We start from the raw sequence: 72089 nt of genomic DNA on the forward strand, positions 1-72089 counted from the left end.
ATTTAAAAAACAGGTAAAGGATAGATCTACCAGTAAATAAATACACTCACAAAGAAGTGGGCCACAGCTATAACCCCAGAACTCTGGAGGTTGATGCCAGGCTCTGTCTCTAACAAACAATCCAAAAAGTCCTAGAGTATGAAGATGGGGAGGAGAGAAAGAGCAGAGTGGCATGGAAAGGAATAATAGTACAGCTTCCAGATCCGTTGCTACCAAGAAGCCAAGCAGAACCTCTTTTGACTGCATCCCACCATGGTGAATGGATGCCATCATGGCCATGGCAAGGGTATAAGAGACTGGGGGCAGTGGAGTAGAGACAAAAAGAAAGAAGAGTAGAAAGTAAAAGGTGGCGAGACAGAAACGGAGACCAAGAGATATTGCCCAGGAAAACAGGAAGCCAGGGTCTAGGAGGGGCCATCAATTCTTTCAAAAAATGCCTCAAGGATCCCAGGAGAACCACTTAACCCTTTCAGAGGGCAGCATGACCAACAACCTAAGACTTCCCACTAGACCCCACCTTTTAAAGGTCCCACCACCTCTTAATATCATCAGACTGGAATCAAACCTCCCACGCATAAAGCCTTGGGGGAGAAACCACATCCAATGTTAACAACAGGGAAGCCGGGTGCTCAGACGGACCCAACCTCCCTGGATACTGTTTTTATTATCTCCGTGATCTCTCTTGGCCTTGTCTAGTTTCGGGGCAAGTATTTGAGATGGGGGCGGGGGTGACATCGACAAAGATGTCACCCCCGCAAATGGCTGTTCCAAGTGTTAGCTGATGTGCAACCAGTCCTCTGGGGGTGGGCCTGTCTGCGGTTTGTCTTCGTTCCCTTTCTTTTTCTTTCTTCCTTTCTTCTGTTACACCCATCTTGATCTTGCCTCACCAGCTTCAGTTCATGTGGCCACATTGTAAAATTTCATTTTGTCTTTTTCTCAGATGTTGAAATGTGAACCAAGTGCTGTTTTTAATGAGCTAGGGAATCACTTAGACTTCTTCCCCCCCTCCTCTCTTTTGAATTGCAACAAGATCTACTACAAAGCTTCACTTAGAAACTGCAATTTCAGTGCTCTATTGTGTATCACAGGGAAGTCGCCACAGATCCGATTCCGAGAGTCTCTGGTGGAGAAACCTGGAGAGGAGAAGCTGGCTTGGAGGGAGGGTCCCTGTACCTTCTCAAGTTAAAAGCCAGAGGCAGATGCCTGGGATGGATGGAAGGACACACCCACTGGGGACCAGGGTCTCCCTCTCCAAACTGTGCTTCTATCCCTTAACACACAACGGCTGATGGATTTCCACCCATACAGCCTTACCACCTCCAACCTGGTGTGCTTTAAACCTAGCTTTTTGCATCTTCAGTCAGCCAGGGCTGGGACATAACCGACCACAGGGTGGGCAGTCTCTGACTCACAAAGCCAACATTCTAACAGAAAGCCACACTCAAAATACTAGCGATGTGGGCATGAGTATCATAAATAATAATAATAGAAGAGCCTTCCTTTCTCTGTGGTCCCACACAGTTTCAGTTCCCTCTGGCCAACCTGTGGTCACAAATGTTAAACATTCTAGAAGTAATTCATAAGTTTTAAATAATTTTTATTGTAGTACATTACCATAACTTCTATTTACTATTCCTTGTCATCGTTGACCTCTTATTTCCTAATTTATAAATTATACTTTATCGTAGATGGGGACGTGGTAGGAAAACATAATACATACAAGCTTTTGTGTGAGCCATGCGTTCAGAACTCCACTGGAGATCTTGGAATACATTCTCTGAGGTCAAGTAGGGGGCTGATATTGCCAGGTGCTTGCTGCTTGACAGGCTCTCTAGCTAGCACCATGGGGCATAGAACAGGGAACCCCAGCTCACTGAAAGGCCTAGAGAGCTTGTGAGTCCCTTTCCTCGGCCCCATTGACCCATTGGTATGCTGAGATCTGAAGCTCCATGGTGTACCCATTCTTGCCTCTATTCCCTGCTCCCTCTAATTCAGCAGCCTAGACCACTCTACTCACAAAACCTTGAATGTAGAAGACCCTCTGGCCTCCCTGCCTCTGGCCTCCCCTCCATGTAGCTTATATACCACTTCCAGATGGACTTTCCAGAAAGGCAGCTCCCCTGTTTAACAGCTTAGTGATTCATCCAATGAATACTTACCAAAACGTGTTTGTGTTTCAAAAGAGAAGCTAGTGTCGCTAAAGATAAAGCCCCTCTTCATATGTAAAGACCTTGAAGTCATCTTTACTCTGACACTGGGGGTCCTTCCCCAGAGGCCAGCTGTCCAGGGTCCTCTCCGTGAGTAGCCTGTTTACCACCTCCCCAAGCATAGCCCTGCCTTGCTGGATCCTCTGTCCCTTGTCTTATGCCCCACTTCGCTTCCCAGAACTTACTGCCATTCCTACTTATCCAATTCTACGCATCACCAATACCCAGTCTCATGCCACCTCCTCCTCATGAAGCCAAGCAGAAGTACTAAAGTACTCACTGCCATGGATAACTTTCCCAGTTGAAGCTACACAGCCCTATGTTTCATCCATATATACATACCCCACACACCTCAGAAAGGGCCCTGCAGTCCGAGTGCGTATCTGCCATTGGAAAATATGGCTGTGCTGCAGAAACTGTGCTGGGCAACTCAGCCTTGTTAGCTTAGGTAATGATCACAACCATCAAATGAAGTAGGCCCCATGATTGCAGATGAGAGGTGCCCAGAGTACAGATGAGAAGTGAGGTGAATTGCTTGCATTGGGTCACACATCTAGTGAGTGGGAAAGTGAAGAATGCCAACCCAATGTTGAGGAGCTCTTATGCATAGAATATGACCCTACTGCTCATCAGGCAAGAACTCTTCTGTAAACAGGCATGCAGTTATTTTGCAGTGTTTTGTGTGTAGTACATCTTCACAGCTATATCCCTACATCTCCACGATGTGCAGCAATACCTATGAATGGAATTATGGTGCCCTGGCTCCTCCTCCAGAGTGTTAGGGTTACAGGCAAGTGCTCATGCCCGTCTTTCTTATACATGGGTTGTGGGGATCCAGACTACCACCCTCACACTTGAAAGACAAACACTTTACTCACCAAGCCGTCCCTCCAGTCCTACGATCTGATTCTTATGTAACTACCTAGCTCCTGTCTACAAAGTGACACTACAAAACTAGTCTAGCCCCACCAGGCTATAACTGGAGACACTGTGGCCACACTAGCCAAGTGACTCGTCCAGGGTTATCAGCACCAGCCCCCACGTCATCTCACTGACTGGGTTTGTGGTGTTGGTTTTGTTTTTGTTTTGTTTGTTGGTTGGTTTTCTTCAGTCAGCTCCTCTGATTTTTAGCCTCGCTGAAAGATAAGATACAATCCCACATTGGGCAAGGAACAAGCCCATATCTCCATCTGCCCTGGCTAAGGGGATCTTAAATTGGTTTTCCTGCCTCCTCTCTCTGAGGAGGTCTTTACTGATGACCTCATCTCAGATAAGCTGAGCAGGAGACAGCCCCTGGGCAGCTGACCTAGAAACTCCAAACCACGAAAGCCATGTCTTTGACCCGAAAGTGCCTTGTTATTGGGTTTTGCTTAATGCAGATCCATCATCATTGGGATCTCCTTCTTGTCTCTTCAGAGAAAAACCATGTTGCCCAGCAACCAGCTTGTCAGTGATGTCCCAAAGCTGTTGATCAATACGGTGCTAGCTGCCTTTCCTTGAAGCAGCGTTTGCCTCCCAGTTCCAAAATCCAGCGTCTGATGATTTCTTAGCTGCTGGACAATGTATTGAAAAGAAAATAAGATTTGGAGTTAGATATCTCTGGACTGATGCCATAGTTCCACCACATACTGACTATGTGATGATGAAAGTCACTCACCTTCTCTCAACTTCTGTTTCTTCATCCCTGGGATGGAAGGACTTGTGTGGAAAAGCTCTGGTTCCTTTCAATCCTGAATCCTGTGACCCGGGAGGAGAGCTGCTCCTCACTGCCCACGTTCAGTGTGTTACAGAGACTGAGTTCTGGTTTGTGTTGGCCACTTCATGTTATCTGTACACCTCAGTGCCGCATAAAAACGGATCTGGGCAGTGGAAAGGGTAGGGTATGGTATCTTCCCATGGTACCCCTTTCCCACCTCCCTTGCTTCAGTGATGAAGTTCCTTTGCATACAGACAGACAGCGACTCTCTGGGAAATCCTCAAGAAATACCATCCATATGTTTTTGAGTCATTTACACTGAACCCATCATAATATTGTTCTTTGAAGATCCATTTACATTTGTTCTAAAGGCTTATTTTAAAGCTTATGCAAATGAAGGAGATTAAGGTTGCATTCTGGAAGCTGAAGCTGGAGAATGGGAAGTTCAATTTAAAGCGTGATGTAAATAGAGCTTCACATGTGTTCAAAGTCACTCTTCCTTCTTAGCCCAAGTGTCCTCCATTCAACCCCCTGGCGCCTACAGACCCCCAGGATTCTCCATCAGGAAACTCTAACCGATAAGTTAGAAGTAATAAGAAGAACAATAGAATGGGAATCTAACTCTTCCCCTCTTGATAGGCATGTGACCCTGTCTGTTTGTTACAACTTCCTGGGCTTCGGTGTCTTTATTTGGGAGCCACCTAAGACCTCCATGAATTCCCAAATATCAGCTACATTAGAACTGCCTAAGAAGAAGGTCCTGGTATCCTGTGTCCCAATGACTTAGCATCCCCAGGAGCAAAGTCCCAGAATCTGAATCATGCACCATCTCCCCACTCATCTCTAGCCACATAATGCTTAGTTTCTTGCTGAGAGTCTTCTTTTCAACCAATATTTCTCTACCTGCCTCCTAGACTCTACTATGTGCTGAAAGTTCCCATTCTCCTACAATCCAGTATGGACTCTTTCTTGAGTGTTTTTTTTTTTTTTTTTTTTTTTTTTTTTTTTTTTTTTTGGTGTGTGTGTGTGTTTGTTTGTTTGTTTTGAAGATTCATGATTCTTTCATTGGTCACCCTCAACACACTAAGGGAGGATACTAAGGGGCAGGTCTCAGTGTCAAGCAAAAGTTAGAACTCCTACAAGGGTTGGTGTGCCATCTCTGTGGATGGATTGGTGGGAAAAAAAAAAATATATTAAGTGAAAGAATGAAAAGACCAGAAAAGCTGTCTTGTGAAAATTATAGGGTTTTTTATATGCGTATATGTAGGCCTGTGGAGGGTGTGCATGTTGGGGCAGGGGTGGAGGCCAGAGGTATTATTTCTCAGGGACCGTCCACCTTTTTGAGACAGGGTCTCTCACTGGCTTCGAATTCGCCAATCATATGCTAGGAAGGCCTGATTAAATTAACTTATTAGTGATCTGCCTGTCTCCACTTCTCCAGTGCTAGGAGTACAAGCACATGCCACCAGGCCTGGCTTTCCTGCATGGGTTCTGGAGCTCACACTCAGGTCTTGACAAACTAAGTGATTTCTCTACCGCCATCGTATGTATCTTCGTACTGATACGCTTATGCTGATGCCGGTACCACTGCAGGGATCTGAGCTTGAACTTGGGTCTGTGTTCCAAGGATGGGAAAAAGGGTACAGGTCACACAAACATAAAAAGAGGCACAAGACCCACGTGTGGAGAGGACACTCTATCTTGGATACCAACTGCCTCTTCCTACTCTTGGGAAGAGTCACCTACCTTGTGATACTGGAGGTGGCTTCCCACAGCTTTCCATCCTGGGCTTGTAAACATGAGTATCCTGTGCTGAAATCTCATTTCTGGCCTGCCACTCTGCCTAATCCCACACTCCAACGTAAGCACTGTCCAATGACATGTCCAAGAGCCTGTCACTTGTACCTTGGGGAATTCTCATGGAGCAAATTGTATCTCCTGCTCAGTTTTCTTTATCCGAGAAGCATGACCTCATTTTAAATGTAAATCTAGCCTAGAGGTGTAGTTCAGTGGCAGAGCACTTGCCAAGTGAGAGCAAGGCCCTAGGTTTGATCCCTAGCATCACTAATTAATTAAGTAATTAATTAATTAAAATAAATGTAAATCTAGCCAGCATTACATCTATGCTCCCAATTTAAAAAAAAAAAAAAAAAAAAAAAAGATTATATCAGAACCTTGGCTGTGCCGAAGTAAGAACTCATCTTTGTGCACTGTGTCTTTGTGGTCTTTCCTGTTGTGTGCACCAAGCCCTAAGCTTCCCCTTGCTTCACAGAGACACCATGTGCTCCCCTACCAGCTTTAAGGGCTTAGATCCTGGGTCAGACGAATGCAAGAATGTCCTCCAAGACGAAAGAAGATGCTGTCAGAGAGCAAATAAGCAAGGTGCTTCCTGGGAGGAAGAGATGTGTGATTTGGGTGTGTTTGTGTCACCGTGACCTCAGGACATCTAGCGACCACTGAAGCCTGGCCTGGCCTGTCCATGAGGACTTTCTCCAGATTCCAGGCTTCTTCAGGGAAAAGGAGGACACCTCCGCTGAGTTTCACACTTGAGCGCTGGAATTTCTTTCGGTCCTATTTATAAAATTATCTGTAGATGGCTGCTGCTCTCCAGCCCCATCTGCATTTCCTCTCATTAATCACAGCAGCAATCCCTTTCTGCAGTCTTCATTACCTGCTCAAAACGGATGTGGAGAGAAAACAAACCAGATGCAACTTAGAAAAAGAAAAAAACTCGAAGACAAAGCGGTGACTTAACTTTCTTGAAAAGGGAAAGGTGGAAAACGCATAAGCTCACGGCCCAGACCACTGCAAGGGAAGCTGGATTTTAAGTCATCTTTGCTTCCTTTGTGCCCCCGCCCCCACCTCATCCCCTCTAGTGAATTGAGACAAATCTGTAGTTCACCTGGATGGACGATTAGATTTCCTCCTCTTGGTTGCAACAATGAAATATTTCTATAATATTAAACCTGTCAAACTGATCAAAGCACAGTGTCAAAATTTTAAGCATTCCTTCTTGTCCAATCCCCTCAGCTCTGGCAGAACGGAGCACATTTTATTTGCCTGCCCCCAGACTCCCCGAGGTTTTTAAAATCTGATGCACGTTGTTTCATCTGCGGCGTTCGCTGCATGGCTGGTGTGGGTGTCTGCCACCACCGACATTGATGGCAGGAGTACTCATTCATTCATTGCCTGCCAAGCATGCCACATACCTTGGAATGCTGCTTGCTTCGCCACACTCCTGCCTGAAGGAAATACGAGTGTCAGTTACACATTGCCACGACGTTGTCCTGTGGAACCACCCAGCCAGGTGTGGAGCATAAGAGTGGGTCCTCGTTAGCAGGAGCTGCCTATGCAGCCAGCACACTGAGTATGGCTTTGTCATCATCTGACTCTACCAAAGCCTTAACGTCCCAGAGTCCCAGTTTCTCTGTATGTAAAATGAATGAGTCCCATTGATGCCTGTCGGCACACACGCACAGCATGATGCAGGTGAACAGGAAGCCAGCCCATGACCAGGCCCAAACAAGGTCAGACAAAGATTATTATGGCTCCGCTTCACAAGATGCAATTCACACTAGAGAATCCATGCTTTCCACACTAAGATGAATCTGAGCGGAGAGTTCTGCTTTGGAGCTAGCCTCATGTGAATTTGTTTCCCTTCTGCCATGTTCTACCCATTTTCATGGTCTTGGACAAATGACTTTGTTTTTTTGAAACCCAGCTTCTTCATTTGAACAATGGAGATGTCTACCTGCCTTTTGATTGTTGCAATCTTAAGAAAATTAAATGAAACACACACACACACACACACACACACACATATGTATAACATACACATACATGTGTGTGTGTTCGTGTCTGTGTGTCCTGGAACCTAGTAGGCACTCAGTATACAATGGCTTTATCACTGAGAAGCCTTGTTTGCCACAGTGTCTGGAAAAAAGGGAAAGAGTGAGCCCACAGCCTGAGAGCTTTCCAGTCTGACACAAGTCTGGCCTGAGAGTGAGGTGAGACTGTTTATTTGGGGTTTCCATAATCCCCTTTTTTCCTGAGTAACTACAGCACTGAACATTCCTCTGTTTTTAGCTTTCTGTTCCTAAAACTTGCTAGGGTTGAAATAGTACAGGACATTTCTGGGAAGGATGATGGAGGAAAAGGAGCCAAAACAGGGGTAGCTCTGTCAGCCTCACTTCTTAACAAATGAGAAACAGGCCCCAGACTTACAAATTAAGTGCTATTAATTACCATCCAGCAGATATTGAACCACAATGTTGCACTCTTAGGGAAAAAGTCAGAGGCTCAGGCTGGATACCAAATGACTCCATTAGCACTCTCTATAAGCCCTACCTTGGAGACCGTCCTTCCACAGTGTGAGTTCCAGGGAGACACAGGCAGGGATATGTGTGTGACATCCTCCATGAAGCCCCTTCCTATTCTGGGAGTCTAGGGAGAAGAAAGACAGAGTGAGCTCATGGGCTTGGAGGACCAGATAGAGTGGGTGGAACTAAAGAGATGCCAGGATGTGTCCTCTAAACAATGAAAGAGACATTGACTGCTGTTTCTGGGCATGGCTTCGGACTTTACATACTTGATCTCTACCACATATGGGTAGATTTGGGCATACAGCTGATCCTTTAATTTATTCCCTCTACAGCTACCAGAATCTGAGAGTGCTTAAATTCTTTATTAAGTGGTGGAGCATTTACAGGACTCTTCTTTGCATCTACTTTAAATGTATCTCTAAATTCTCTACAGTATTTCATACAGTTATAAATGTAGTATAAGTATGCATGGGTACAATATTTTAAGAAATATATTTTCTTGTGTTTGGTCAAATCTGTGGATATGGCACCCAAATTTGCATTAGTAAAATGTCTTACCTTGGACTAATGTTCTGAATCTGTACCCTGTCTAAAGATGTCCTCGAATAGTCCACGGAGAAAATAAAACATGATAGGGTTCATGGGTCCTTGCTCTTGGCACTAGGCTCCTTTCACAGTGAACTAATTTCTCCAGATACTAGAATTACAGTCATCACTGAACCAGTAGGGAAACGGAGACTCAGAGACAGTATCAAGAATCCATATGTGATCCAGTGGCCTTCTCTCTCTTCTCGATGCTGTCCTGGTCCCCAGGATTTCACAAGCTGCCTGCACAGTGGTACAGGACACTGGATAACTGGCTGTAGAGGGCCAACTGTCTCTGTTCTTCCCTCACTTAGCTCACAGTGAGTGACCAGAACTTGCTCTGAACTTTGGATCTAGATGCTAATGGCACCCCATGCTCTGTACTGAAGGTGCATCTCTACTCCTTTTCCCAAGACCTGAGCCCCAGCACAATGGGTAGATAGCCACCAGTGTCCTTAAGGCCAGATCCACCAGGGGGAGCTTCTACTTTTCCTTTAAGAAGCGCATCTCACTAAGCATACTATCTGGTTTCCATAGAGAAAATTAGGAAACACACCGAGATAACCTCAGCTTTCACACCCTAAAATCCACATGGAGTGCTGCTCTGAAGATAATGCTGTCTGATGTGACAAATTTCTGGCTCCCAGGATGGCTAGATGGCTAGACTTGATGCGCACTGGCACCAGACAAGGGTATATCATCTGAAGTCCTCCTCGTTGGCTCTAGGGAGAGTGTGATGGTCCCTAGCAGGCTCTGCCCTGGTAGCAAGCATGACTCTGAACCCTACCTCAGTTTTCTCCTCTACAGAGTCAGGCAATTGGTGTAGACCTCAGCACTGTGGCATTAGTGTAGAGACTGTCCTGTGCTTTTCAGGGTGCTCCACAAGAAGCCAGTAGCAGGTGCTCCTATCTCTGTTCGCGGTTGGGACAACCTAAGTCTCTTCTCACACTGTCAAACCCTCTTGAGGCAAACTTGCATCATTTGAGAACCTGTGGCCCAGATGATCCCTAGGCATCATCCTAGCTCTCAGTTTTTGGAGTTGGAAAGTGGTATGTGCACCCAGAACAGCTGGGGTTGAGTCATCTGCCATCATCACAAGTGCCAGCTCTGGCATTTACATTTCAGTTTTATGTAATGGGTCGAGTTGTTTCATCTCTCCCAGCCTCAGTTTGCTTATCTGCAAAGCAGAGACAATAATGCCGGCTGTGCCTAGTTGATGGGAGGACTTAATGAGGGAATGTGTGTAAAACTTCTGGCATGTTGAATAATGCCCCATCTATGGTGCTGGGATTGCCGTGAATTGGATGGAAGTACACCCTGGCCATCTGCTGTCTCCACCATCCCTCTTGAGACTGAATCCACACAAATGCAAAGTTTCCAGCAGCGATCCCTATGCAAAGAGAGGAACTAATGGATGCCTGAAACATGTACTTTGTGCTGGGCACTATGCTAGGCAGTTTTTTAAGACTCCTCAAGCTACATCAGGGCTCATGAGGACTGCCAAATGCAAAGAAAACTGGTAGACCAATTCGGAGCACAGCCACATCACCAAGCCAAGCCAAGATCCCATAAATACTCAGGTATTTATATGACACCTTCATAGCAGGAATGATTCCTCTTTCTTTTGCCATTAAGTTAAGATGACCCATTCCTCCGTTGTCCGTGATAAAATGCCATATATGAGGAAGAAGTGATGAGAAAGGAATTTTTAGCTAGATTTGTTCCCTTGCAACAAGTTCATGTCTTCTTTTCTCTTTGGCTCTACCTAAACGGCAATTGACTTCAGCTCATACAGGAAAAGACAAGGAAATAATATCTGTCCTTAAGTCTGAGTTACAGGTTTCGATTTCTGCTACTCCCAGTTTCCCGTTTCTCGGGCCTGACAGCTGCCTGCTACTTCCAAAGCTACCTGAGGCAATAAGCCCCAGCTCCCCAGTGCATGTTCCTAAGATCGCATCCCTGCTCGGCCTGCCCCAAGAGAGGTTTTATTCTTCAGTGCAGTATTGATCTGCCACCAGTTACAGGCCGAGTTTCTATATTAAGTGTCAACCAAGAGTAGATAGGGGAGGCTACAGAGCGGCCAGTGGAAGCGCTCCCTTCTTCTCTTCCTGGTCTACTGTCCCTCAGGTCTCTGTCACCCTGGGTCTCAGCAGCACTTCCCTGGGACTGTTCTTCTCCTGTCTTTCCCATTATTCCCTCCCTTATTTATCATCCTTAACTTCACATTCAGCAGATGTAGCCCTACTGACCACCTCCTTCTGCTACATAATTCTCCTCAGCTTCACAGCAAACATGGCGTGGCTTTGGCCAAGGCTCATGTGATGGCATGCTCATGGGCTGAACTGAGTCCATCTGGTCCTCTCTCCTCTACACCCAGGCTACAGGATATATTCCTCTATCCCGCAGGAGCCTTCCCTTTCTAATGTCCACCATGAAGGTCCCCGTGACAGGCACCGTAAACATACCAGCCAGGGCATGTTGGCCCTGTCCCCGTCACAGCCAGGCAGAACCAGATCAGAAGACAACCTCATTCCAGCCACAAACCCCATCCAGCCCCACTTAACACTGTCCCTTCTCAAGCAAACTGTGCTGGTTGGAATAAGAATGTCCTTCACTGGCTCATGTATTTGAACGCTTGGCCCTCAGTGAGTGGAGCCGTTTGGGAAGGGTTCAGAAGTGTGGCCTTGTTGGAGGAAGTATGTCGCTGGCAGGAGAGGGGCTTTGAGACCTGAGGGCCTTGCCCTACTTCTAGCTTGTTCTCTGCTTCATGCGTTTGGTTCGTGGTCTGAGGCGCCGGCTTCCTGCTCCCCCCACTATACCTGCTGTTTGCTGCCAAGCCTCCACACCATGATGGCGGTGACTTTTCACCCTTCTGGAACCCCAAGCCCAAATGAACTGTTCCTTCTTTAAGTGGCCTTGGTCATGGTGTTTTGTCACAGCAACAGAATAGTAACTACTACAGGAATTCTTTTTCATCCTCCAATAGTCAGGTCCAAAGTCACCTTTCCAATGAAAACATCTCTGACCTACACATTGTTGTCCACAGCTGCATGGCTTCAGCATTTTGACTCATCTCTGTTTTTTGCATGTAATCATAATGCCTTCTCTCTACCTGTCCTGTGGTACCAGGTATGAGATTTCTTAATTGAATGAGTAGATGAACTAAAACACGGAGTGGGAGATATGCTGGGGGCAGACAGTGATCACAGTATCTAAAATGGCCTCAAGACCACAGTAGTCAGGAGATGGAGGCAGGAGAATTGTCTTGAGTTCAAGGTCAATCTGAGCTACATAGGGAGAGACTGCAGGAAGGAGGAGGAGGGGGACCAGATGCAGGAGAAGGAGGAGGAACACACAGTGTGGTGGTACACACCTGTCACCCCAGTACTTAGGAAACTGAGGCAGGAAGGTCACTTCAAGTTCAATAACAGATTGATCTACATAGGACAGCTAGTTGCTTCACACTACTTGATCCTTTAGTGCACTGCTTCTCAGACTTCAGTGGTCAAACCAACCACGTGAGGGGCTCGCTAAAATGCAGATGTTGACCCAGTGGTCCCCGAACACGGGTCTCTAGTAATACCATGCTATGAACCTCATTTTGAGAGGTGGACTCTGATTTATTCCAAGTTGTGTCACATCTGGCCTGAAGTCACTGTCCTGTCACTCTGAGTCTCCAGCGGAGCCAAACCACGTCAGCCTCCCTGTGCCAGTTTGGCAAAGCAGCTCCTCTCTGGTGGTTTATTTAGCCCCTCCCATTATTGCTGGGGGTTCAGGGGCGGGGGGCGGGGGGAACCAGAGACATGCCACAGCTTGTTTACAGCAAGCCTAAGAAAAGTTAAAAGTGCAAGTTTAAAAAAAAAAGATTGTACCATCAGTTCCTTAGAACCACATGTGTGAGGGAAAGGGGACAAGGGGAAATTCATAAAATATTAAACGACACTGTGTCAAGATACAGATAGGGGCAGAACAGTAATTAAAGCAAACAACACATCAAAACCCTGGCTAAAACTATTATTTAAATTGAAAGTAAACGCAGGAACTGATCATGTAGCCTTGTATAAATGTGTTTCCAGGAGCCTTTTAAGAATATTAATGATTATGGAAGCATAATGGCTGAATATCAATGATTGTTTTTACAACAAGTGACAGCTCAGAGGGAGAAGAAAAGAATTCAGATCTTTCCAAAGATGCACATTGGTGTGCTCTTCCGAGCACATGCATCCCTTCAGGGGCTAGAGGGAGGGCTGGGGATGATGACTAATTGTCCAGGCTTAGAAAGGGGCTCTCATATGGTGCAGGATGAAAGGCTCTTCAGAGGAGGGGCCTTGCATGATTGTGGGTCTCTTCAGCTATGGCATCTGTGGAAGCCCAGAAGTTGGGGAACCCCTTACAAAAAACTTCCTATTAGCTGTCACCATCCCCTAAACACTTTCCCATCTTGCCTAAAACCTTCAGAAAATTTCGCACCCAAACCCAAAGTGAAGATGGAAAGGGCACACTGACATCTCAACACAGATGCTAGAAATTACACATAGGATTCCTTACCTCCAAGGTCAAATGCTCAGACTACAAGGTAGTGCCAAGCCTAAGCTCCATTTCTTCAGTAGTCACAGTGAGAGCGGGTCCCTCCTTAGGCATGGCAGCTCACTGAAAGTCACTTGGAACATCTATGACTGCAGTGGGTGAACACACTGCTAGGAGCCTAAAATGAGACACTGAAGTGCTGTCCCTTAAGGTCGGGTCCAGCCTCCTGCTGCCTTCTGATTCACTTGGTTTCCACGACGATGCTACCTCTCCCGCCTACAATTCCCTGAGAACAGACCTCAAGACTGTCTTTGGATAAAGTATATCACAGCGCAAGTCACTTTCCTTAGTGTCCCCCATCCTGGGCTTTCTTCCAAAGGGTTCCAGCATGGAGATGATGCTGCCTCAAGACTGGGCTGCCCAAGTCCTGAAAGACTAGTAATTTAAGGAAAACTTTCACTTTCATGGCTGCCTGTCTCAGCTACAGGCTACAGCCTTGAGTCAGCACTGTCCCGGACTGGCTGCTAGGAAGCTGGTTAGTGCTAACTTGTCTAGTAGCTGTTGCTTAGTCAGCTGACCAAAGAGCTCTGGAGATGTGAGCATATGTCTGGTTGGCTATCCAGTATCATTTTGCCTTCATTTGTGAACTTGTTTTCCTGGGGGACTTCATAAGGACACGTGGCTATTTTGATGGCAACATCTGGGTATTTCTGCATTCCAGGGCTCAATACACTCATTTATTACATATTATATAAATTACGAAATCTTAGAGTGCTGATAAGTTCCTATTAATGATTCTGTTATTCTAACCATCACTTCTAATCCTCCCTCTCAAACCTCAGCTCAGATTGCCATTCCTGTAGGAATCCTAAATCTCCTAATGGAGCAGATTGTGAAGGCCCGAGGCTGGGCAGCAAGGAGGGGAGATTAATGAGACCCCCCACACCAACCGCTGTGCCTGCCGGAAGCCTGCAGAGCAGCTCACAGCCCCCTCCCCGCCTGCAATGATTTTGCTCACCTTCTGGCAGCTTCTTCTCCTCACTGCTGGGGGCTCCATCCCTCAAAGACTCGCCTGCATCAAAGTGGCTACTGTTTCCAGTCCTTTCTTTCACAATCGCTTTTGTTCTCTGGTTTTGATCCGGCATATGCTACGGGCCAGGCTCTTGTCTTTCTGCTTGTGAATAAATGGAAGCACTTAAGGAGGCAACAGAGCCAAGCATGTTCTTGTTCTCTTCTAATGAGGAGCCAGAGGGACCCCATTATGGCCTCCTGCTTTCAGTCTGGCTAGGACGGTATACCGTGTGAAAGGCCGAACCCTAGTCCTGACTTTCCAGAAGCAAAGATAAGCTTTGCCAGAGCCACCTTTGGTATCTGCTCCTTCCCTAGGCCCTGGGTCTGTAAAGATAAACACTGTGACATGTGTGACCTCAAGGAGAGTTCAGAAATGTGAGGAGTAGGCAGGTGACGGTAGACAGGCTGTAACGGAAGCATGGCGAATAGAAGCCTTCACGTGGAAAAGGCTACTGGGCTGAGTCTGGACAGATTGAGTAAGCTCTAGTCAGAAGCCAACCATGGGCATGGTGGGGTAGACCCTGAGATAGGGTCATTTGCAGCTTGGAAAAGAATCGAGAGGCATGCAAGCACATGATTCATGTAGAGGACTGGGCCGTGTCTGATCTTGCAGGAATATGGCATTGGGGGAGAAGTGAACTTGGGGCTGGGGAGGTCAATAAGGCCTCAAGGTGGAGTCCGTCACTTAGTACTTTTCACACTTCGTGCCTAGCTGTGAAGGGACTCTCCCGGGATGTCCTGCAGCATCCCTGCCTCCAACCACCTGATGGTAGAGCAATCGTCCAGGTAGGGTGTTGGAAAATGCCACAGGACATTGCTAGTACTTTCTGGGGAGAAAACTCACCCCCGGTTGGAATCTCCAAGCTAAGCCCCCTGAAGCTGTTGGTAGTAGTGCCTACAGTTCTGTAGGCCAGAGCCAAGGGCCAGGTAGAGACCCATATGGAAGAACACCTTCTGGAGACTAGAAGAGGAGGAAGAGGGCTGAGGCGAGAACACAAGGTATCAGCATCCCATGCCTGTACAGAAGGGGCGGAAGGATTGGCACAGGTACCCAGGAGAAATGAAAGCCAGGAGGAAGCGTTCCAGAAAGAAGATGGCAGAAGACAGCTTCCAGAAGAATCTATCCAAATGTTGCAGAAGTGGGATGGAAGCGAAGGGGGGGAGGGGAGAGATGGAATCTGCTGGATACCTAGAAGGTATAATTTGGCAGCAGATGGGCTCATGAACATGAAGGATTTGGAAAGGTTAAAAATACTAGACAGACATGCTGTTGTGTAAATGATATTCAAACACAACTTGCCAGGTCCCCCTCCCTTGAGCCTCTGGCCACAGGGACCCCAGAAGCTCATAAAGTAGCAAGTGTGTGCTCTGGGGTCTGGGTGGCCAGCATCATCCCTGCCCGAGGCAGTAAGTGTTCTGGGCCCTGTGAGTATCCACAGAGGATTCCTAGACAGCCACCTGTGGGTTCTCTGACAGCCTGTCTCCTGGGCTCAACAGCAGAACACCAGGGTGCTCCCTCCTGCCCCACCTGCCAGCCTCATTGTTTACCCCGATGATCCCCTGGCACATTAAGGCTAATCGCTCCCTGATGCCATGGAGGAGAAAGAAGTACCTATTGACCCATTGATTCACTCATGTGGCACTGTGAGGCTCTGGCTGGAGTTGATTTGCCAGAACAACTTCCTTTCTCTCCTGCACTGTGTCCCTAAATGGACTTCTGTTGACAGTTTTTCTCCCCAGAGCTGGGGGATGGAACCCCGGGCCTTGTGCATACTAGGCATGTGCTCTGCTGCCAAGCTACATCCCGCACCCCTGCCAACATTACTAACCCCTCGTCAGCCTTCACTTGTTCTTTCTTTCCACACTGCATCACACCACCTGCCTTTCACACTGCATCACACCACCTGCCTTTCACACTGCATCACACCACCTCCCTTTCCTGATTTCCACACTGCATCACACAACCTCCCTTTCCTGATTTTCACACAGCATCACACCACCTCCCTTTCCTGACTTCCACACTGTATCACACCACCTGCCTTTCACACTGCATCACACCACCTCCCTTTCCTGATTTCCACACTGCATCACACCACCTCCCTTTCCTAATTTCCACACTGCATCACACCACCTCCCTTTCACACTGCATCACACCACCTCCCTTTCCTGACTTCCACACTGCATCACACCACCTCCCTTTCCTGATTTCCACACTGCATCACACCACCTCCCTTTCCTAATTTCCACACTGCATCACACCACCTCCCTTTCACACTGCATCACACCACCTCCCTTTCCTGACTTCCACACTGCATCACACCACCTCCTTTTCCTAATTTCCACACTGCATCACACCACCTTCCTTTCCTGAGTAAGATTTGCTATTAAAACAGAATCCTGTGTTTCTTAGAAATTTGTTTCCCAAAAAAGATATAGCCAGGTTCTAACAGGCCATTCCTTTCTTGTTATTTCTTTGACCCACTCACAGTGGTTTTGGTCTGCCTACCTATTCTAGCAGCACTCAGGGTGGATGCAGATGCCCTGCCAGAGGTGAAGGGAGAGGGCCCAGCTCTTGTTTCTTGGCAGTAGGACATGCTCCCCATGGCCTTGGTCTACTCCAGGCCTTCAAGCAAGCATGCCCGTCCCCCAAATCCACTCCCCCCATATAGCCTCAGCAATCACACAGCTCCTTGCCCAGCCAGCCCATTTAGCTTCTCATGCTTTAAACCCCATGGTCTAGCCTCTGCTCTCTGAATATAGATAGCATCTTACAAATGGTGTAGTACCATCAGGGTGAAGGATTCAGGAAGCAGCTATAGCCCTGCTTTGCTTGAATTAGTAGAGGGTGTAAGAGGGGCTATGTAATTAATACAGGAAGCAGAAAGACCTGGGAGTCCCAAATCTTTCATCCTAGGGCATCAAGTTACTCACTAAACTGGCCCCCAGCCCCTTACACCTGAACTGCTTTTGCTCCACTGATAAGCATTCAGGGCTTATCTCTCACTCCTGCTCCTGCACAAAGTGACAAGGTTGTTCAGGTTCCTGTCAGTCTTGCATGGACATTGCTTTAGCCAGAAAACCAACAGCTGTGGGCACTTGTGGACCACAGTCTCACGTTCATCACCTTGGCTCAGGTGAGTGAACACCACCGAATTCCATGAGGGCAACCAGGACAAGATGCTCAGTCCTGGAAGTGCATCAGTAAATGAGATGCAAGCAGATGCTCCAAGAAACCTGCACGGGACTAGAGAAAATGTGCTGCATGTGACTCTCTTGAACTTGGTGGGTAAATAAGATGTGAACCTACATGTCCAATAGAAGCACATGCAACACGCAGTAACCAGAGTGTTGATAGTTACAATACCTGTGAAGCATGCTCATCTTATTCTGCAAGTGAGATAATGGAGGCTCAGTGTTTATATCTTCGTGGGACTCCTCCAAGGCTTCATGGCCACCAAGAGGCATTGAGTCTGTGCCTCCTATAGTCCTGGTCACTTCATGGGTCTGATAATCACTAGTAGGCTACCCACACTTTTCCACTAGTGACCCAGGCTTGCTACACGATGACCCTGGTGTCCCCAGCTTCTGTTAGACTTTTCGACGGTGTCACGGTACTGGGAGAAACTGTTTAAAGGAAGACAGATGTATTTTGCCTCATAGTTTTAGCAGTTTCAGTCCAGGGTTTCTGCTTCTCTTTTTTTCCCGGGCCTGTAATGAGGCAGGGCATCATGGTGGAAGTGTGTGGTGAATCATAGCTACTCATCTCATGAGAGCCAACAGAAGAGTCAGAAGAAAGTCAAGAAGTGATCAGAAACACACCCACAGTAGTCTAATTCTTACAGTAAGCCCCATCCCCCAAAGCTCCTACCACCGTGGAAATAACACTGCCAACCAGGGCACTAACCTCTCCACACAGCTGGTGGGACATGTCAGAGCTGAACCATAGCACAGCCTGTGTAAGTTAGCCTTCCCATCACTGTATCTGCAATACTTGAGAGAACAACTTAGGGGGAGAATTTATGTTAGCTCATGGGTTTAGGGTTTTAGCCCATTGTGGCAGAATATGATAGTTCATTTTGTAGCAGCCAGGAAACAAAGGAAGGAATACAGGAAGAGGTCAGGGTAGGGCAGAACCCCCAAGGACACACCGCCCTCCCATAATCTATTGCCGCCCCCTGGGTCCTACCTTCTGCCTTTCACCAATTCCCAAAATGCCATCCTATTATGAATCCATCAGGAATTAATCCATTTGTTACCTCAAAGCCTACATGATTTAGTGGGCTCTGGAGACCACCTCAGACACACCCAATAGTGTGCTTCTAGATAAATCTTTATCCCATCAAGTGGACAGTTAAGATCACTGATGCCAGTTGTGTGGGACTCTGGTGTACTCTTCTGCATATTGATTGCCTTTGTTCCCTACCTAGCAATATGCTCTTGGAGGGACATTTCTCCACAGCTCCTTGTGGGTGGGAAATGGGTAAGTAATGCTCACATGCATGATGGCCCCTTCCCAAACCCTTCCTCGCGGTCCCCTCATCACTGGATTCTGGGAACCAGGACTTCAGATCCACATCCTTCTGCCTGCAGAAGTCTTTTCTGGGTCACTGTGCACAGCTGTGTCCCTGTGCCTCTCTGCACTGGGAGGTCCTAGTGTGGTCCTTTCATCCTTACAGTGACACTTACTGCCTCAGAAGCAATTGGGAAAATGGATCGAGCCAAGTCAAATCTGATTTTCTTAAGAAAGAAAATCGAATTCTCCACTTGGTGAGGCAGACAGAGATGAGAAGGAAGAGGACCAGAAATACACAGCTCACCCAGGAAGGGAGGGCCAGAGACCTAAAGGATGAGAGAGGGAGCTGAGGAGCCAGGAATGCCAGTGGGCTCCGTGCCCACAGCACAGGCAAGCAGTCTTAGCTTTAGGCCTCTGACTTACATGGATGTCAAGTCTTCCAATTTTAGAACAAGCCCAGGGACTACCGTGCTTGTCCTCACTGGTTTTAGTTTTAAACTGTAAGCTCTTCTAGGTTGAGGCCACCACAAAGTCATCTGGGGAAAGCAGCACCTTCCCAGAGGGGACATAGGGGAGGAAGAGGGCTGAGATTCTGAGAACCCGGTCCACCGTGTGTGAACCCCCAGCCTGAAATGTGCCAGGAATGAGCATCTAGTCCAGCCTCCGAAGATGCTGCCCCAGCAGCTGTCTCTTCGGGGAAATATCCAGAAGCATACATGTCTTCTGTCATTGTGCCAGTAAGTCTGGAGTAGTTTTGAAGCGTCACAGCCTATGAGAACTCACAGCTCTAATCTCTTCATTGTCTGGGGAAGGTGGCCATGTCTAAATTAGCCCTGGTGCACTGTGCTTAGGTCAGTGTGTCTCAGAGGACAAGGCAACTCAGAGAAACCTGAAACTACAGGCCCCATGTGAGTGAGTGACAGGTAAAACCTTTGAAGAAAGGGGACATTGAACCGGATCCTAAAGGGTGAGTTAGAATTTTACACTAGGAAAGTGGACATGGAATGTCACAGGGAATAACAGCATAAACTGAGACACAGGGACCCTAAAATGCACATGCTCGGAGATGGTGTACAGCCCCACCTTCCTGGCCTTTCCAGGAAACTGGAAGTCTGGGGTGGGGAGAGGAGGCTAGTAATGTGGGCTGAGACTGCTCACAAAGAGACATCTTGAGAAATTTGGATGCTTTCATGAAGCCAATAGGAGAGCCTTCTGAGACGCCCCAGAAGAAATGCAGGGACATTTCTGAGAGAAAATTCCAGAACGCATGCGTCAGAGATCTTCCACAGATCGGTGAGGGATTTGAATTTAGTGTCTCTCCTAGATCACTGAATGTCAAGGTTTTAGGAAACATATAAGGGTGGGTGCCACACAGGATCCCATCACACAGCGTCAGAGATCCACTCTAGGGTATTAGGGCTAGAAGGTATTGCGGCTAAGAAGCAAGGGAGGACAAGCTCTTGGCTTGTCTCCTGGGCCCTCCTCACTGAGCACCAGAGCAGCCCTCTCTTCCCTTTGCCTATTTGCTTTGATGCATCCAGCAGTGGGGTTGTGATTCCATTTGGCAACTTTTGCCACCAGAGAAGGAGAAAGTGACAACTGCTGACAGAGACCAGTGGCCTGAGTTTTCAGGGAGGAAAGCAAGCTAACTAAAGCCCCGCAGTGAGCTGACAGCAGATGCAAACTCCTGCCCCCATGCTCTCCGCAGGTAGGCCCTGGCCACGCCTTAGCACAGGCTAGACCAGGTGCCGGGAAGCACCAACCCCTCACTCTGCTGACCCTTCAACTGGGGTAAAACAACACCACCATTCACAATGAACAAGGTGGTCTCCACCAGAATGGCCTAAGGAAAGACGTGGAACATAAATACACACACTTAGAAAGACACAAGAGGCCACCCTGCTTGGGGGTAAGCATGGGCAGGCTGATAAACATGGTAGGGTGTTTGTTTACGGACATGTCACAGTGAGCTGTAAGATGGGGGGTGGGAGGATCTAGATGAGTGGGAGCACATTTCCCAAATTATGATGGCTTTCTTTGTGCCCCGCCTCAGCCAGGTAGCCAGCGCACAGAACACCAAAAGGAGCCCTTTTGTTTGGCTTTGATCCCGTCTGATAGCTCAGTCTGGCACAGAGATCCTGTCTTTGATCTCTCACATGAATGTGAAGTCTCTGGAGCTTCCAGAATCTCCTTGAGCTTAATTCTTCATGGCATGCCAGGCACCACACTGTCCTCTCCCATAGATCACACGCTGTCCCCGGTCCTTCTGGCCTGTTGCCTCCGTGGTTACCACAGACAGAGGAAACAACACCTGTTTCCTCCCCTCTCTTGACCTCTCCTCACCTAAGAATCAAGGTGGCTAAGCCTGGGAAGTACGGAAAGCCCATTAACCCATCACAAGAAGACAGGGCTTTGGCTCCTGATGCAAGAAGTTTCTAGACTGACCCTCAACCTCCCTGAACTTCAGTCTCTTCCTAGGAAAAGCAGGAATGCACATGCCTACCTTGGCACCTGGTACAGTGCCTGACCCCAAGGGAAGGCACTGTAAATATTATTCAACGAAGGGCCCATTGACTCCTTGCTCTATGACAAAGAGGAATGCAGGAAGCTTGATCCCTTTGTTACTTGAAGTGTCAGTAAGGACTCTTGGCACATCAGCAGGCCTCAGACCTGCTTTTCAATCTCAATACACAAATTAGAAGACGAGAAAGGGAGAAGACTCCAGAAGGAAGGTAGCTAAAGCGTAGCCCTGGATTCATTCCCAGCATAGCTCATTCACAGAACAGCTCGGGAGCTTTCTCTATCCCTCGGGGAGACAAAGGTTTTGCTCCAGCTGGAAAGCTGTAGCGCCCACCTATTTCAGCAGCAGCCCCTCCCAGAGGCTGCTGGGATCTTTGGAGAGGCCTGATAAGGAGTGACATGGCTCAGAACCTCCAGGGTGTCCATCTGCTAGCTCATTCACTCTGCATCTTGTCCATAAGAGGAATGAACTATGACAACCAGTCTGCGTGTGTACATGTGTAAGTGTGCCTGAGTTTACATGTGTACAGGACCAGGAGGGGAGGGCTCTTGCTTAGAGTGGAGAGTATTACAGTACTGACTCGAAGTGGACAGAAAATGAACTAACCTCAAGGAGACAGGAGGAATAAGATGGTTCAACGGGAATCAGTCTTCCCACCACCACCGCGGCAGAGCCATGGGGCAGAGGCAGCAGCGTGTGGTGACCATCTGAATCTCCAGAAGAAGCCCTGATGTCCACGAAGTGCCAGAGCCAGGCAAGACAAAGGCTGAAAAGAGGTCTCTGCATTTCTCTTGGGATCATGTGAGCCCTGGGTCTTTCCACACCCCCTTTCATCATCATGGAGCTTCACAACAGCAATCAGATCATCAGGCTAGTTTCTGACAATTGTGCTCTTGAATAGAAGAAAATTCCCAGGAGCCCCAGCCAGGGAGAAAACAAAGATAGTTTTTACCTTCTCTTGAAGTATTTTGTTGATTGTTAGGCTTGTTATCCAGGTTCCAAGTCCCTACAAGCATCTGCGAAGATCTCTTTCTCCCCGCCCCTTCTCCTCCTTCCCTTCTCTCTTCAGACCGCGTCATTTATGTAACTCAGCAAAACTTAATTAAGCATCTGTGATAGAATCATGGGCTAGGTACCAGGAATATAAATGAATTAGACAACTGCTTCTCTCAAAACCTCACAAAGCAGAGGGGTAGAAAACATTCCGTTTGCTTTACTTGGGATCCACTGGGGGCTTTTAGCTTTAAAAGCATCAGGGAGATGGGTCCATCCAGGAAATGCTTTCTCAGTAAGGAGGAGATGCAGGAAAGTCTGGCTTCTGGTGGCCTATGATGCTGCAGGGCACGTGTGTTGGAAGACAAGAGTAGCTCGTTTTAACAAATGGTTACTCTATGTGCAGAGTGGGGTGACTAGCATGTCCGCTTCTTTGCCTAGCCATTCCCGGCCCTCTCTACATATCTCCTACCAAGACAGTCTCCTCGGGCTCCACACTGTCTCTTTGCCTTCCATTCTCTGCCGGTTAGCCACAGCTACCAACGGGCCTGTCTCTATTGGGAAGGCTGTGGAGGCTTCAGTGAGGAAATCATCTCTGCTCACAGAGGCCTACTACGTGCCAGAGCTGCAGGCTTTAACTATGTGTGGGAGACAGCAATGGCAAAATCATCAGCTGTGCCCATGTGGATCTCAATCAGCTGCACGTTCCGACAAGTACCAGAGACAACAGTCCTCCATGATGTGAGCAGCTAGACTATAAAAGGTACAGAGAGGAGGGTCAGTGTTTTCTTGGGAGACAAAAGGACAGCTTCCTGATAGCAGAGACACCTGGAGCTTGCCATCTAGTGGGGAAAATGAGATTCTGTGTAGAAATCACTTCCATACAAGGGAACATTAAAACATCATGGATACAGAAGGATCTGTTTAGCTAGACCAGTGGTTCTCAACCTTCCTAATGCTGCAACCCTTTAATACCGTTCCTCATGTTGTGGTGACCCCCAACCATAAAATTATCTTGTTGCTACTTCATAACTGTAATTTTGCTACTGCTATGAATCATAATGCAAATATCTATTATGCAGGATATCTGATATTCGATCCCCAAAGGAGTCACGACCCACAGGTTAAGAACCACTGAGCTAGACGATCAAGAAATATGTTATTCCAGTAAGGGGGAACAGCTTTGTCATGATGGAGCTTACATTTTAGTGGGTGGAGGTGATAAAAAAAAAAAAAAACAGAATCAGTAACTTTTCCTGGAAAGGGCTAGTTAATAAATATTCTAGTCTTTATAGACCATATGTTTCTGTGATGCAACTACTCAGCTTTGCCTTTGTAGCACAATACAGCCATCAAAACACATAAGTAAATAAATATGGCTGTGTTCCAATAAAACTTTATTTGCAAAAACAAAGGGTGGGCTGGATCTGATCCACAGGTCATAGTTTGCCAACTCAATAGTCAGAAGTTCTAAAGAGAAAATAAATGTAAAGCATGTTAGAGGAAGAACTTGGAAATTTTAGTGAGGAAAAAGATGAAGCTTCCTATAGGAAGTGAGCCATGCAGGGGTCTTCAAGAAGAGCCATCGGGACAGAGGGAAAAGTAAATCTATACCACGGAGGCCGGAATGATGAGCCTGCCATGTTCAAGTGCAAACATGAGGGTGACCACTGGGAAGAGGGTGTTCCCAGGCAGAGAGAGTTGGCATGGAGGACAAAAACGGCAGCAGGTACTTGAGGACAACAAACCACCCTCCGAGCAATTTGGCAGGAGCACGGGATGATAGGATAGTGTTATAGAGAGAAGAAAAGGCTGGAAAGGGAAAACCCACAGCCTACCATTAGGAGCCTCACCCTCCACACTAAGGGAGCCCTGACTAGGCTCCCAAGGAAGGACTTTCCTGAGAATTCTCTCCTGGCCCAAAGCATGCACAAATAGTTCAAGATCCCAAACAAGCTTTGGCACTGTAAAATGCATCCTCCCATCAGCTGTATCTAGCTGTCCTAAGTCAGGGACAATGCCTATGAAGCGTTAGCCTGTCCCCAACCCCCTTTGGTGTATAAACCTCACATCAGGCCCTAGAAGAAGGTGCAGTTCGAAGGCTTCCAAGTCATCCTCTCACTCCTCTCTGCAAATCCAATGCAAAGCCTTCCTCTTCAGCAGACCCTTGTCCTGAGGAGGAGGAGGCTCCTTCTGATGCCAGAGAAGCACCTACTGTGTGCACGTAGTGCGAGGTATCTGCCTTACTTATCTTACTTATCCATCATGATTTTTAAGGAAGGTATTTTTACCTTGTTTTGTAGATGTGGGAGCGGAGGCTGAGTACTGTCAGTGTACACCCCCACAGTCAAAGTCAGTGAGCCCAGGACCAAGACCACACCAATCCCAACCCAGACCTGAAGATCTTCCCAACTCCCCAGGATGCTCCCCATTCAGTCTGTCCTCGAGAGCACTTGGGCTCCCGTCCCAAGTTCTCCTCATTTCATGGCCCCCTCCCTTGCCAGCTCAGCTGGTACCCAATTAGCTTCTTGCTCAGAAATCCCAATTTCTCTTCCTCTCTCCGGCGTGTGGCACAGACCCTTCCCCAGACTGTGTTCAACCTTCCAGAGTGAGATACCAGATCCTTCTTGGTTGTTCCTCCTGGGAGCTTCCCTCTCCTCCTCCCCCCACTCTCTGCCAGGCCTCCCTCTCCTCCAGCTCTAGCCCTCCCACACCCACTCCATGTCCCCAGGCCTAGCAACCTCCTTCCCTAAATCCTCTACCAGGGTGATCATATTTTCTAGAGGGCAATGCTGGTCTGTGCCTATTGTCCTCACATAGCTATTGATGACTCGGTTTCATTCTAGAAATGTATCTGTTTGAGTGGTGGTTGTCTATACTTGCATAGAGAATGGGTATAAAGACCAATTTAAATCTTTGGGATTTAAGTTTCAAGTAATTTTCAGTTTGTCACAATCTTCTTTTTCTTCTAGTTTTCTCTTTCTCTCCCTTCCTCCCTCACCCTCTCTCTGTCTCTCTGTCTCTCTCTGTCTCTCAGTCTCTCTCTCTCTGTCTCTCTGTCTCTCTCTGTCTCTCTGTCTCTGTCTGTTTCTCTCTGTCTATCTCTCTCTGTCCCTCTGTCTCTCTCTCTCTCTGTCTCTCTCTCTGTCTCTGTTTCTCTCTGTCTGTCTCTCTCTGTCTCTCTGTCTCTCTCTCTGTCTCTCTCTGTCTCTTTCTCTGTCTCTCTGTCTCTGTCTCTGTCTGTCTCTCTGTCTCTCTCTCTCTCTGTCTCTCTCTCTCTCTCTCTCTCTCTCTCTCTCTCTGTCTCTCTCTCTCCCCGTCCCCACAGCATGCAAGTGGAGGTAAGACAATGTGTAGAACTTAGTTCTCTTCTACCTTCAGGTTCCAGGAATTGAACTCAGGCCATCAGGCTTGGCAGCAAGTTCCTTTACCCACTGAGCCATCTCACCAGCCCCATAATGTTTTTATTTGCCTCTTTATGTGTGACCTGCAATCTACCATGTCTCCTTGGGGACTGAGGGCAGGGTTGAAATCTTCCTTGGAGGGATATGGGGCCGTGTTGGCAGTTGCAACTAGGCATCATGAGGGAACCAGAAAGATGCAGCCTTACCATGCCACCCTCTGTGCCTCCTCTGTGTGACTACCTCCAGGCAGATCAGTGATTGAGTCAATGACTCTTAAGAGAGTTAGCGCCCTCAGTAAATACTTATTGGGAGCCTGGTATATTCCTGGTATTGGCACCTCAGTTCTAAACACTGGAGGTACAGCAGTGGACAGAACAAGCAAAGTCCCTGCCCTTGGGGAACTTCCATTCAGGCTGGACAAGATAAGCAACCCACAAACAATGGCGGTGAGGCTAAAAAACACAAGACAACACAAAAAGGAGACCAGGAAGGGGCAAGATCCCCAGGAGAAGCCTGCTTGGGGGATCTGAGAAGCAGCAAGGCCAGCTCAGGGAACAAAGGGGAGGGGAGGGGAGCAGAGCACAACAGGCTCCATCTTATACTCTGTAAGGTTGTCTGGGGCTGTAGATTTGAGAAAACTATACGACAAGAACAGAAGCATGGCTCCTCTTCCTCTTCCTCGGTGCTGGGATTCAAACTTGGGGTCTTGTACATGCTAAGCAAGTGCCCTACCTATGTAGTACATATATACCCAGTCAGTAGAGCCCCTCTTAGGGACTAAGGGCCCCACCCCTGGTGCAGAATGGTGCTGTTTGGGATCAGGTGGCAGCCTGCAGCAGAGATTATTCAAAGCAGTCATTCTCTGGATGAAAGACTGAATGGGGTTGGGTGGGTAGGGTGTCAAGGATACCTTCTGAGTGGTAACCTGAGCAAGAGATAGAACAATGTTCCTATTGCCTGAGATGGGGATGACGTTGACAAGACCGGGCAGGAAGGCTCGGGGGTAGGATGCAGGCTGGGAAGCAGGAGTGGTTGAAATCGGATCACAGTTGAGATGTTTGGAGACATGTGAATGGAGATGCACAGGAGTTACATCAGCATGTTGTGTTGATAGTCCTGAAAGCCGTGGAACTAAGATAACGAGGTAGGCAGAACAGGGAGCCCTGAGATCCTCCGGCATTCCAGAGCAATAAGATGGGGAAGAGCCAACAAGAGGGCCAGAGTGAACCAACCGTGAGATACGAGTGGGTCCCAACACCACTCTCCTGTGGGCTGTGGAGAGAAGGGGCTCCGACAGGAGAATTATTTGATATGTGAGTAGTATTTGATATGTTTGCTACCTTTATCGTAACTGTGACCAAAAAATTGACAGAACCAACTTAAAGAGAGAAAAAACTTACTTCAGCTTATGATCTGAAGTGTCCGTCTGTCATGGTAGAGGGGTAGAGTGGGGCAAAGCTGTTCCCATCAAGGTGGTCAGGAAGTTGAGAAAAGGAATCCAGGAAGGAGTCATGACAAGATCTAGCCCCTGAGGACATACCCCAACTCCCCCCAACTGTGACCCCACTTCCTACTTTTCACCATCTCACACGTTGCCATCATATTCCAAATCCACCAATCAAGAGATGGATCCATTCGTTAGGCTCAAACCGTAACAGACTGATACTCACTGCTCTAATAAAATGCCTGAATAAAACAACTTAAGAGGAGGTTTATTTTGGTTCACAGTTTCCATTCATGCTGTCATGCTGTCCCGTGCCTGTGACAAAGCAGAATATCATGGCAGGGGTGTGTAGTAGGAGAGCAGACTTTTACCTTCTAGCGACTGGAAAGCAAAGAGAAAGTGAAGAGGATCCTACATCTTCTTGTCTGGCACACACACACACACACACACACACACACACACACACACTGCCCAAGTGACCTAACTGCCTCCTACAGCTCTCACTTCCTTAAGGTCCTACAACCTCCAAAGAGCACCGCAAGCTTGGGACCAAGCTTTCCGCTCATGGACCCTGGCAGCAGCCACTTAAGACCCAGCACATAATGGTGAAGAGGCCTTTGGCTGCGCGGTCTGTCCACAGGGAACCCCCCATTAGAAAGACTCCCCAGTCAAGCTTGGGAAGAACTGTTTCAGTAGGAGAGGAGACCACACCTGCAGGATGGGCTCAAGGAAGGCTGGCTGAAGGGGAAGTCACCCAACAGATGAAACAGACCGGGAGAGGAAGGACAGCTCTTGTGGGTTCTACGAAAGGGAATTCAGAGAAGGTACAGCACAGAGGCAAGCATGGAGGACAGCGCCTCCATCTAAAGATCTATAGCCTGTTTGTGAGATGCTGACAAAATAACGGAGCATGTCAGTGGTGCCGGCTGGAAAGGGATCAGATCTGTCTCTGGGGAGAGGGAAGGTGGAGGGCTAAGCATCTCAGGGGCATTTGACCTCCTCTAGGACAGAGATGCCCCTGTAGTGCCATACCAGTGGGAGTGCCTGGCCAGCAAGAAGTAACCCAGTGCCCAGGAAACTCCGTAAAAGAGCCACAAGCACCTGTACCCCGTGCCCCACCCCCTGCCCCTGGTAAACTTTGAAGGTTGGTTATTATCGAATTCTCAGGCTCTTTATCTTAAATATCAGCTTACCATGCCCACTTCAAATAATCACGTGAAGACTGAATCATATAGTAAATCACAGGGCTTATCTCGTAGGGGATAAGCTGAAATGAAAGCCAGCTCCTTCTGCCTTCCCTCCCCATGTTTGACTTCCAGGGTTTCTCTGGGGACCTCTGATGCTGCAATGGCCTTCTTTTCCTTATGGCTACTGAAAAGCCAACTGCAGTGAAAGGACCAGGAGCAGCCAGTGTCCCCAACCCAACCCCCGCCCCCCCCCCCCACACACACACACCCTGGCTTTCTACCAGGGAGTGTGATGAGTCATCTTTCCATGATGAATGTTCACGTCTGTGCAGCCTTTGGGAGGCAGCTCTGTAATCCCCACCTGTGTGCAGCTAAGATCTTCAAAGAGTGGCTTCCTGCTGAGTGGAGCCTAGCAGCAAGCTCCATTCTTCCCACAGAGCTACAGCACAAGAGAGGTGGATGTCTGGCTGCAGCTTCAGGCCACCCAGCCTGCAGGAGCCTGAGGCAGGAGATGGACCGCTCTCCTGACACAGCCTCAAGGCAAGCAGCCTGGGAGACAGCCCCATCCTAGGTCTTGCAAACCTGCCTCTTTTGGGATCTTATGGGACCCAGGTAGGAGATCACTGGATCTCCCTGACCCAGAATGACAGGGATCTTGTGTCATAAGGGAAAGGGATGTTTTAACTTCTATCCACGAACCTCCTGAGGAAAAGAATTTAAAGTTCTGTCAAAACAGGTTAGCATATTAGCAATCACAGCTCACTACCATCTGTATTTGTTCCATTTGTGGCGTTTATGATGGTTATCTACATTAATTATTTCTCTGCTAAAGTCCCTTTTAATTTCTGAACACTGTTGTTTCTAAGAGAGATGGCTATTAGATATGCCACACATCAGCACAGGGTGGCATTACAGCATGCTGTTAAGTTCAGATGCAGAGGCCCAGCAGAAATAACTGTGTTATTTGTAATCGCAATAAAGTGTTTTATGTTGTAGCTCAAAATGAGAAACAGCATTGGTAGAAACTGACTTCTTCCTTTGACAATGACCCTGAATTCACCAAGAAAGACAAAAACCTACTTAAACTGAGGTAGTTTGGCATCGAAGGGAAAGCCACGATGGGGTGCTAGGAATCCACTTCAGCGTGTGGAGCACCAGTCTAACACACTTGAGGCCCTGGGTTGATTCTTCAACACCCTTAAAATGGCATGGGGATGACACATGGGTCTGTTATGTGTAGCAGGAATCTTAAAAAGCTCTTATTAATAAAATCAAACCTGAGGCCAGTTATTGGGGTGAATGCTGGAAGATCAGAAAGGCAGAACAAGCCACAGCTACCTCACCTTGTCAATTCCTCAGCTGATCCTGTTTCCTCAGACTGGAAGCCTCTGAGTCCTCATCCAGAATGAATCTCAGCTGAACTGCTGCTCAAAAGCCTGAAAGCTTAACCAGCCTAATGCTTCTAGTTTCTGGTCTTCACGCCTTATATACCTTTCTGTTTTTGCCATCACTTCCTGGGATTAAAGGCTCACTTCTTGGGATTAAAGGCGTGAATCACCATGCCTGGCTGTTTCCAATGTGGCCTTGAACTCACAGAGATCCAGAGGGATTTCTACCTCTGGAATGTTAAAATTAAAGGTGTGGGTGCCACCATTTTCTAGCCTTTGTATCTAGTGGCTGTTCTGTCTCTGACCCCAGATAAGTTTATTAGGGTGCACAATATTTTGGGGAACACAATACCACCACAGTAATGTCATCCCAGCCATTCCAGAGGTATGAACTGGAGGCTGAAGACTTCACGGTCATTATCAGCCTGGTCTACATTAGACCCCACCTCAGGACAACAAAAGGAAAATCAGTGTGAGAGTCCTGAGCAGGATGGAGGGAAGGTGTGGAAAGAATCAGTCCCAAGCCTGAGGAGAATTAGCAAAGACCAGTTCCCAATGATAACTCCCAGATGTGCTGACTCAATAGCTATGGGGTGAAGTGCCGCTCATTTCTAGAACATTCTATCACTGCTGGCTCACACACCCACTTAAAGAACAGCAGCACCCTGAGGATGGTAACCTACCGAAGTGTTTGGTTTATAAACGCCAACCACATGTCTACACACCAGCTTTGGAAGGCAGGCTATAAGGTAATAATTAAAATTCTTCAGGCTATTTTTTGGGCGGGGAGGGCGGGGGGCGGGGGGGGGGGTTCAATTTCCGACCATCCGCTCCAATAAAAGGTGCCAGTGAGTTTAGCTAAAGACCCTGGAAGGGCAGGAAGCCTTAAATGAAGCCGAAAGGGAGGTAGAGAGGAGCAAAGAAAATGGCCTCTGTGGAGTGCTCTGCCAGAAGTGACTTTGGCAGTGCTGATTTGAGCTACACTAGGTAGGACCAGATGCCTCCTCAAGATTCCTTCCCGCTCAAGCATGCCTTCGCCTTCCCATTTGCTCATTCACTTGTCAAAAATATTCCGACCATCTGTGATGCACCAGGCACTTTGCCGGCCCCAGGCCCATTGGTGTTAGTAAACAGACATTCCTCTGTTGTCAAGGGTGACAGACAGGTAACTCCAGCACAAAAGGTCCACAGCCCCAAGCTGGAAAAGGAAACAGACCCGCTTTGAATAATGGGTGGATCCCATTTAGGTGAGGTTCAGGACAAAATGAAAACCAGCTCATGGGAATCAGCTTCCTCTACTGTAGTCGGCCTTGAGCACCCCCAGGTGCCCTACATTCTAAAATTCAAGCTAGCAAATTACCGTTTCCAGTGTCTAGTGCTTAGAGAAACTGGGTTCCTACTTCTGCTGGCGACCCAGCTCCCCCTGGTGGTTGGAGGCCCAAATTCACACAGGCTTTAAATCTCCCCCACAGTCTGTTCAGCATGCATGCATGGCTTAGATGGGAACCTAAGTCCAGAAAGCAAATACCTGCCTGTTTACTTTGGGAGGACGCTCTTCAGTCATCTGACGCCTTCATTTATACTGAGTTTGAACTCCATCATCCCATTTCTTTGATGTTGTGATTCCAGACAGTCACTGAAACTCTCTGAGCCCAGTTTTAGGTTATCGCATTTGATCTTAGCAAAAAAGGCAACCAAACAATTCATTCCAGGGTAATGGTGCCAGTGAGGAGCTGGTGTGAAGATTAAATATGACAACAAAATAACACAGCTTCTGGCAGGTCCTCCACACTGCTTTGTTTTTAGCTTAAAGTTTCAAATTCTCTCCTCTCTGCATCCTGCCTTCCCCCTTCTCTCCCTGCCTCTCTCCAGCCCTTACCCCATCCTCTTCTCCGGCACAGCTCTCCCCTCTTCCCCTCGGGTCTTCCTTGCCCCTTTCCATCTGTCCCTGTTCTTTGTCTTTTAGAATTGCCTTCCACACACACCTATTCTCTTCCTATCCCCCTTTTTCATTCCCAGCCTCTTGCCAAAATGCCCAGCACCTATCATTGGGCGCATTCAGCTACTCTGTGATGACAATTTGCATCCTGTGCTAAGTCAGAGAGGGGTCATTTCTCCATGAGGAGTGAACCCCGTGGCTTCCTGCCTGTTCTTCAGAGGACTCTTGTCTGCATGGATCCCACCAGAGCACGGGTCCCTCCACCCACCTTCGCCTGGGCTGGTATTTGAACACACGGCCTCCTCTCCAGTCCTTTTGAATTCTCTGACACTTGCAGAGTGTCCCATCTTCTCGTGCCTTGCCTTGCCTGTCCTAGCTTTTCCTCTTTCTTCTCTCATCCCGCTTCTGTCCTAGCTTTTCCTCTTTCTTCTCTCATCCTGCTTCTCTTCTTTATCACTTTGCATGCTCCAGCCCCTCCCTTCTTGTTTTTGATTTGCACAATGGCCCATGTTTCTCCCTATTCCCAAACTGCATTTTCTCAAGCAGCCTGCAGTAGCTCTTCCCTGTCACTGTAAAAAGCTTTTTCATCTCCATTTGGAGCCATTTGCCCCGATCATGCCTCTCTTGGAGATCACACAGATGAGACCGTGTGGTCTTCGGCTGTCAACAATCCCCAGGAAAGACAAGTATGTGCTTAAGGCGTGCATTTTAATTTGGAGACCCCTCAGAGGCTGGTGGGTGCAAGCAAAAGCTGCCAGTAGGCCCAGTCTGGCCCCGATGGTGCTCCGTGCTCTTTGGGAAGGAGACTGAGAAATGCTGAATAGGTGTCTCTCCTCCCCCCACAAAACAGACAGGGATGGGATGAGCAGGCCAGGGCTGGCTTTCTCAATGGCTTTCTTTCTCAGCTCACTTCTCTGTGAGGAGGACAGCAACAGAATTATCTGATGACAAAACAGAAAGTAGCCTGCCTGTCTGGGCATTGTTCCGGGGTGAAGGGGTAATCGGCTTGTGGAGGGCATGACTGTGAGGAGTGGAGAATCCCTAACCACTCGGTTCCACAGGCGGCTGGTGTGTGAGTTTGAATCTGAAAGGGGGATTAAACTCAAGTCTTTGGCCTGTGGCTTGAAGCCAGGGAGGGATAGAAAGAACTCGTACAAACAAAACTCTGCTAATCAGCCGGAAGGAGATTCCCTCTCATGGTGTAACTTGGTACACAGGTCCTGCCTTGGGCAGCTTGGGGACACCCCTACTCCTTTATTTAGGCTCTGCCCAAAGCAGGTTCTGAGACAGGGATTCAAATGTGAGTCATTTGTTGCAGGAGAAATCTAGGAAACCATGTAGAGGAGGGAGAAAGGGATCAGGAAATGGAGGAATGAAGTTGATAGATGAGTTGAGCTAATACCTGAGTGCAGCTGGCTCTCAACTCCCAATGGGAGCTTACAGACACATAGTCTTTCCCACTGAAGATGGACCCATCTGCCCATCATTTGAGGAGGCATCTTTCCCAGGACAGTTCCTCTTTTTAGTGCATGTCCTCTGTCCTGAACATGAACTGAGCATGCTTCCAGAGCCAGAGACACCCCTCCATCACGCCACACTCCTCGCACAATAAATCACAACAGGTACCTGCTTTGTAAAGGTGGCCTGTGCAGCAAGGCATGGGCGCCTAGCCCAGTCATGTGCCCCGGACATACTGCTTTAAAATCTGGAGTCAACCTGCTTTTTCTAGAAAGCCAGGGAATAAATCTTATGAACTATGCAGCTAGAAGGTCTGTCTTGGGCTCTTCTCCTCTGTCATTGTCTTGTAGTGAAGTAGGGCAAAGATGTATAAAGCAAGGGCGTTCTTGGTGCTTGCCTCCCCTCCCAGTGGACCCGACCCTCAAAGTACAGATAAATATGCAAAAAAAATGGGCGTGGCTATGTGTCAATAAAACTCCACTGACTAGTCCTGACAGAGCTGCCCTGGGCCACAGACAGCAGTTGTCCCATGCCTACTCTAGCCAGATTGACCTACTAGGCCCCAAAGCACCCTCCTGTGCCCATATTTTCAGGAGCTGTCCCCTACCCCGTGCTTGTCTGTCACCTGGATATTTCTGCTCACCCATTCCAAAGCACTCAGCCAAATGTCACCACCTCAAGGAAGCCTTGCTCCCTACCTAGCCAGGTTAGGTTCCCCCTGACAGGCCTTCAGCCCTTCAGTCTTCTTGAGACCACTTCTCACAGTGGTAATTGCAAAACTAATTATGTAATTGGTTATTTAATGCCTACCTCCCTCTCCAGCATGCATGCTGCCCTCAGTCACTAAGTAAGGCCCAGCCTGTCTACTTCCTACTGGGTCTGGATTTTTTCCTGTCCTAATGGCTACAAGCAGCACAACTCGGTCCAGGCTCATCTCTTTCGAGGGCCTCTGCAGCCACCTCCTGACTGATTTTCCCACCTTTCTTGCTCCTCTGCCTGGAAGTGCCCAGTGGCTCCTCTTTGCCTTCATGAGGATGCCTGGCTTCTACGAATGGCATCAGAGGCCCTTGATCAATAGGCCTGCCCACTCACCCACAGCTCCCCCACACACACATACACACACCCCTAAGCTAATTGCCTTAGCTCCAACCACTCACTCCTCCACTTACCCCTTACTTTCAAATGCAAAGTGCACTCTCAGGCCTCTAGGCCTCTGCAGATGTAGTACCTCCCGCCTAAAATCCAGGAAGGAGGCAGGAGTGTTGGGGGGGTTCCCCTCCTCCCCCCGTTAGCATCTGCTTCCTGGGTCTCTGGCCAATGGGTTTGTTAGAATGTTGATTGTGTGCAGTCATTTCATTTTCTGTACTTTCCAACATCACTCCAGGCCTTTGTCTTTCCAAAGAGGGCGCTCAAGACCATTTACCATCGTACTCCAACTCCTCCAGTCTCAGTTGGGAATCGGAACCATGAATTCCTGTGGACCCCTGGGCGGTCCAGATTTTTCTATGTTTTACACTGCATTACAGCCGTCTATCTGCCCATCTGTTGCTTCTATCAAACTCTGACCAACAACCTGGTACCCAGCATGTAGCACTGAGTACTTAGCACCCAGCACCCATCTCTTAACACCATGACAGAATAGGAGGCATTCAGTAAACAACTACACAAACTCCTGGAACACCTACTATGATTTCTCTCTGACAACTAGGTGGAGGGGACTTCGGGGCCTCAGATCTTACATTTTCTAGAAGGAGCGGATGGAAAAGGGAGTTCGGAATCAGCATATACTACCTCCACATACCACTTCTGTGCCCCATCAACCTCTCAGCAGTCACCCACCTCAGACATCCACTGTCCAAACTCAAAGATCCTGCCCATCTTCACTCCTCCTCAAAAGCTACCGCAGTGATCAAACAGAGGCACTGGCTCCCCAGCACCAGGAGAACAGGGCACCATACTCACACACCAGCACCTGTGGGGATGCCAGCACAGGAATAGGGTAGTGACCATGGGGCTCCATGGTCTCCTCTCCCTCCTTATCCTTAGCAAGCAGAAACCAAGCTGCAACTGGACTACAGCCCCAGAGCTGGCGAGGTGGCCAGGTGGCAGGGGGGACTGAGAAGATGCTAGTCTTGTGCTGTCATAACAGCATCCAGGCAGAGAGGACCAGAGGGCCGAAAGAGACCCGTCCCTCCCAGGCCTGTTTCCCGCCCTTGGAATTTGCTTTGGTAAATAAGGCCAGCCTGCCCCCACGTGCACGCTCGCCTCCACACAGGCGCACACTCCTTGCTTATCTGAAAGACTTCCTTCAGGCTCTCTGCAGCCAGCCATGCTGCCACTTCTGTGATTGCAGATAATTCACATTCAAACAAACTGACTTGTCAGAGACACAGCAGGGGAGAAAGCTGCCTGGGTGAGATCCACTGCCGCTCTCAGATTTCTCTCCTCTTTCCTGGCATCATCTTTCATGTCCAAAGAGGACCACTGGTTTGACCATAGGATGGCTGGCACATGGATACCAATGCCGCTGTGAAAAGATAGGCCAGCGCCACCATGAGTAGCCTTCCTGAACACCAGAGAGGCATTCTCACTGGAGTGTCAGCCTTTGATTTCTGCAATGCCACCATGGTCTTAGCAATACTCTTGCATTTTCTAACCAAGTGGCTCCTGTCGAGGATTGTGAATTAGCGTCACCTGGAGAAGAGGCTGCGGGCTTGAAGAGTGAGCTACCCTGGCCTCTGCTTACCATAGCAATTTCAGGGGGATAAAGATGCACATTCCCAAGCCCATGACATCCCTACCTTATGAAAGTAAACCCCTCAGCCTACCCCTGCCAAAGCAGACTCTAATGGGCAGGATATAGAGCTCAGTATACATATACATATACATATATATATAATTATATTATATATAATTACATTATATCTTCCTCACTCACTTCCTCCCTCTTTCAACTAACCTGTTACTAGTTCTTTTGACTAAACAGAAACCATTGATTTAATACATTATATCAAGAATTCTCCTTAAACCTTGTGGGTTACTTGCACAAACATCAGGCAGGATGGAGATCATTATTTTGTAGAAAGTCCATCTCTCAACCACCCATTTGGTCCATGAAAAGGTAGAACAAGACTTCTTTCTCTAAGGATTCCAGCTCACTGCACAATCTCCTGAGGTTTGTCTTGGAAGCCTGGACAGCCAGAGTGATTGACAATGAGCTGCTTGACTTCATGAGCACTGACCACAGACTTTCTTTCCTAGGAAAAGGGAATTGGCCCCCTCAAGCCCCAGCTAAGTGGAGGCTGCTGCAGCTCTCCTAGCCCCAGAGAGAGGCACTGAGACCATGCCATCCCATCTGTTCTCTGATGTGAATCTTCCTGGCTGCCTGCAGCCCAGTCGAAACCTGAACCTTGTGAGATCTATTGAGTTGACACTGTTGCCAGGCATTAATTAAAGTTCAATTAATTATTAAAATGGCATTTATTGAGGTTTAGCAACTTGGAAATAAGATAGGCATTGGTGGCAACTTTAGTAATTCTGGTCTTAATAATCAGTTGTGATCTGTTTAACTTGGAATCTTTTTTCTTATTAAATCGAAATCAAACCTTTCTTTGAGACACCTAATTGTAAGTGAAACTAATTTGCTTCCCCTTGGCGCACCAGGGACTCTGAGTCTATGCAGGATGAGGAACTCCCACATTAGGACACAGAAGGGGCCCCTCCCTGCCAGATATGAGGGGTGATGGTTATTCATGGAGAGCATCATTTAGAGAAATGGTCCCCCAAGCTCCCATCTGCACACACGTTAACTGGAGCTTTAAAGACTGCGTTCCTAGCTCATTAGAAATGGCAGCACACCGTGGATGACTCTTCCAATGATCCTGAACTGTCTCAGAGTTGCTTCTCCATTCAAGTAACTTCTGGGACTGTGTGGACCTTCAGTGGAAAGGAAGGAAGGAAAGAAGAAATGAAGGGGAGGAAGGAAGGGAGAGAGGAAGGGAGGATTGATTCTGAGGCATGCATCTGTTCCTCACTTCTCCAGCTTCCTGTAGTTCTGTGTGTCTAACCTCAGGAATCCAGTGAGCACGACTGCTTCTAAACCCCTCCTGGTGGCTAGGGCCCTGTTGCTGCTGACAAGTCTTAGATCAACTGGCCACCAGATGGCTAACACACACACAGTGTAGTAGAATGGATACAGGCTTAGTAGGGAGGACACAGGGACTGGAACCCCAAATCTGATGCTCAGTATCTGTGACTCCTAGAGACATGTCCTAGCATTTTGAGCATTGAGTCCCATGTATCTAAACTGACTGACAACAGCAACCTCACAGGGTATTTATAAAGGTCACAGATAAGTGAATGTGAGGTACCTGCAGAGTAACACAAAGCCTGCTGTTTAGAAGATGCTCAATAATGGAGCACTTAATCCTTCATCTCCTCCTCCTCCTCCTCCTCCTCCTCCTCCTCCTGTGGTGATAATATATTTGTGTTCTAACGAATAAAACTTGTCTGGGGATCAGAGGACAGAGCCAGTCACTAGATTAGACATAGAGGCCAGACAGTGGTAGCACACCTTTAATCCTAACATTCAGGAGGCAGAGATTCAACCAGATCTCTGTGAGTTCAAGGCCACACTGAGAACAGAGATTGGTGTGGTGCCACATGCCTTTAATCCCAGCACTAGTTAACTATGGAGGTCTGGAGGTCTGTACAGCCAGACAGGAAGTGATAGAGCTGGGTGGAAAGAGGAAGTAAGAAGGCAGAGCACAGAAAGGTATACAGGCAGGAGTATACAGGAAGCAGCTCTCTCTGGAGGCTGAGGAGTTGGTAAGGTGAGGTTGGCTGTGGCTTGTCCTATTCCTTTGATATCTCAGTTTTCACCCCAATATCTGGCTCTGGGTTTTTTTTTATTAATAAGACTGTTTAACAATTTGTGTTACATCTTCTCCCTCCTCCCCCTCTTCCCTAGCCTCTCCCTCCTCCCCCTCCTTACCCTCCTCTTCCTCTTCCTCCGCCTCTTCCTTTCTTCTTCTTCTTCTTCTTCTTCTTCTTCTTCTTCTTCTTCTCTTTTTTTCTTTACCTATGGATTATCAAACACTCCTCAAATGGTATCCAATAACATAAGCATAGAGCATAAGCATGTTGCAGTGGCCCAGTGCGACATGAGCCTCACTCTCCTGCCTTGATCAGGAGGGATGAGCTGAGCGTGGTGTTATAGAAAAACACACATGGTCATGGTAGCATGTCAAAAACTGATGTATTAACACAGATCGGGATAGTAAGCATGGAATAGGGGAACTGAACCCAGAGATGCCCTGAAAGAAGAAACCCTGAGTTCAGTGATCACTGGCTGGGAGGGAAGAGGAAGTCAGGAGAGAGTGCATTAGGTAGGATGGTGCCTTTGACAGGAGTGGAAGCTGAGGGTGGAGGGGCCAGGAAGAGAAAGATAAGTGAGGCCTTTCTGGAGGTTGGGTTCAACATCAAGCTAGGCTCCTGGGGTTGCTGGAGACATGAAAGAGAAGGTCTATCAACCGAGGGATGCCACACTGAGGCTACTGCTCCAGGCTCTACATGCATAGAGCCTCCTCAGGACATTGTGACTTGCCTCCCGACCACAGCAAACCCAAATGGGATCTGCAGCTTGTTTATTATCCTGCACTAACTAGATGATGAGGACTCCAGGTCCCATGTGCCCTGGTCCAAGGTTTGAGGTCCATGGATAAAGGACTCTATTGCCTGTCTCACCTTCCCAGCTATTTCCTTTAAAAAATAAATAGGACAGTCACAGGTCTGTGGTCAAATTTTCCAAGGGAAATAAATAGGATTCCTGAACAGGCCTGGCTTTCTGGCTAACGGCCTTTGGTGAGTAGGGCATTGTCTTCCAATCCTGTTTACTCAGATTTCCTGGGCCTTCTTCCATGCTTGCTTTCACACACTCATTTTGGCTGCTTTAGCTGCAGAACCACGTTGTGAACTGCTGAGCAGGAAAGAGAAGCAGCCCAGGCAGATGGAGGTTTCCTGACTCCGTGGCCAGGGTTCCTTTCACATCCAAAAAGCAGGTGGAAGACGGGAGTGTTTCTCTCCTGATCATCAGATGGCACAAGGCCTGTAGAAACCCTCTGCTTCAGGGAAATCTGTCTTTCTTGGTCCATCAGTCTCATGTTTTCCTTTCCACTCACTGGCTTTGTTGCCCCCAAGTGATTCTGCAGGTGAGTTAACTCATGAGAGGAAGAGAGAGAGAGAAGGAGGGGGGGGGCACATTATGCATGGCCCACACATCAGGTGAAGAGTTTAAGAGCTATGGTTAGAAGGAATTCTTTTGGTCAAGAAGAAGCGGTCCAGTGAAAGAGTTGTTCTAAAGAAGTACAGGGAGGCATGAAAAGGGAATTAAAAGATGGGTTAGATTGGAATTGAAATGCATTAGAACCCACTGTGTTGCCTCAGACCTGTGATCCTCGCACTCAGGAGTCTGAGGCAGAAGGATCTCTAGTTGGTAGCCAACCTGGGCCAAATGATGAGATTCTGTCTCAAAAAAAAAAAATCTTTAAGAAGAATTAATGAATGAATCAGGGCATATAGCAAAGGTTCATGGATCCCAAAGAAAACATCACAGACTAGAATCCCATCTAAGCAGACTTTAGTACAAACATTTGAACAAAGAGATTGATCCATGGAACAAAAGAAGGGTACAGCAATAGACCTAAATATACATATAAGGAGGCCATCTATGATAAATGAGCGTTTCCCAGCCGAGAGGCGCCAGTTGATTAACAACCAATGCTTTTGAGCAACAGACTAGGTTATTTAGGGAGGGAAAGAAGTGAACAAGATCTCCTTCTCTGCTCTTACAGCAAAATAAATCCCACCTGGATAAAAGTTTGACAAATAAAGTTGTAAATTGAGGAAAAGAAAATTGTGTCATGTACTCCATGAAAACATCCGTGTGTTAGTGAATGTGCATACAGTCAAATGCAAAAAAAAAAAAAATCCACAATCCATATCACACAATGGCAGATGAAGAGCTTGCTTATTTCTAATTTGACATCTGAGAATTACAGCCCAACAAGGAAAAGGGAATTCTTAAGATTCAATAAAGATAAGAGCTCTTACAAGCCATTAGGAAAATGGACAAAGGAAATCCCCAGAAAGGGGGAAATTTTCTTATAAACATATCAAAAGACAAACCACTTCAATTGTCATAGAAGAGAAGTAAAATAAGCGATATTTTTGATCTACTAGACAAGATGAAAAGTATAATTATGTCCTAATGCCCTTGTAGATGAGGAGACAGGGAATCAGCCATGTCCTTATACTTTTGTGGAAGAGCAATATGATGTAGCTGGAGATTTTCTTTCCAGCTCCCACCAAGCCCCGGCAGTCCCATAGCCCATTTATAAAATAAACACACAGACTCTTATATTATTTAAACTGTTTGGCCTAATGGCTCAGGCTTCTAGCTATCTAGTTCTTACATTTTAAATTAACCCATTTCTATAAATCTATACCTTGCCACATGGCTCATGGCTTACCAGTATCTTACATGTTGGTACTCATGGCGGCAGCTGGCAGTGTCTCCTGACTCAGCCTTCGTGTTCCCAGAATTCTCTTCCTTGCTTGTCCTGCCTATACTTCCTGCCTGGCTACTGGCCAATCAGCATTTTATTTATATAGAGGGATATCCACAGCAATATGATGTGGCACCATTGGAGGATAAGAGAGGAACAACAGTCATGAAAAAGTCACTATACATATCAATTATATCTAAATATGCATTATTTAATACATATCTAAGTTGTAACACTTACTCTCCAGCAAACAAGGACTGCTCTATTCAGTACCCATTCTATCACCCTTGCAAAGAACTAGATACAACAATAGAAATGTATTTTCCCCACAAATCTACACTGTGCAATGCTACATTTCTGTATAACGACCCCCAAAATATAGTAGCTTCAAACAAAAGAGTGTTTGCTACTGTCCAAGGCTGTGTGGCTAGCCTAAGTTCAGTTGTGTGGTTCATCAACTCTATGTGATGTGACCTGATGCAACAGTTACCCAGAGGCTCTGCTGGGCTGGAAGGCACCAGCTGGCTCACTCATATGGCCATCATTGTTGGTGATAGCTCAGCTCACATTTCTGTCTGTGTGCGGTATAGATGCTCACAGTGTATCAGCCAGATTCCCAGAGGGAGTTTCCAAGCACCTGAAAACAAAACAATAACTCTGTTAAGTTTTGTCTTGAATCGTAGGTAACATTGTTTCCTCCACATTCCAGCGGTTGGAGTGACTTTTGGAGACATTGTGGCCATTGATAATCCACCACAGGATGCTTTCTGTTTAAACTCATACATATAGATGTCTGCATACATGTCCATGCATACATACATACACACACACACACACACACACACACACACACACACACACACAAACCCCAAATTTGTCACCAATGAAAAATGAAAAAAGACTTAGCATTTTAATGCTGTTTGTATTCTTCCTAGGGAAAAGAAAAGAAAGGTATTTTAAAGAAAACCAACCCCATTTATTGAGATAGTGCAAGCTTTATTCAGTGGCTCAGGCACAAATTCTCCACCCACATACAGATTGTCACCAGCTTACGAAGGTTCTACCTAGGATTATTTGGCTTTACTATGTTGCCCAAACAGCGTACACTTAGCAGAAAATGTATGCTGAGTTCTTACCTTTTTCTGTGCTTGTGATCTGTGCTGTGGTACTGTCTCTTGATGCTGGGCAGTGGCAGCATGTCACTGGCCCACAGGAAGACACAGCTGACACTTTCGCATGCACTTAGCTAGGATGTTCTGTAGGTTACGAATTTTCAACTCTTAATAATTTCATCTTACTTTATGGGGACATAGCCCCTGATTGGTTGAGGAGCTTGTGCAAAGATTTTACTTCCCAATTCCCTTCCCTCTAATCGTGTACTTCCACCATCCAAGGAGCTGACTGGTGACTTCCAGGAAACTGACCAGCAGCAGAAAGAAGGCCGGCTTCCAGCCCACGCCTCTGGATGATACTGCTTCCCTTTGAATGGTAGCCTGCTTTAAACCCTGATGTCTGTCTGTGAGAGAACTCATGGCTCATTTTGTCATTGATGTTTTGTTTTTTTTCTTCTAATTTTTTGAGACAGCATCTCACCATGTAGCTTTGCCTGGCCTGGAACTTGCTATGTTTACCAGGCTGGCCTCAAACTCACAGAGTTCCACCTGCCTCAGCCTCCAGAGTGCTGAGATTAAAGATATATGCCACCATGCCTTGCTGCTTGTCCTCAGTTTTGATGTGGTTCCTGAGACAAACCTAAGCACTAGCTCAGGTACTAGGGCCAAAAGGAACTTGCTAACATGAAGAGTCAGAGTTTTTGTGGAAGCCCGGGTATCAGAAGAGAATCAAACATCCCACTTAGCCATAGCCTGTGAAAAACACTGCCCTTCCTGCCTGTGTGTAGAGAACTATCTCAAGCCAAATATCCACGAGATAGTAGGCACAAGGCATGAGTAGGATGAGCTGATGGATCACTAAGGTAATAGGAAACTATTGTTTTTAAAATGAAAGATAAGAAGAAAGCAACCTGTGCTGCTGCTGTTATTAATGGTGGTGGTGGTCATGATGATGATGCCGATGATGGTGATGATAATAATAATGATGGTGGTCGTGGTGGTGGTGGTGGTGGTAGTGGTGGTGGTAGTGGTGGTGACGATGACGATGATGATTTAGTCTGAATCTTGCAATAGCGCTATGAGCAAAGCTGCTGTAGAGTATAGCTCTAGGGAGTCCATTCGCCCACAGTGTGTGCAAATGGAAGTTGTACAATATACAACCTACGCAACTGGCCCAGCCAGCCTGTAAAGTGGGCCAGACAGGAAACAAGAAGGAAGAGACAAGCTGGAATGAGTCCAGGTCTCCTGGGTCATCTTGCCATCGCACCTCTTGCCCTAAGCCAGCCATCACGCTGGAATGATATTCATAGCTTGGGAAAAAAATGCAATCCACTCAGCTCCCCATTTGCTCCGTATTCACCTAAAATGTCTTCTCTGACACTCTGAAAAATAGAGTCTTTGGGGGGTGGATAACTGTTATCCTTCAGGACCCGGACGAAAAGAAGTCTGCAGGTGGTACAAGCTTTGACAAAGAGGCAGGGCGAGGGAGTGTTGTCTCCTACAGGCTTGTCTATCCTGAGACAGCTCGGCCCAGGATGGCGCACAGTCCTGCCTGACTTTCCTGAACAGCGAGCCTCCTTGTCAAATGGGACACACTCAACTTCGCCAAGGCCCTGACTTCTAAGATCAGTGTGGTGCCCCTGCAGGAGGCTGGCAGCATGGGCCTGTGCAGAAAATGGCCTGGCTGGTGGCAGGGCTGCATGAGGCAGGCTGAAGGCCATTTCAGGGAGCTGATGTTCTCCAGAAAGCAGCCTCCTGTGTCTTTGTCTGGGCCTTGCTCTAGAAGGAAGTTGCTGTATCTGCTGCCCTTCTAGGCTCTGCCACAGTCAAATCAAAGGTGAAGAGTGAGCCTCAGTGCTGACCTCAGCCTCAGAGGGGACTCTTGTCCCTAGGACATCTGGGCCTTAGCAGTGTAGCTGCCACCCTGACCGTTCTTTGCATAAACATGTGACATTTGCAGTAATGACCATAGTGATCATAGAAACATGATGACAGAGACAGGAAGATTCTTGCCTAGTTTTCAGTTTTTTACTTTCTTCAGCTGGCTTCCCAGCACCAGGGTACTCTTCCACCATCAATGGGGTGTGCTCTGAGACAGACCCATGCTTGAGTATCTGACATGCACGCACCATGATGGAATTTCCACAGCAAGTCTATGGGGCAGGTATTATTTATCTCTGTGTACAGATGAGGACTAGGGTATGAGACAGTGTCCTTACCTAGCTTCTGAATGTGACACAGCAGATCCCCAAACCAAAGTTAGGTGTCTGGCTCCAAGCAAGCCCACACTCACAGCCGTCACTCTTTGCTTATACATTATATGAGAAGGACAGAGGAGATTGCTCAGCAGACAAAGTGATTGCCTCACAAACGTGAGAACATAAGTTTGCTCCCAAAATCCATGTCAACAAAATGCCAGGGGGTTGTCACTTACTTGTAATCTCAGCACAGAGAAAGCAAAGGCAAACAGATCCCTGGGGCTCACCAGTCACCCACAGACTAATCAATGAGATCCAGGCCAATAAGAGAACCTGTCTTAAAAACCAAAGTGGGTGACACCCAAGGTTGACCTCTAGCTAGATGCATATACATATATGCACATATGCATGCACCGCTGCACACACATGCGCCTGTACACACACACACACATACACACACACACACACACACACACACACACACACAGAGAGAGAGAGAGAGAGAGAGAGAGAGAGAGAGAGAGAGAGAGAGAGAGAGAGAGAGAGAGTTCTGTGGGGAGGTTGATTGTTACTCTGATGTAAAGAAAGTGAGACCTAAATAACTTTCTCAAAGCTCCACAAATTAATGACAAGCCTAGAACCCAGGACCTAAGAACAGTAATCTAAGGGGATTAATATAATGGAAGAGGATGACAGGGTCTTGGTATACAGCCCAGACTGGCCTTAAATTTATGGTCTTTCCACCTCAATCTCCCTAGTGCTGGATTATAAGCATACGCCACTTTGCCTAGTTTCATATGATATATTTTTAGATAAAATGATATCTTAAAATATGTGATAACAGGGGATGGAGGGATGGCTCAGCAGTTAAGAGCACTGGCTACTCTTCCAGAGGACCCAAGTTCAGTTCCCAGCACTCACCTGGTAGCTCATAACTGCCTGTAACTCCAGTTTCAGGGAATCTGATACCTTTACACAGACATACATGCAGACAAAACATGAATGTACATGAAATAACAATAAATATTATTTTTAAAAATGTGTGATAACAGCTTTTGGTGGAGCAATATTTTGTTGGAATAGATGGAATGACAACAACCATAGTTCAGTTTGCCCACGTAAGCTGCTGATATCAAATTAAACAAAAGTGGGTGAGACACACCTTCTTTCCAAGATTTCTTTGAGAGGAACACAAAAAGTTGAGAGACCATCATGGGGTGGTTTATTGTTGTCTCTGAGATGACTGTAACTTCTCAAACTTAGCACATGTCCCAGAAGGCATTGCAGCGTTGTCTGGGGAAAGTCCTGGGAGGAAAGAAAGAGATTCTTATTGGAAGGAAGAAAGCATCTGTGGGGAGGAAGTAGACATTTGTTCATTTAATAAGTAAGTGTTATCACATTTTAAGATCCATTAAGAATCACCTATGGCACCTTGTGGTGGTTTGAAAGAAAACAGCCCCCAAAGGGAGTGGCACTATTAGGAGGTGTAGCTTTGTTGGAGTGGGTATGTCCTTATTGAAGGAAATGTGTCACTGTGAAGGCTGACTTTGAGGTCTCATATATACTCAAGCCACACCCAGTGTGTCAAACCACTTCCTGTTGCCTGAGAGTCAAGGTGTAAGAACTCTCAGCTCCTTCTCTAGCACCATGTCTGTCTGCAGGATGCCATGCTCCCCATCATGACGATAATGGACTAAACCTCTGAACTGTAGCCACCCTAATTAGATATTTTCCTTTATAAGAGTTGCTGTGGTTATGGTGTCTCTTCACAGCAATAGAAACTGTAACAAAGACACACCTTCATGGGATATCTATTTCCCCTCTTTATGGATGGAAAGAAAAGAATTTATCCAAACCTCAGCAATGAAAATAGGGCCTGCCTGTGAAATGGGCTCTGGATGCTGTCAGCCCATCTCCTCCAGCCTCTATCTCCTTCTTCTAGTGAAGGGCCTGCTCTACCACCGCATCTCCTCAGCATACTGGAAGAGCTCCTGCTTGGGACATTGGAGAAGCTACTTCTGTAAGTCCCCAACATACAGTGACTTTCCAAGGTGTCACCAGCCTCAGGATGATGGGCCCCAGGCTGACAGCTTCTGGACTTTAAGTCCTAGAGGAGAAAGCCATTGATTCTCAGCACCTGTGCTAGATCCCTGCTGCTGTTCACAGATGCTCTTTCTCGGCAGGGTGAACAGTTCGCACTCCCTCTCCCATCAGGTCCAAGAAAACTCAGGAGCTCAGTATTGCTCAGCGTGCCCTGTTGCTGCCTGGGATCATTGCTGAGAGATGGGCATACAGACTGATCACCCAGGACAGTGATTTATTTAGGAGTGTACCAGAAAACTCTGTCTCTCTGTCTCTGTCTCTCTGTCTCTGTCTCTGTCTCTCTCTCTCTCATACACACACACACACACACACACACACACACACACACACATATGCGCGCGCGCGCGCCTATTGTGCAGTTCATTCATTGTCAGAAGGACTGTGTTCCTGAGAAACAAACCTTGATGTTGCAAAGTGATTGAAACACATTGAGATGATTCCACTGTGGTTACCTCGTTCAAATGGTCCTTTCATGACAATGCAGTGTCCCTCCATGAAGGGACATTGACGTATGCCCAGGCTTTCAGAGGCTATTTTAGGATGAATGGGCTGCTGGGCTGGCTTTTGTGGGTTCTCATGAAATAAAATGAATCTGGAGACCTTAATTCTGGGCTTTGTCTTCATTGCCAGACACAAAGCAAGGAGGAACTGGGAGGGGCTGAGACAGTAACCAATTTAAAGGAACTGGACTCATTAGCCTGACAATGCTGCTGGGCTGAGGGTATGTAAGATAAAAGACACACCCGAGACTAAGAGCTCACAGAGATCTATGGCCACTGTACCTCAGGCCTCTTCAACATTGTGAGGCCAGAAGGGCTCACAGGGGAGATCCACTGTGCTGAAGAGCAAGGTGAACCCACAAAGAACACAGTGCCTGGGCCCCAGCTTGTCCTCTTCCTGAGCCCACTCTCAGCCCTCTGAGAATGATGTGCACCGGGTATGCTTGGAGCAGAGGGCCAGTCATGGAGGGAGCTCAGCTGATCCGGGGATAGAGGCAGAGTTAGTTCGGGAGATGAGGGTGTGCACGGAACATGGTGTGGTTTTCCAGCTCTATTGCTCAGTGAGTTCTTAAAATGAAAGAAAGGAGACTGGAGAGACAATCAGCAGCTAAAAGCGCCTACTACCTTTCTGAAAGAGCTAAGAAATGGTCCCCAAACCCATTTTGGGTGGCTCACAACCACCTGTAACTCCAGAAGACCTCATGCCCTCTTCTGATCTCCATGGGTACCCACACAGACATGGCATACACACACACACACACACACACACACACATACACACACACACACACTTACACACACACAGACACACACACACTTACACACACAGACACACATACACACACACACTTACACACACAGACACACACACATACACACACACTTACACACACACAGACACACACACACTTACACACACACAGACACACACACTTACACACACACACAGACACACACACACACTTACACACACACAGACACACACACTTACACACACACACAGACACACACACACACTTACACACACACACACACACATAAATAAAAATAAATCAAGGAGGAGGAGGAGACGGCAGGAAAGGCAAAAATAAGTAAAACCAAAAAGTTACGGGGAGTGCATATGTCATGGTCACTCTGTTAGGTGACCAAAGGACCAAGGGGTGCTTACCTCACCCTACTGGACTTTCTCAGTGATAGGAATATTCTCAAGAGCCTGTGAGTTATTCAGCTGACCCCTTGAATTAGATGGATGGGATTGAAGGAGTCATGACTATAATCAATATCCCCTCATTATAACTGCAGCAAGGTGAGACATTGCATTCAAGATGTCAACGTGAGCTCAGCCGCTGGTGAGCAATGCTTCTGTGTGTGTGGCTCCTTGTGATGCTCTTCATTTATTCCCGAGCACTGGCATGCACTGGGGACAGCACTAGGGGGATGGATGACTCGATAATGAGCAAAGGAGGCATGTTCCCTGCCCTGGAGGAGCTCACAGTCTAGGGGCAGCTATAGACATGTAAGTAGTTCTAATACCATTAAATGTTTCAACAAATCGTCATGAAAGAGAGCAAGGTTCAAGAGAGTGGCTAACTACTGAAAGAAGAGGATCTATGATGTCTTTGCAAGAGACTGGAGCTGATCTTAAAGGATAAGTCAGCAAGGAAGACGTAAAGGGAGGGTTCCAAAGAAGGAACAGCATGTGTACAATCCCCAAAGCACACAGCACCAGCAGGAATCAGGAGGTACGGAGCAGGGTTCTTCTCTGACTCAGATCATTCAACCAGAGGAAAGTGTAGCAGGCAACAACAACCTTGCCTGGCACCATGGAGCCTGTGAAGGCTCTCCCATACAGGAGTTTGTTTGATTCGGATTTTCAGAGCAGCCCTGGGAGTTCCAGCCCCATTCTACAGATGAGTAATGAGCTTGGGTTAGAAATAACACATTAGCTGCCGTGCTAATGAGACAGGGAAGGAGGAGGGAGCCACCACAAATCCATACAGCCCTCCCTTCCCTCCAGTGTTACTCTGAGGAGGAGGGCATAGGTGTAGAGAGCAGGAGGCTAGAGTCAGCCCAGATAGTCTTTTCATTGATCCTAGAAGGAATAAACTCTACCTCAGAAAGCTAGGTGGCTCCCAGTTAGCATGAGGGGAGGCTTGGGAACTGCTTTCTCTTAAACACTAGAAGTGGAAAACAGAAAAGGGAATATTAAGATGTCACTACACCCACCCCTGCTGTCCTGGAGAGTCTGGAGAGTGGGAGGCGTCCTTCCAAGGAGGACTCCTCAGCAGTCATGCCTGCTAGGACTGCCCTGCCCGTGCTCCCAGGGTGAGCCTGCTTCCTGTCCTCACAGCTGGAGCCATCCAACCCTCTCCAGCTTCTCCCTTCTTCCTGCACCCTCTAGTCACAGTGAGTTTTTAATACCTCTTGTATCCGTCTTTCCTTTTCCATTGCTACTTTAGGCACACCCCGCATTCCCCATTTCCTCGCCTCTCCTTTGTCTCCCATCTCAGTCCACCCAGTGGCTGAGATGACGTCACTTAATCTAAAGCAAGGCTCTGGTTACAGCAGCACATTCCAAGTTCTCAGTTAATGTTTGATACGTGAATGTCTGCTGTGGCCTCACAGTGGCTACTTCGTAAAGTCCGTTTCTGCACCTCTGGGTCTAGCACTTCTTACCACCAGGGCCTAAGTCACCTTTTCCAGCCCCGCTTTTTCCACTACACCTTCTCTTAGCCTCTTCTGCAGATATGTGACTCGGTGCTCCTCTCCACGTGGAGCAAAGGTTACTCAGTTCTGATCAGAACACTTCTCAAATGAGAAATCTCAGGACCACCTTCTCCCACTTCACTCTGGAATGGTGGTTCTCAATCTGTGGGTCACGATCCCTTTGGGTGTTGAACAAGCCTTTCACAGTGTTGACTAACACCATGCTGTATATGAGATATTTACATTACAATTCATACCAGTAGCAAAATTACAGCTATGAAGTATCAATGAAAATAATTTTATAATTGGGGGTCACCACAGCATGAAAAACTGTATTAAAGGGTCACAGCATTAGGAAGACTGAGAACCACTGCTGTAGAAAAATGCAGAAAGTATAGAAAAATGCATCACCAACATCCTATGGGATGCCCCCTCCAATGAGTCACACTGGAGTCATTCCAGAAAGGTGTCTGTCTCCGTATATGTTTAAGAAAGAAGGGAAGGGGCTGGGGAGGGGGCTCAGTCAGTCAAGTGTTCATCACAGAAGCATGAGGACCCGGGCTTGACCCCCAGCATCCATGTTAAAAACAAAACAACAACAGCAAAAAGCAGGCATGATAGCACATGCTCCTATCCTAGTGTGGAGGAGACCGACACAGGAAGATTCTGGGGCTCACTGGCCAATCGGCCTAGCCTACCTACTTGGCAAGCTCCAGGTCCCAGCAAGAAATTCTGTCTCATAAAATAAGGCAGGCAGCTCCTTGGGCCGACCCCTGAGATTGACCTCTGACCTCCTCAGGCACACTCGTGTGCATGCATAGGTAATCACGCATGCACGAACATATGCACACATGCATGCATGTTTACTTTTTTAAAGCCACAGGCCACTGCAGTGCTCTTGAGTCTCATGTTTATTTATCTGTTAAAAAACAGCAATAACTGTCACCTCATAAAATTGCTGGGATTAAATGAGATAATGCATGTGAAAGTGTTTAGCAAGTGGTTTTCTGGAGTTTAACTATGATAATTAGTATGCACATTTAGAAATTACAGTTAAGAACGCATTTTTTTTTCCTTCCTTTAGAAGGTCTGAGTCTTTACTGTCTAGAGAGGAACCATTGGCTACACTCAACCAGTGAGCATGGGACATGTATCCCATTCCAACTGGCATACTGCAGCGATACCAGATTTTGAAGGCTTATTGTCTCAATGATAGTAGAATATCGAATAATTTTATAGTGGTCATATATTGAGTTAATGTTGTGGGTATGTTGGCTTAAATGAAACCTATTCATAAAGCAAATTCATGTGTTTTCCTTTACTCACTATGGCTACTAGAGAATTTTAAATTGCAGATGGGGTTTGCAACGTACTCGTATTAGACCGAACTGCCCTGGAGAGTTGGACGCGTGCTGCATTCATCTTTCATAGCATCTTTGGGGAACACTATCAGCATTTGTCCACTGAATTGTGATGCGAGCGAGCACTCTTCTCCATCTGCTTGGCAGTCATGGGAGAGGATAAGTCGTGTTCTTGGCCTGTGTGAGGATAGGTTGGGTGGAGCCTCGGGCTATGATGTAATCACCTCCTGCAATGCTTTCCTGGTGCAGTCCAAATCTAGTAAATAGCTCACAACTCACTATGCCCACTGCAGCCCCACCTCTCAGCTTTCAGGACACACTGGGAGTAACTGGCCTTTACTCCCCTTTTCTCCCATTATGAACCTCTCCCAGTAACTAGTTAGAGTAAGTTTACTAGAAGGGGGGTAGATTATCTCCCTGAGGAGTAACCTATAGGCACATCCTCACATCCTCTGAAGCTTCCTGAGAAAGCCACTTCTGCCTATACAGCAGGAGTCTGGTGTGCACTCTTCCTCCACATGGGAAAATCAGTGAGTTGGGTGGGAAGCATGGAGTCTTTCCTACTGAGCTACAAGACCAGGCCACATGTCTTCTCTGGGACTCACTGCCAGAGTAGGGAAAGGAGCCAAAGGTTTGCCTGAGCTCAATAATGTTCAACACTGCTCAGAACTCTGGCCAGTGTGGCACCGGGGAACCCTCTCCAGCCAGCAAGCTGAGCTACAGCCTGGGCCATGGGCACACCCAGGCCCTCCCACCCAGGCCCCTCCCACTTCCTCATCACCCAGCCCAAACCCAGCTAAACACCTGAGACTCACTCCAGATGACCTTAGACCTACCTATCAGAACCTGCCACCTGGGGACACAAAGCCACTGTCCAACAGACCTAGTTCATCCATGGAGCACTAGTCTTTCCAGCATGATCCACCCTGACAAGCCCACAGAAAAGGATGCCTAAGCTAGAAGACCTTGTGGCCCAGCCACCTTGGACCCAATGAGAGCATTTGAAGAGATGAGACGACTTTTTAAAATAGAATCGTAGAAGGCCTGGGAGAGGGATTTGTCTCTCCGGAGTGTCTTTTCTTCGGGATCTGTGTCAGAAGGGTTCTTAAATCTTCAGAAAGCCCTCATCTCTCCGCAAGCATGAGAACGTGGTAGCAGTGAGGCACAGTAAAAAACCTGCTGATAGACAGATGGAATGGTGTAATTATACGCAGGAGGGAGAGAGGGAGCGTTTGCTGAAATTATTAGTGTGGGCAGACAATTAGAGGCTTTTCCAGAAGATTACACTTTTCCCTCCCATCTGCGCTCCATTTAGGAGTTTTTACATTCACAATGCTATTTCCTCCTCAGCTGTGCCATTTGCCATTTTGCCCAAATTATTATTGTGCTTGACTTTGCGTTTGTTCAGACTTCACCAACACCGCCGTCTTCCTCTCCTTGGCACTCACCTCGCTCGCTCCCCGAGCCGCCCCGCATCTCTCCCCTCCCTCACTGTCCATCCCTTCTTCCTTTGATTCCCCTTCCTCCTGTTCCCAGGTTCACCAAACAAGATCTTCGAATGCATAGCAAGATTACAGCCCCTTGTTCGTAGCAGAGGGCAAGCCGGTGCACCATCGTCAGAGGTGACCATGGCTCTGGGATCACTCAGAAGCCACGGAGAGAACTCCCGAGCCTGCATGAAAAGTTTTTATTATTTTTTTAACTGTGGCATGATTTTTGCAAATGTTATTGATTAGCATATGCTAATGGTGCATTATTGGTGGGATACAGGGTGCACTATTAGATCAGGGTGATTAGCATTCTCTCTTCTTGTCGCATCCTTATGTTGGCAGCCTTCACTTTCCTGTCTTCTGGTTCCTAATAGAACATATACCAGCTTGCGGTGAACCACAGCCACCCACTGTACCACATCTGCTCCTCCTCCCTAACTGTGCTTTGGTGCCATTTAGGACCTGTGGCCTGCGGTGGGAGGTGAGAGTCTGTGTTCCCTGCCTGTCCAGTTTTACCTGGGTTTGGGTTATTGAGTTAAATCTGATCTCCTGTGGGTCTGAGGTTCTTAAATTCTAGGGCCTCATTCATGACCACTGTTCATGTATCTTGCATTTAGCGGAGAGTAACTGAGAGTATCCGGTGTCGCTGCAGCATTTAACACTGGGAAGGTCAAGGACAACCAGCGTTGCTCATGCCACTGAAGGGCTTTCCCGAATCAGTGTCTGTGGAGGATGCTTTGGCAAGTGGGAATTAGTGTCCTCCTACTGTAGACAGGGGGAAAGAAAAGATTCTGAGAGGCTGAATCGCTTGTTCAAGCTACAGCCACAGCACAGGGTCCCAGATCCAACCCTGCTGAGTCAGCCTGCAAAGCAGGTGCTATCTGCAGCAGATCCTCAGCTTAGGAAAACAGAAGAATCCCACCTTCCTGACTTCTGTCACACACTGGATAAAGATGCACACGAGCAGTTGAATAAGGAACTGAGGAAGGCTTGTAAGGTTACTGCTCTGTGTGCACCCAAGGAGGAAGACACGGTCTTAGTACATTTTCTGTCACTGTAACAAACTATCTGAGATGAGATAGTCTATAAAAACTAGAGGTTTGTTTGGCTCATAGCCTTGGATGCTGGAAAGTCTAAGGCCATGGCACTTGGCATCTTGGCATCTTGGCAAGGGCCTTGTTACTGTGTCATAACTAAGTGGAGGCTATCACATGGTGAGACAGTCCGTTAGTTCAAGTTTCTATTTCTCTTCTCATGAAACCACTAATGCCATTCTGGGAACTGTGGAGGCCCACATAGGTTTCCTAGCAAGATCTGAACTTGCTTTACCCAGCAGAGCTTCATTAGAGGATTGCTTGACCATGTGTGTGGTTACTAGATGATTGGAAGGGTCTACAGTTGGCTGAGCTAGGGGGAGGTCTTTTGCTCCACCCCTTGGCATCTTTATGAACAGACCTTTAGAACAGACTGGAGGGGGCAGTGGATAAGGATCCAGGCCCTCCCGAGGCTGTCCTCTGTTTCTATCTATTTCTCTTCCCTCTATCCTTCTATCTAAATCTTTTCTCCCTCACTCCTCAAGAGTACCCTGGGGTAAAATGTGGGAGCCAGTCTCCCAGCTGACCTCCCATAGGGGACCCCACATTCGTGACCTCATTTAATTCCAATTATACCCCAAAGGCCCTGCCCCAAAATATCATTGACATATGAGTTTGGTGGTTAAGTTTCTAACGTATGACCTTTGAGGAAAACTTCAAAGTATAGCAGTTCTAAGCATTTGTTCTCAAGAAGGGTGGGAAGAGGCCAGACCAGTGGCAGGGAAAGGGCTCTGAGCAAAGGCAGCAGCATGCAGCAGGACTTCAGGAAGGAGCCAGCATCGAGCAGAGTTTTTTTCCAGCCCTTGTATCTATATCACCTCATTAAACCCTGGGCCGACCCCTCAGGTGGTCTTCTTCAACACAGATGAAGAACACGAGGCTCAGAAAAGATGCATCATTTTCCTGGAGAGCAATAGGGGAATGCAGAGCCAGGAAAGAACGCTGGTCAGCCTCATTCCAGAACGTAGCTCATGTTCTCAGCCTGGCACTTACCAGCTGGCCGGCCAGCAGTGCGTGCAGGAGGGTGGCAGAGCTCTGAGTGGGAATCAATGCCTGGTGGCAACACATCAAGCACCTTAGGAACCATCCTTCAGGGTTTGGACTGTCCTGGGGTAACGAGGCACTCTCATGGATTTTCAGTTATGGTGTGGTGATCAGTGATGTTTGGCAGCTAAGTGAAGTCACATTGCGGATGAGAACTAGCCTACCAGCCAGGAACTAGCCTACAATGCAAGTCCAAAGAGTAAGGCAGGGGATGCTGTGCCCTATCTGAAGCTGGAGGAGTTTGGAGGAAGGTTTGCTACCTGATTAGAGATTTGGGTGAAGGACCAGCAGGAGGTGATGATTCAGAAGTTGCAGCCTTAAAAAAGAAAAAAATGGATGGCTGATGATGTCATTAGCCACTCTAGGGAATCAAGAAGGAGGAACTGGATCAAAGGAAGAGAAAAGGATAAGTTAATCAAGAAGGAAGCCATGGCCATGGAGGCCTTTGTAGCCCAGACACTCAGGGAGGAAGCACGACCAAGGAACTGAGAGCCCACCATGAATTAGAGAAAACCAAACTCTTTCCCAGCCAAAATTTAAAAAAAAAAAAAAGAATCTTCCTAGAGTGTGGCTCTCCACCTGGGGAGTCCAAGTTCCTTCTGCCAAGTCACTGTTGTAGTTCCACAGAGCCCCAGAGACAAGGGAGCCCATGCAGACACAGAGGCAGGTCCCCATTGGCTCAGCCTCTGCCTCCCAGAACAGGGGCCAACAAACTATCTCCTAAAGCATTCTAGCTGGGGGCAGGGGCAATCGGTCTCTAATTTAGCAGAGTATGGAGAAACAGGAGCAGGGACCAGAGGTGCAAGCAGGGGACTTGAGGAATGGGAAATGGGGAGAGACCAATGCCAACCTGACCAGTCAGACCAGCTGGATAAAACTGGAGTGCCATGTGACTTCTCAAAACTCCCTTAAAAAAAAAAAAAAACAAAGAAAAAAACCCATAGCCCCAAAGCTAATCCTGGTAGTTTTGGTGTCTCTGTGAAAGACAAATTTAAATGATATATAATTTTTAAAGTCTGGCTGCACTCTAACTCAGGTGCCAAGTGTACAGTCAGTGGACAATTCACTTGCTTTCCTGTTGCCCAGATCCCTTCTGCCCTAACATGTTATAGATTTTGATTCCTCTGGTCACACAGAGAGATCCCAGGAGCACTCGAGCCAGAGTAGGTGGGGACAATCTTCTGAGATGGACCACATAGTAAACATTTTGGTGTTGAGGGTTCTAAGGTCTCTGCCTGATACAGCCACAGACAGTGCACAAACAAGCAAGTGTGGCTGTGTTCCAATAAAGCTTTATTTACAGAAACACAGGCCAAATTTCTCTGGTTTGTTTAACTCTGGAATAGAGCACTGGGCAGTAAGCTGTGCAACTGATCTTCCAAAGGAGGAGTGGCCTTGCACTTCTGTGGGAGAAAATGGGGTGGGTCTATTGCCTAGCTCTTCCATTCTCCATCCGAGCCAACTGCAGGAGGGAATATTCTGGTTAGTGAGCGTTTGCCCCATATAAAGTGAGCACCTTCACATATAGAATAGACCTTCATTGTCGTCATTATTATTAGTCTTCCACTGATAACTTTTTACATGTATTTTTTTTAATGTGCCTCAGAGAGGTTAGGGAAATAACTCAAGATGGCATTGCTCAGTGTAGAGTCAGATTAAAACTTCAAAGAGTTCAAAAGGCACAAACACTCCCACGTGCAGATTTCTCTTCCTCAGAAGGGCTGGTGAGTGTCCCGAGCGATGCTATCCCCGAACCCAGCCAGGGCTGCTGGAGACTTAAGCCGTCACTCTCCACACTTCCCTTACTCCTTGGGCTGTATTTTCTTTCCTGCCTTTCACATGCCACAGAGTGTGATGCTGACACCATCAGACAGAATCCCCAGTCCAGACAGCCCCAGCCAGGGGAGACACAACTCTGGCACCCGCTCGCTAGGATACAATGGAAAAGTGCAATTCACTTTAAATAGATTCCCATAAATAAGCAATAAAACAGGAACAGCCATTTGCAGTGAGCATTTCCAAGGTTTGATGAGCTAGGAGTTCGGACTGGGGGGAAAACAAAGAGCCTTTTTCATTATTTCCCTATCCCTGCAATTTTCTTTTACTGCCTGATGACTTTGAAAAGGAAGACGTGAATGTGGCTCCCTTAGGGATGGAGCCCACATGCCCATCGCCTCTGCAACTGCCAAATTGCCCAGGTATTAACTTTGAGCTGAGTGTCTTTCCTCCACCTCTTCAGCTTGTGACTTAGTCCTGTGGCCCTGCCTCCTCCTTCCACCAAGCACCCAAGCCTCTGTCTTTAAGTTTCCAGGGTCTTGGGAGAAAGGAGAGGAAGACAAGGTAAGACCTTGGGAGGAGGAGAGTAGACTGTGCCCAGATGTTCAGAGTTGCAAAGATGTAGCTGCGTGGTGCCTGAAGTGTGGTGCATCCCAGGCTAGAGCATGCTGGGAAGTATCTGCTGCTTCTCATGTTTTTTCGAGTGTCAGATGGGACTTGATCACCAATAGTGCCCCTACTTCAATTTACCTTAATGTGGAAAGCTACAGAAACTGTCTTCATGGCCTTTCTCTGACTATGGAAGGATGCAAGCACACTTTCTTGCACTCACACATGTGTACACGTGTACAACACACCACAGGCTTAAGTGTTCCATGTCATGTCTTGCATGCTTCTGTGGCCTGCTAGCATGGTCTTTGCCCCTTTCTTATTGACTTTTAAATGCATTCTTCACCTCTCAATGAATTGGTCTACATTAAAACTACCTGCAGCTGGGCAGTGATGGTGCATGCCTTTAATCCCAGCACTCAGGAGGCAGAGGCAGGAGGATCTCTGTGAGTTTGAGGCCAGCCTGGTCTGTGGTGGTATTGTGTTCTCCAAAATATTGTTGCACCCTAATAAACTTATCTGGGGTCAGAGACAGAACAGCCACTAGATACAAAGGCTAGAAAATGGTGGCACTCACACCTTAATCCTAGCAATCCAGAGGAAGAATCCCTCTGGATCTCTGTGAATTCAAAGCTACATTGGAAACAAGCCAAGCATGGTGACACACACCTTAATCCCAAGAAGTGAGCTTTAATCCCAGGGAGTGATGGCAAAAACAGAAAGATATATAAGGCGTGGAGACCAGAAACTAGCAGCATTTGGCTGGTTAAGCTTTTAGGCTTCTAGCAGCAGTTCAGCTGAGATTCATTCAGATATGAGGACTCAGAGGCTTCCAGTCTGAGGAAACAGGATCAACTGAGGAACTGGTGAGGTGAGGTAGTTGTGGCTTGTTCTGCCTTCTGATCTTCCAGCACTCACCCCAATAACTGGCCTCAGGTTTGATTTTATTAATAAGACTTTTTAAGATTCATGCTACACTGGTCTACAGAGAGAGATCCAGGACAGGCACCAAAACTACACAGAGAAACCCTGTCTCGAAAAACAAACAAAAACCTACCTGTGACCCCCAGCAACTGTCACCCTTCCTTCTGTCAGAGTCTGCAGACACTCTCCTCCTCTGGGACTCTGACTTGGCTCCTCATGTTAAGTCCCAGCTAAAATCTGCCCCAAACTAAAAGTCACTGCAATCAATATCTTGTCCCCCTATGAATATCTGGCCACCCTTTGATTTGATATCCCTTCCCTTGATTCATTGTCCCTCTTAGGACTGGTTAGTGAGTGTAGAATCCCAGCAGAGGTGTCATACTGCAGAGTTCTCTCCAAGGGACGGTACAGGCCTCGGTTGTAGGGTCACACAACTTAGCACTTGAGGTTACACCCTCATTTTCTGTTTCAAAGTGGTTATTACAAGAGGATTCCCCTATGTTTTTGTACAGCTGGAGAGAGTCCACTGTGTGTATATGCCATGTTTGTTTCTGCGTTCATCAGCGATGGCCACCTAGTTGCTGCCGTTTCTTGGATTCCAACGCTAATTCTACTTTGAACATAGGCATACAAAAATCACCCCAACACCCTGTTCTAATGACTTTGAGAATAATTGTTGCATGCTATAACAATTTGGGTCTTAGTTTTTGGAGGATCCTCCATTCTATTTTCCATAATAGCTGCCCAGTTTTACAATCTATCAGCATAAGAGTCCTGATTTCCTCACATCTCTACCAGCACTGGCTGTGTTCTGGGTTTTGTAGTCACTGTCATGCTAAGGGTCATGCTTTGTCGTGATTGTGACGTGGCGATTGGTGATGTCAAACATCTTGTTGGCCACTTGTATATGATCTTTGGAGAAGTGTCCTTTGCCCGTTTTTAATCTGGTTTATTTGATTTTTCTCGTTTCATGCATGTGTTTCCTTCACAACTGTAATAACTATCCATTAAATCGCCACTCAACATGAATGTGAACAGCATCCTTTCACCTCTCACCCAGAACAACCAGGCACTGTCTTGAAACTTACATTTATTGTCGACTTGCTTCCATTTTTTTCAAATAAGGTTTTACTACTACTACTACATATATATATATATATATATATATATATATATATATATATATATATATATAGTGTGTGTGTGATACATATGTACATATATGTGTAGGTGTATGCTTCTACACATGCTGAGACCAGAGGGGGACATAGTATACCCTGTTCTATCACTTTTTGCCTTACTCCTTTGTCACACAGTCTCACACTAAACCTAGAGCAGTGATGACCAGAAAGCTCCAGAAGTCTCTTGTCTCTGTCCCCCTGTACTGTGGTTATAGGCACACATGTGGCCACACCTACTTTTCTATGTGGCTATTAAGAAAAACAACTCAGATCTTCATCCTTGCACAGCAAGTGCTCTCACACACTCAGCCATCATCTCCCGAGTCCCAACAGCGTCTCTCTGTGTATCCTTGACTGGCCTGGAACTCACAGAGTTCCTGCCTCTGCCTTCTGAGTGCTGGGAGTGAAGATATATGCAACCATGCCCAGCCCCCGCCATACATTCTTTAGAAAAGAAATGGTTTTTGGTTTGAGTTTTCAACTTTGTACCATGCAGTATGTATTCTTTTGTGACTTGTTTTTTTTTTTTTTCACTCAAATTCTATTACTAAGGCTAATCCATATTGTTTCATGTAGCTATTCTTCATTTGGTTTGAGGTTTATTATTCTGTTATATACACACACCATAATATAGTTATCCATTTTCCTGTCAGAGTGCATTTGTATTAGGTTTGTTTTTTTACAAATCGTGCCAATGTGAGCATTCTCATACATGTGTACCAATGTTCATATGCGAGAGTTGTCCTTGCAAATATTCCCAGGAATGGATTGTCTGAGTTATGAAGTGTTCAGATGTTCAGTGTTACAAGACAACCCCAAGATGGCTGCACAATTTCACACACCCACCAGCACAGACCAAAGGTTCTGGAGACTCACATTCTCTCCAGTGTTTAATGTTGTCCGGCTTCTTCCTTAACAACAAAACCATCAAAGTCAGTATCTCATTTGCCCGGGATACTCTTCATATGTTTAATGTCCATGAGTGTTTCTTTAACCAAATTAAGAATTCTGCTCATCAAGACACTGCAAAGAAACTGAAAAACAAGTTACAAACGAAGATGGCTTCCTTGCCACACACATAGCTGACAAAGAGTGAGGGTGAAGAATATATAGGAGGAGAGGATAGCTCACTTAATAATATAAAAAGAGGGCAAAAGAAATGACAAGATTTCACAGAAAATCTCCAAATCATTGCTGTCAGTTGTAAAGATATGCTTGTGTTCATGACAGCAGCCGGCCGTACAGGATGCTTTCCTCAATGCTGAATGGAAATACCTTTTTGTGGAGACACAAGCTGTCTTGTTGGAGTGTTTGTTTTTGTTTATCTGTTTGGTTTTGAGACAGGATCTTGCTATACAACCTAGGATGGCCTCAATATTGAAACTCTCCTGCCTCAGCCTCCAAAGTGCAAGTATTACAGTCCAAGCATGACCACACCAGGTTACCACTTTCTGGCCAGTCCTTAGTTCGTTCTGGGATTCCTCTGAAGAGTCTCATGCTTTCCCCTTTCCTGACTATACGGTCCATCTGTATCCAGAGAAGGTGCTGACGGGGGCAGACTCTTGAAGCTAATATGTGCCTGCAGATTGCCTAAGAGCACTCACATTTAAAGTCCCCGAGATGTAAGAGATGAAATAGCTGGGAATGGAGAGATGGCTCAACAGTTAAGAGCATGTGTGCTCTTGCACAGGGGCTGAGATCAGTTCCTAGTCCCACATCCAACTGCTAATGACCACCTGTAAGTCCAGTTCCAGAAATATCCAATGCTTCAGGCCTCTGTGAGCACCTCCACTCACAATGCCCATACAAACACACAGGCATGCACACAGGCACATGATTAAAAAGCAAACTTTCAAAAGGAAAGGTGAAATAATTATCTTTCCCAAACAGAAACCAGTAGCATTTCCCAACCACAGCCCATCCAGAGGAATCCTAGGCCGGGAGAGGAGGTATGGGGGTGTGGAGGGATGGGGAGTGCCACCACTGGCACTGGAAACTGCCCTTAGCCTAATGAAAAAAAAAAGATTTAAAAATATATAAACCACTACTCCCTTACTCAGAACTAATTTCTCTCAAACATTCCCTGGAGCAAAGACATGGTTAAGCATTTAGACTTCAAAGAATTTCCCTGCTGGGGGTGTGAGCTACTCCTGAAAGGTAAAAAGACAGGGGACGTTATCTGCAAACCCCTGGATCAAGGAATGCAGACAATGGCTGCAAGTGACCTCAGACACAGACTGTGCTGAATACCAGGTCCAAATCATCCCTTTTGCAGGCACGCCCCTGAAGCAGCGCATGATGAGTGACTGTGGAAACATCTCAGTCACACACATGAGGCCGAAGCTTCTTCCATGTTTGGGGAAAACTGCAAGATCCCACTCAAGGCAAAGCAGTGTGAGGCGGGGGTGGGGAGGGGAGGTATAAATGAACAGGAGGCTGTGCACTCACACACCTGTCCCTGCATCTCACTAACTAGCTTTCTAAAGTGTCTCTTGCCATTTGCAGGTAATAGCAAGTGTCTCCCCATATGAATTCGTTTGCCCATCACGGGCACCTAGTCCCTGTGCAGCGATGTGAAACCGACTGGCAGATTATGCTTTTGTCCTAACTTGTCACTCCTGCGAGATCTTCTGCTGACACCCAGGTGGCCAGAGAGCAGTGACAGGCAGGCAGGTAACAGGGTGCACTGACGTGAAGGAGCTATAGTCAAAGATGGTGCTTTCAGTGGAGGACACCAGATTACCTGGCTAACAAGATGTCCCTGCCCATCTCCCAGCTGGATTTGGATAGGAAAATTAGACATGTCTACTTCAAAGTGTCAAGGTGAGATGGAGCCAGGTGACAGGAAACTGGAAGGCATGGAACCTGGTCCTCCTTCACAGCATAGGAAAGTCCCTCATTGTTCTATGAGATCTCTCTCTCTCTCTCTCTCTCTCTCTCTCTCTCTCTCTCTCTCTCTCTCTCACACACACACACACACACACACACACACACACACACACACACACCACACCACACACAATTAGTGACAGTTCATGAGTTCAAGACTGGAGTTCCATGGCCTGGTTAGGATCAATCATCCTCTGGGGTCCTTCATTTTTCCCCTAAGGTTGCATAAAGCACACTCCTATTCTACAACTTAATCTCACAGTCATTGGGAGAACATGTTGGCTCATTGAGAAATCCATTTCTTAGCTGTTTCCAAGACTCTTACCAGTGGTTGTGACAGTAGTCCTCAGACAGTTGATGTCTCCCATAAGATCACAGAAACATCAGGTTATACCTGATGAAGATGAGGAAGCTCCTCTCGTCCCACTCTCTCTTACATACATTCACATGCACGAATTTGTGTGTGCGCGCACACACACACACAGAGAGAGAGAGAGAGAGAGAGAGAGAGAGAGAGAGAGAGAGAGAGAGAGAGAGAGAGGAGAGAGAGAGAGAGAGAGAGAGAGAGAGAGAGAGAGAGAGAGAGAGAGAGAGAGAGAGAGATCTACACAGTATCCACATACCAAACCATGAACAAGATTAGGAGTAGAGAGAAAAACATGCCCCCCTACAACCATTTTCTTGCTTTTATCTTTTTCTCTCTCATCATCTTCCCATTGCTCCTTGGGGCCCAGAGAGCTCAGGGTAGTTAGTGCTGGATGTTATTGAGCAAAAAAATCCTTGTGACAGCTTCATGTCACCTCCACGTCTCTCAACACCGACAAAGACAGGAACAGAGTTTGTAAGATACACACATCTCCTCCCTCACAGAACACTGGGAAAGCAGCAGGGCTGAGAGAGAGCATCCTACCCCTCCTCCAGAATACTGGCTGCAGATATTCAGAGCAAGCAACTCTTCGTTCCTTTATTGTTTAATTATGAGCTGACGCAGTGAAGATAAAGGCCGGACCAATCCAGGGCTCAAAAGTGCCAATCATTCTCTGGAGAAAAGCTGAGGCTTACTCGCTCCCTTTTATATTTGTTATGATTTTAGTTTGTTCAGCCGCAAATGCAATATTGACATTTAGAACCTCAAAAAGGAAAAAAACATAATAAAGAAAAGAAACAGGCAACCAAAACATCATTAGCTTCCAGTATGTGAACAGTTTCTAACTGGCGGCCATGAGTACATTTCCACTCTTTTTTTTTTCTTTTTTTAATTTTATTTCCCCTTCCCCCTTGCTAACATGTCCACAGAGGCATGTTTTCCCATCAACAGTGCGTTCACAATCAATACCTCTTATGTATAGCACGCACGCGATCATGTTCCAAATGGAAGGGGAAGGTTATGGAATGCGCTCATCAGAGATAACCTGACTGTGGTCAGAGCTGGGTGAGGGGACATCTGGGGAGAGCAAGCAGGCAAGTGGAAGAAAGATCTCTTTGCACTGATTTACAAGGCTGGAATAGCACCATGCTCTTTGGCTACATTCATCTTTAACCCAAATCATTCTCCGCTCAAAGTACAGACAAGCCTGCAGAGATGGGAGTTACTCTGAAGGAAGTTATGCATTTCCTTCCCCTTGACATTTTCACAAACAAAATTATTTATCTCTCAAATTTAACTAGTGCCCAGAATACATTTTATGGGTATTAAAATTTTGATGTTCTTTTTTCTAGAGACTCTGTTTCTGGTGGGTAAGGAGGGGTTCTCTCTTGCTGACTGTAGGGCCTTCTCACACCAGCACCTCTTGTAGGCCTTGCTCACTGCCATGTGTGACCTTCAACTCTGGCTGCCATCATCTCTGGGCTTTCCCAGCCTTCCCAAAAGGCTTTGAGTGTCGGATAACAGGGGCCTCATAGCGTTCGTCCTTTACCCCCAACATCTGTAACCATGCTTGGTACTGAGCATGTGAGCGGTGGTATCAGGACAATGTCTCAGAAAACAGTAAAACCTCTTGGAAGCTAAGAGACACCCCTGCGGTTCCCCACATGTTGTCTTTGAAACCAGCAGCTCTAAAGGACCATGGGAATTCCTGGAGACTTTGGTGTGTGTTTCTGTGGATTCTCAAAGGAAAGATTCCAGCTGAGTAAGATTGCCTTGTTTTCTGCATTTAATCATCCAAAAATGAAAATATTTTTAAGTGTCTTCAGGCTAGATAAATTGGGGGATGTTAAATAGTCTAAGGCTAAGGGATAGGGAGAATGTTATGAACCTATATTTGTGCGAGTGTGTGTGTGTGTGTGTGTGTGTGTGTGTGTGTGTGTGTGTGTGTTCTGGGAAACCTGTTGAAAACTTTGGCAGGAAAGCCAGGAGGGCGCATAACAGCAAGTCCACTTCTGGGGACCATTTGTTAGCTCCTTTCTGTGTCATAGTTCATGAACTTGGGCTGCCTCAGAGACGCCCTCACCATTGCTTTGACCCTTGCCACCCCTCCACTGCGCCACCCCTCCACTGTGCCACCCCTCCACTGCGCCACCCCTCCACTGCGCCACCCCCCACTGCGCCACCCCTCCACTGTGCCACCCCCCCACTGCGCCACCCCTCCACTGCTAATATACCTCTTGAATTCTGCTGCCTGGCCATCCTTTTACAGTTCCAGTAACACTGTGCTTCTGAGTGTGACGTGTCATAATGGTACATGTGGATAATGCCTCTTACCTTTCCAAATTCCACATTGGGTCACATGCATAGGAAACTACATTTTGCCAGCCTTCCAACATCTGGGCCAGATCCCACCCTTGCAGTCCACACCAGCCAGCAAAAACTGTAAGAATACTAGCTCTTAGAAATCCTTTGTGAATCTTGCATTGCATTCCACCAGTCCATAAGGTTTACAGACTGGGAAGGTATCTGTCTCTACAGTTCAGAACCAAACACATAGTTTGAAATTGTCTATTAATATTTACTAATGAGTAAAAATACATGGCCAGATTAATGAGAGACTTACTGTAGTAAAATCTAGAGATGGCCTTGGGGAAGCTACCCATGCATAAGAACCTGCCTCTAGATGTGAGCCATGGGTCAGAAGTCACAGATGGGTGAGCTGTGACCGAGAAGCTCAAAGTGGAGACAGAGACCCCAGCTGCTAACCAGACCAGAAGAGAAGGAGCAACCAATAGAAACAGAGGCCAGCCTGGGACACGGTTTGCTCAGCCTCCTACCATGGTGCCCATGGAGCCAGAGCACAGAATGCCTTCCATGGGGATACAGTAGCCTGAGACTAAGCAAATTGCAGAAAATATAGTCTGGTTGGGACCAAGCAGAGGCAGCCTCTGAATGAGGGAAGTGGTCATGGCTTTTCTTAGGCACCAGGTTCTGTGTGGTAGACTGGTAGGAAGCAGGAGGTTTGAGAGGTCCAGAGGACTTACTCTCTGACCCAAAAGGTGTGAGGCTTCTCTGGACATCACTGAATGATGTGTAGGCAACAGCGCTGAACAGCCAAGCTGCTGCCTGCAGTTGGGAGGCATTCTTCGTCATCCGCGAGATCTCAAAATGAGATGGAAACGACATGTCACAGCATTTTAATCAGCCATTGTATTTTGGAATGTTTTAATTAAGGTTTATCTGTTACCATTATGACTGTAATCCTGAGAAGCACCAAGCCTGCCCTGGCAGGGGGGAGAGAGGAGGAAAACGTGTCTCAATTAAAATAATTATTAATTTAATCTCATTAAGTATGGATTATTAATTATTGTTGCTGCTCTCAGGCACAGGGGGCAAGCCCCATTCCCACTCAGGTGTATCAGCTCATGAGGAGGTAGAACGTGTAGCTGTCCTGGGGAACCCACTCTCTCTTGAAAGGCAGAGACTGCACCCCCTCCTTGTGGACTTTACCCCAGGTCTCCACCAGAAATCACCCTACACAAAATGTACTTAATGGAACTGAGTTCCTTTCCCACTACTTCCAAAAAATGTTCTTTTTAGTGCTGGGTGACACAGAGAGACCCTCTATGTGTGCCTATTTCGTGATCCAAGCACTCATCTGCCCCTCTCCACGCCCTTGTACAAGGTTAGCTCCATGTTCTGCTCTTGGGTGCCCGAGCATGCCAGCCCAAGCTCTTTTACTCTGGCCCTCTCCCAGGTTCCCGCCCACGTTTGCCCATGACTTTGAAGAGCTTCCCTGTGTCCTTCATCTTTGTACTCCTTCCAGCAAACGCTCTTTCCATCCCGACACCTCCAGGGAATGTGTGACTAACACCACTTAAGTATTAGAGGAGGAAGAGGAAGAGGGGGCAGAAGAAGAGGGCTTGGAGGGGGGGAGAAAAATCAACCCGAAGAAGACCTTCCTGCCGAGGCTCACTGGCATCAGGATTGAATTGTCAGCTTCCCCAGCCTCCCACACGCGGCTGCCGCCGCAATGAGCCAGACCAACACCTTACCCCCTCCACACACAAACAACCCACTCTACCTGTATAAAATGACTAATGGCAGTCAAAGCAAAGCGATTAGGTGGCCTTTACAAGCTTCAGCACCTACCAGGTTTACTATAAGTCACCCTGACATCATAAATGACTTCTCGGAAAACATAAACAAAAGAAGAGGCCACCTCAGAGAAATGAGTTCAATCCGAAAGCCTTCTCTCTTGTTTGGGCCATCACTGGGTCACATCAGACTGGCCCGGGAAGAGACACTCATCAGAATCAGGTGGTGACACAGTGCCCCACAGAACGACCTACACAAAGGATCTCAATGGTTCCCCAAGCATCCCCTAGACCCTAGAGTGCTGTACTGGTGACTTAAGACAATTTTGGGAGTGAGGGGAAGCCAATCAAATTGGTTTAACCAGGACTCTCTGCTTTGATGTGATTTTGTGTATCTTCTTTGTTTGGCTGCTACGTATTAAAAGGATTTTGCTGCTTAAAGAAAAAGCAGCCTTGAGAGTCCCTGATATAGCCCAACACCTTCTTTTAGAGGGGAGAAGCTGGGGACCCTTCCCAGAGTCACTCAGCTGCCCAGTGACAGAGATAGACATGGGCACTGTGTCTGCATATTCTGGCCTCATTCTTTCCACAACAACACACACACTCTTCCCCATGTCCCTGTACAGGGAGCCTCCTGGTCCAGGGCTCTGAGTAGCTGTCCAAGGCTGGCATCTCCCCGACTGGAGCATCAGGCTCAGCTGAGCCCACGGCTGTCAGCTGGTTAGACCACACCACACTGAGCTGCCTTCTGATGAAGCTGGAGAGGCTCAGAGGCCCTTAGCCAAACCTCAGCTTCCTGTTCTCACACCCTGTGAAGGAGATCTGTAGATGCAGCCCGTGAAAGAGGATGCCAGGAGAACAACGGTAGGCAGACCCAGACTTGTCTGAGGCCTGGTCAAGTGTTTTAAGCCTCCTTATTTATACCAGGTTTGGGTTCACCTCCAGAGGGAGGAAGCCACCAAAGCTTTGTCAAGTGGAGCTTTTGTGGAGACTTGTGCTCCTCACAGACTTTTGCTTCCCTCACAGAGGAGAGGACAGCAGCCCTTGACTTCCAGCTCCCATGTGATCGGAATGTTGTTCTGTATGCTGTGAACGTGTATTGCTCTGATTTGGTTGATAAATAAAACACTGATTGGCCAGTAGCCAGGCAGGAAGTATAGTATAGGCAGGATAAGCAGTGAGGAGAATTCTGGGAACAGGAAGGCTGAGCCAGGAGTTGCCAGCTACTGCCATGAGAAGCAAGATGTAAAGATACCGGTAAGCCACGAGCCACGTGGCAAAGTATGGATTTATAGAAATGGGTTAATTTAAGATGTAAGATCTAGCTAGTGAGCCAATAGGCCATACAGTTTGTAATTAATATAAACCTCTGTATGTTCATTTGGGCCAGAGCGGCTTCGGGACCTCAAGGACACAGGAGCTGGGTGGGCACAGGAAAACTTTCAGTTGCACTCATGTATCAGGCATACATCACTATAGCACCATGGTTCCCCTCTCCACAGCCCCAGACCACCAGGGAGCTCTCTTTGGATGTCACAGCATTTATTCCACTTACTCAAGTTCTGTCACAGACATATCACTTTTTTTTGACAATTTCTTATGTATGTATGTATTGTAATCATATTCACCCACATTACTCTCTTATCCTCCTCATACTCCCACTGACCCCTCTTTTCCCAACTAGTCCCCTTCCTACACTCATGCCTCTTTTATGTATGCCAAGTCTTGTATGGGTAGCCACAACTGCTGTGTGTTTTATTGAATGGCCCAGTATATCCAGCGGACTGCTTTTCAAAGCTCTCCTCCTTGTTCTCTGACTCCCACAATCTTCCTGTCCCCTCTTCCATGATGCTTCCTAGGCCTTGGAAGAACTAAGATAGATTTCCCATTTAGGGCTGAGCAACCAACAGTTACTTCAACTCAACACTCTGACCAGTCACGAATCTCTGCATTAACTGGTACTTACTACAAAAAAAGACATTTTCCCCACAAAGGCTGAGAATAGCATTAATACAGGGGTACAGATATTAGAAGGCAATCTGACTACGTGTTCACTTAGCAAAGCAACAACAGAAAATTTGCCCCTTAGGCTTTGACCTCCCCAGCTATGGAGTGAGCCTCTAACACTCAGAAAGCAGGTGGTTACCCCCCAAACATGCATACCACTATTGCATGTCGGTATTGTAGCACACAGTGGTCTCAGCTGGATAAGACTGTTGATGATTTTTCTCTTCTCCAGCAGCCTTCCTAGCACTTTCTGGCACTATCAACCCAGCTAGCTGGGAAGAAGCCTCATCTCAATTCAGTTTTATATTTCTGTCTGTTTCTACAGCAATAGGGTCTTCTGATCTAGTTCCGGTGAGCAACCAAGAGCAATGGTAACGGCCTGCATTGTCTGGGGAGTTCCTAGGGACTCCCTGGTGAACAACCTCTAAGAAAGTATTCAGAACCTGGCCCTGGGATGGTTTCTGAGGACAGCAGCATCATCCATGCAGGGTACCTACATCGAAAATCTTCTTTAAATAATATTTCAGTTAGCTTATGAAGTAGTAGGTTTCTGTATAGTTTTTTTTCATACATTCTTAGTTTGTTTATTCCACACACACCCTCACCTTTTCCCATCTCCCTGCCCTCAATCCTGCTTAAGTCATTCGACCTCTAGTATTTGTTTCCTCAAATTCCATACCACATGTGTCTTACTGTCTCTCTGCGAGCAAACCTCTTTTTAGCTCTATTTGCTTTCAATTCTTTACCTCTCCTTGCTGTACTGTCTTAACATTCCAGCTGCCTAAAGGCTAATAGAGTGACATCACAGCCTCTTAAGGTGAAGCTGTTTGCTGGATTTTCTATGCTCTCTTAGAATACTGACCACGGGCTCAGCACGTAGAGTATAACCTGGAGGTCAGTGTTTCAGACTTACAAAGTGTTGGTCATGGGTCATTTGTGAGGAAGGCCTGAGGGTAGTGAGAGATTAAAGAGAACCCTGGTTAACCCATGTCTCATGAGACACCTGATGCACATCTCTCTGATGCCTCATTTCAACCCTGTGAGATACCAGCGCTCCTTTTACAGATGAGGAAGCTGTGCTGCCGAGAGGCTGAGTGGCCTGCCCAGCATCACCCCTCCACCCTAGGAAGAAAGTGTGAGAAAGTGAAAGGATGAAGGGGAGGGGGGGCATTCAAGAGATGTGACACACTGTCCACCAGCTCCGTGACGTTCTCTTTATTCCCCACCTCCTCAGTATGACCTACCTTTTCAGTGGCTACGGGTCTGAGGAACAGTTTATTACTTCGCATCAAATAATACATAACATAGAGCTTTAAGTCCAGAAACAGCTGCCAGGATGTTTCAGAATCTTGTAACCTAATCTTGACGTCTGGCCTCTGATTCCCAAACACATACATCTTTCTCCTTTCTAGATTATATGACTTTTCAAAATGGAATGCATGAGGTTAAAAAAAAAAAGAAAAAGAAAAAAAACAGAGAAATATTTCTATTCCATGATTTCGTACTTTTAAGGTATATTTGCTTTTCTTGCAAAGTATTTCTTGTCTCTCAAGGCTTGGGATTCTGAGAGCAGATTCATCAGGAATACCAATGCAATATTGTTAGCCTTGAAGGCCCCTGAAACAGAAGAGCATGGGCGTGGGGTTAACACGACAAGAAAATCAACTAAACTAGCATTGATCGAGCACCTACCATGGATGACAGACAACACTTTGTAAGTCTGAAACACTGACCTCCAGGTTATACTCTGATATGGTGGGCGTGAGTATGTGCACACCTGTGCATAAATTCCCATGGGCACGCATCCAGGAAAGTTACTGCCCACTCAGCCCTCCATTTTCCCCATAGTGAACTGAAATGAATAAATCTCTATAAACAGCCTTCTCTGTGTGAAACCTTGGAAATAAGTCCTCTTTACAAATATTCTATTGGCCCACCTACATCATGCACCATGTTCCCCTGGTGACTATAGGCAATAACATGAATACAGATCAGAATGATTTATTTCTGCTGACCATCAATCATCCCTTTTCCTGGACAGGTGGACAAGGGATCAGGCCCATGGCTGCCTTTGGAGGTGCTGGGAAATGTCTGCAAATTCTAGACACAAAAGACCCAGGCCCTCTGGCTCTGGATCCTAGAAAGCCTACCCAGAGAAAGAGACGGTAGCATCCAGGCAGGGGACAGGGGCTATCTTTGGGAAACTCCTGATAATATTCTTTGCCTTTTGCCACCCAGGAGGGAGATCTAAGTCCCTTTAGTCATCGCTGCAGGAAAACGTTTTGACATGAACTCTCATATATCATGACGGGGGTTAGTTACCAAAACGCACACCTTTGCCTTAGCTGGATTCATTTACTACCCTTTAAATTATTTCTCAGCATCGCAAATCTTGCTGTGACAGACAGAGCAAGGAGGGAGAGCGCGCTAAGTGTTCATTTTTCGTATAATATATTCCAATCCTGTTAGGTCGTGCTGCTGAAGGTAATATTTCTGGCATTCATTTAATGAAATTGACATTGATGAATGGTTAATTATACAAATTACATTCTTATTAAATCCCTTAGAATCAGTGCCTTACATTTTCCTAGCTATGGGCTCCTTACAGTTGATACCTTTTTTTTTTTTTGCTTTGCTCTGAGTATCTTCTCTGTTGGCTGCTACAGAACTCACTCTGCATATTTTTCCTCCTTTAAGAAACTTTGAAAAGCATTAAAAAAAAATCCCCTAGTTAAGGCAATTACGGAAGATAAGTTAATCTTCACGGGATGTTTAAGCTCCGGTTCTCGCATATGTTTATTCTGGTTTCTTTCTCCTCTCTAGACAGCTCCTGGCCCAGAGGGGTTGCAGGGAGGGAAGATTGTCTGTCTCCTGCTGAATAAAAGGTCTGATGGGTCAGGGAGGATGCAAGGAAAGAGAATTTAGCTGTGTGGCCAAGTCCCCCTGTTGGATGTTACAGATCTATGTATGTATCTTCTAAGAAAGAGTGGATGAACCAGGCTAATAGGAAAGGATCAATAGTGGCTATAAGTAGCCCCTGGAATACTAAGTACCTCTGGTTGGCATATTTCCAAGAGAGCCGGCTTGTTTTTGCCTTCTCACTGGGGAGTGGAAGGATGAATCATGTTCATTGAGGTCATTTTTCCGTTACCTGGCTGGTCGCAAAGGCAACAGATATTTACTGAACAGCTGTTATGGAACAAGCTCACACTGGCCAACACCAGAAACTGGGGACAATCTCAAGGAGTTGGCCCAATTGTGGCAGGAACTTCCTATCAATGGACCATTGTTACCTGGATTATTTTCTCCAAATGAGAAGTAACAGAAATATTCCCTGGAAAAATCAGACCTAGTTTTCAAAGCCCACTTCATCTGTCAAGTTTCCCAGTGTATGAACCAAGACGCTTCTTGCCCTGGGTGTAAGAGGCATAGGTGGGGCTCCAGTGGGCTCCAGAGGCTCAGGTCTGGGGGCTTTAACCTTGAATTTTCTCCCTGAACCTTTCCTTCCCACAGCAGGTTCAATCAGTGGACATCCCATTGCTAGGAAGATTAGGCTGGCTTGATTAGTTTCAACCTGTAAATGCATGTGTCATGTCTGGCCTCCTCAGCAGTGAGCTGTGGCTGGAAGTGGTCTTCTATGTCCAGTCACCAGTCATACCGAACCTCACTGACTTCAGTGGATCCTTTGGAGAAAGCTCGTGGTTCATGCTGAGTCCCGCGAAGTCACCCGAGCTCTAAGAATCAGCCTGTCCCAGGTTCCACCTGTCTCTTGGGCATCTCCAGGGCTTAACCAAGGAAGTCATAGAGACTA

The 72089-nt window shown here is 47.0% G+C and overlaps 2 long non-coding RNA genes across 2 annotated transcripts; both read right to left on the reverse strand.

The window, feature by feature from the left end:
* Positions 1 to 36716: 36716 nt before the first annotated feature.
* Positions 36717 to 38333, reverse strand: LOC131914148 (uncharacterized). Its single transcript, XR_009380087.1, has 2 exons — positions 38249 to 38333; positions 36717 to 37191 (listed from the first exon to the last, which is right to left on the reverse strand). It is a non-coding gene; the product is annotated as an uncharacterized LOC131914148 (long non-coding RNA).
* Positions 38334 to 41306: 2973 nt separating this feature from the next.
* On the reverse strand, positions 41307 to 45430 carry LOC131914149 (uncharacterized). The gene is made up of 2 exons (XR_009380088.1): positions 45293 to 45430; positions 41307 to 41457 (listed from the first exon to the last, which is right to left on the reverse strand). It is a non-coding gene; the product is annotated as an uncharacterized LOC131914149 (long non-coding RNA).
* Positions 45431 to 72089: the final 26659 nt, after the last annotated feature.

Source organism: Peromyscus eremicus, chromosome 7 (genome assembly GCF_949786415.1).
Source record: "Peromyscus eremicus chromosome 7, PerEre_H2_v1, whole genome shotgun sequence".
Classification (NCBI taxonomy): Eukaryota; Metazoa; Chordata; class Mammalia; order Rodentia; family Cricetidae; genus Peromyscus; species Peromyscus eremicus.